The following is a 72,089-nucleotide window of genomic DNA, read 5'->3' on the forward strand; positions in this document are numbered from 1 at the left end:
AGTCAGGGCTCTGGTTCCATGGTGTTTGACTCTTAACAAGAAGGCTGCCTCCTGGCAAGGGTCTTAGATTAGTAGCTCTTGGACTCAGTTGTCCTACATGTGAAGGGTGTAGAAGACCCTCCAATTGTTATTTTCCCCGTTAAAGTTCCTCTAGATTGAAAAGGTTTGCACCATAATGGGAATATCAATCAACTCTGAATCTCTAGGACTCTGACAGGAGATTTAAAGATCTGTGATCCATGAGAAACACATGGAAAGAGTCTATATCTATTGGGTCTTCAACTACCCCTCAGAAGGGCTTTCCCCACAACGTGAAGATGGTTTCACCATACCATGTACATACGAGCTCCCTTATGGACCATCTCTTCTTCCTTGATTTATATAAACCGTCTTAGTGTCAGGATTTTCAGAAGTAATTTGCTTCATGTGGAATGTGGATTCTGGATTTGACCTCCTCTAATTGGTGCTAACTTGCATAGTGTGGCTCTATTCTGGGATTTCTGAGGATGAGGACCCTTGAAGGGATGATTGGACTTGCAGGAGTGACAGGCAAATAGAAGCTGGCTGGGATTTACCATTTTTTGTTTGTGGTTCAGCATCAGGCACTCCCAGCTCCTGCGTGAACAAGCTCAATTGAAGAACAATATACAGATTTTGCTGAATGTGAAGAGAGAACTGCTGGTGGAGCAGACTGAACTGCCAGCATTCTCTGTGGAGAAAAAAGGCTCTGTGAAGAGGCCGGAATGAACATCTGTGACCCCAGTGCCACGCAACAGCAGGTAGGGTTAGGCCTCAGGGTCAGGTTGTCCTCAGGTCTTACCATAAACATAGACAAACCAATGTAACTGTCTATTGACTGATCCATGTCCTGACCTAGGTCTCATCCAAGTGTTCATTCATGTGATGGTTTACAAGGCTTTCTGTGGAGATAGCCCCTTTTCAAGAAACTGCATGTTTCGAAAGCAAATGCTCCTGCTCTTCGAGAATCTGCACTTCATTAAGGGAGATAGGTTGATCACACAGCAGAGCACTACATGCCATTATGTATGGAGGGTGCTATGTGGGAGCCCCTCTTTAGACTAGAGGAGGGCTTTGAGGGATGAAGCAAAAGCCCAGAGCCCATTTTCTTTACAGGGATGGTGTGAGACTCAGGAAGTAAGTAGTTTTCAAGGAGGAGAGCCTGGTGGAAATGCCAAAGAAATGGTTCTCATTGTCATTTGTGGTGGCTTTTGTTCTTCCTCCCCTCATGTCCCTGTATATGAAGATGGTGACTTCATGCTTCATAGATCTTGGGTAACTACAGAGCCTGTGTATCAGCATGTCAGTCCTGTCTTATTTGAGTGCTCCTGGAGAGTTCATAACTGGGCCTTAGAACCTGAAGCTGGTTAGAAGAGCAAGGATGTGGAAAAGGTTTCTCAAAGGCTGAGGGTTGGCATGAGAGACTTGAGACTTCAAGAACAAAGTTATCCATATGTACCCCCAATTCTCACCAAGAAAGTTGCATTGCTGTGCTGACCTGCATCTTAGGGAGCATGCGGGGAGGCCAGTTCATGACATGCAGTTTTGTCCAGTCATTATCTAACTTAGTCCTTTAAGCCTAGGTCTCTCAACAAACATGAAGCTTCCTGTTTTGTGCTGGCCAGCAGTCTTTGCATCATTCGTCCAGTTCCAAGATGAGCCCCCTCTCTTATTTGTCTCAACACATTCTTAAACCATTCAGCTATTTTAAAAATAAGGATTAGATTTCTTCACTTTACCTGAACAGAGTTATCCCCCGGGAAGATTCTGGATTGTCTTATTGGCTTCACCATGATATTGCATGGAATCCTAGAGTGCAACCCTCTGCTGACATTGCTTTGCTGACTATATCATGGGCACTGCATTCTTTCAGGATAGATTCCCTCTCAATATTGTACACAGTGCTGCATTTCAGAAAATTCACTGTATGTTATTTATTTAGCCTTTTTCTGACTGACATTGAGGTTGTTTTAATACCACAGGAACTCTAATGTGATCAAATGTTCCTGGGAACTGACCATGAGTCACTGTCTCCTCTGGTGCTTCCAAAGTCTTCTATGAAGGAAACAGAGTAGTTTTAGTGAGGGGCCTATGATGAGTCAGCATAGAGCTTGATGGAGTCTTTTCCTAGAAATCTCTCTTGGGGATTTGATGTTGTGTTGTTTAGGCTATCTGTGCAGAACATGTAACTTACTTGTCGGACCAGCAAGTATCTGCATAGAAAGGTTTCCTGAAGTGGAAATGAGTACAGGCCAGGGCAGCACATCTTACTTGTGTCTAAGAGACTTGTACACAGCATTGTTCCCACTAATTCCTCACTCAACAGGAAATGTGCTGCATAAGAGCAAAGTTTTCATTTGTGCATGCAAGTGTGTATCTGTGTGTCTGTGTTTGTGTGTGTGTTTGTGTGTGTGTGTGTGTGTGTGTGGTGTGTGTGGGTATATGTGTGTGTGTGTGTGTGTTTGCAGTAGTGAACGTATGTTTCCCTCTATTTCCAAGTTTCATGAGAAAAGTACTCTAAGCGTTCACTTTACATCCATGAAACATGAAATAGAGCTGCCCAGTCATTTGGCATCTCCATCTAGCTCTGTACAGAAAAAGGACACTTAAATTACTAATTTATTGTTTCCAAAAATTTCAGAATGAATTATCTTGTGAAGTCTGGGGGAGGAGTGGAAATATGTTCAAGTGAGTCATGTTTCACAGGGGTAACAAATGGTACAGGCCTAGAGCTTGCAGGTCCCTTTTTGTTATGGTGTAGAAGCAGGACAATAAAATCCTTTAGAAATGCAACCCCCAAAAAGAGGACACAAAAACACCTGTAAAGTTAGATTTTCAAGTGATTAGGGGCAAAACTACTGATCTGCATTGAAATCCTTTGGAGCACATCAAAGGAATGGAGTACTGGGAGGTAAGGGCAAGGCTTCTCTAGAAAAATCCATGAGTTTATTCTGCTTCTCTGTTCTTTGTGAATTGTGAAAGCCCACTGGAAGGTTATGTCACTCACTGTGTCTTCTCCAAGGTTGCTTTCCACATTGCCTGCTACCATTTCTTTCGAGCTACCTTGGCACACTACAACTTCCCCTGGGAGTTTGGCTTGGATTTTATTCATTGAGATTTTGAGTTGCTTGGAATTGTATCGTCATCTAGAAAAAGTCACATAGCTATGCTGTGGTGCAAGAACAGGGCAGTTTCAGGAACCCCTTTAGGTGCACAGATAATCCAAAGCGCTCCTCTATGTTATCTGTGTAGCATTCTGCAAGTGCTGTCGATCAACATCATTTTCTCTCAGTTAATTTCAGCCTCAATGGGTTAGGAGAAATGATGAGCTTCAAATGGGTCTGACAGTGTAAGAACAGGTAGCCCTATGAGAAGCCATGTTCAGAAAGTAGAACAGAAGTTTTAGTTAACCCAGTGATTCCACAACAAGGAGTAGGTATTGCCATTGCAACTAGGGAGCATCAATGTTGTAGTGGTCCCAGAGTAACCTTGAAGGAGAATCTATCCAGACGTCCATCAGCCAAGGAGTAAAAGTGTACCATACGATGGAGCCCTTCCATAGATTCTGATTCAGTGTGAGATAATCCATGCAAGCTTTTACTTACTTATTCAAATTATCTGTGGAACAATCACATTACGGGGAGAACATTTGTTGATTTGGATCCTGGATATGGATATTTCCTATGATTCTAGCTTTGGGCATGAAGTCACTCAGGCTATGGTAAAGACAGCTCCGATTAGAAGAAGTTGCACACTTTGGGGAAAGTCTGAAAGAGTGAACAAGAACAAGAGTCTAGTCCACCACCAATATATGATCCTTTGCTGAGCAACAAGACAGCTCTACACAGCCTTTGGGACTTGCTAAGCCAGATTGTTAATGGGGAAAGAACCCTGAGTCTATGACGGTTTATGGGAGGACAGCACATCACTGACTGAGCTGTCTATAGGTCTGGCCACTATGTACATATCCCAGTCAACATTTGTTTTTATGCCTCCAGCGAATCCTGGGGAATCTTTACATTAAGCATTAATGTTCAGGTAGGAACACAGGCTGGAAGAAGCCATTTGAATATCCTTCCCTATATAAATACCCTCTTTGGGTGGATGACCACCCACCTGGATTTCAGCCTCAGGCAGCTAAGGAGCTACTCAGAGTATAGTTCTGGTACAGTTCATGTGAATTTTGCCCATGAAACAATATATATGATCCTCTGGATTTCTTGCTATGTTCTACTCCTTTCTTCCTGTGATCTCTCCGGAAAGATCTGAGGACATTTTCTCTTCTGTCCTCTCACAAATTGCCTTACACTAGCCATAGACTTACAGGGGTGCTGTTCTGTTTCTACATCATAATCACCTTTAATGTCCGTGTGTACGCTGAGAAGATTTACATGGAGCACATTCTCAGTGATTACAGGATCTATGCAGTGAGCATGAATTTGAAGTGAGATGGCTTCTCTGTGTATTTGCAGACTCAGTGGTTACAAATGGAAACTAGACGGGTTCCTTCAGTGCTAACATAATCAGAAATTTCACCTCAATTCTGGGCATGTTCTCCAGAAGGAATCCACATGGTATTCTACGTTGCTCATACCTCTCTTGAACTCAGATTCAGACATAGCTACAATGTTATTATTCAATGTCATATACCTGGACCAGTGGGGAAAAATGCTCATTTTTCTCTTAATCCCAGCACAGTGCATAGTCCACAGTTCAAATTCCAGTAGTGTTAAAAGCTGAGATATAAATCCAAGCGCAGGTACTCTATGTCACTTGGGGATGCAGGGACTGACCTCAGCTGACAAGTCATGCTGGATTGTCCAACTGAATAGAGCTGATGTAAGAGGGAGAGCTGAATTGACAACCACTCAATAAATCTTTATTCCCTTGCTCTGCTAGGTCTGAAATTCTCCAGCAGAAACTCGAACATGACACAGACCAGGATAAGATCTCCCTTGGAGAGAAGAGCTACAGGAGGAGAACTAAGTGTGCACAGCAAATACACCACTATTGTGTCTCATCTGTAGTGTCCATAGCAATTGTGGACTGCATTTTCCTCCTTTAGTTTAACTTCTTTGGATTGAATAGGCCGTACTTTCACCTCAGCCTCTCCAACAAATGTGCACTTTTTGAGGGACTCAGAGAAGTGCTGATGCACATCAATCAAGAGCTGCTGGTCATCCAGAAAGACTGTGCATGTGTAAATTTGTACTTGTCCTGATGGGTCATCCAGAAGAGTTTCATGGAGATCAGTTCACAACATTGGAAAGACTTTGTGACAAAGTCTGTAATATCATTTATACTCAGTATTGGTAGGCTTTTTCCTTAATACCCCCACTCCAACAAAACAGACCTACTTCCACTCCTCTCGAAAAGATTGTTACCATCACTAACTGCTTGTCTACTATGTCTCCAAGGCAAGCCACAGGCTATAAGTCTATTCTGCAAAAGGAGCAGCAAAAGAATGCTTAGCGCAATTCTTCTATTTAAAGTTTGGTTAATTTTTAATTGTTTTGGTTATTTGGTTTTCCTTCTATTCATTTGAAGATTTATTATTTATCTGTTGTTGTTTTGTTCATTTGCTTTTCTATTTTGATAAGGATATAGACTGTATATATTTACTACCTGCATCTGGTTACTATCAAGTAAATTGGATGTATTCTGGTCAATAAAGGAGTAATCTTAAACTCTTCACTCTTAGGAACCTTCTTTATTGATCATTAGTGTCAACATCTGAAGTCCCACAGCTATCAGGGAGGGATGGATCTCTGCATTCTCATGGGAACTGGGCATCAAATCACTTCCCAGTCAGACTGAGATTCACAGGCATTTATACAGTCACTGTGCACTGTGTTTCCAACTCTGAATTTCACCTTCATCATGCATACATTACCCACTGTGTATGCTTGCTGTCAAATATATAGTTACCTGTAAATTATACTCTGTCGATGAGAGTTTTGACCAAATTAATAGGATAAACATTAATTTTTCTGTAACACCTCCCAGGACATATAAACATGGTATAAGGGAGTTTAAAGCCATCGGGAATCCTGCACCCAAATCCAGGGGCAGAAAATGCTGAACACCCAGGAATGCAGATAATCCTGAGACCACAGGAAAGAAAGCCACTTCTGACCAGCTCTGCCCACATCTCTGGCCCAATATTAATCTGCATGGTGCCTCTGGAAACAGGAATAGAAGAGCAGTCAGTGGCAGGAACCTGCTTGGTCCAGCCTGGACCCAGAACCTACCTGGGCCCTGAGCATATTTGAAGAAAACCATAGGCATACAATTCTCTGTTTCCTGACTGTGGCTTTTTTTGATTCGAAGCTCAAAATACCATTTTGTTGTTGTTGAATTTTAATTGGGTATTTTTCATTTTGAATTCAAATGTTATTCCTTCCTTGTTTTCCAGAAATAAGTCTGAATACCATCGCCCTCCACCTCTGCTATAAAAGTATTCCCTTCACCAGCCATCCACTTTCCCAGCCTAGGCAGGACCAAGGGCTGTTCATTCCATTTGTGCCCAAGAAGATTATCCTCTGATACACATGCAGATGAGGCCATGGCACAGTCCCTGTATAGTGATTGGGTACTGGTTTAGTCTCTGGGAACTCTGCTTGGCAGCCATGGTTGTTCTTATGGGGTTGCAAGTCCCTTCAGCTCTTTCAATCTTTCTGTAATTCCTCCAACTGAGGTCCAGTTCTCAGTTCAATGGTTTGCTGCTAGCATTCGCCACTGTATTTGACATGCTCTGGCTGTGCCTCTCAGGAGACATCTATATCCAGTTCCTATCAGCCTGCACTTCTTAGCTTCATCCACCTTATCTAGTTTGAAGGCTGTATATGTATAGGCCACATGTGGGGTAGACTCTTGAATGGACATTCCTCTAGGCTCTGTTTTAAACTTTTCATCCCTATCACTTCAATAGGGATTCTTCTTCTCCTTTAAAGGAAGGAGTGAAGAATCAGCATTTTGGTCATCCTTCCTGAATTTCATTTGGTCTGTGAATCTTGGGGAATTTGAGCATTTGGGCTAATATCCACTTATCAGTGAGGGCATACCATGTGTGTGTTTCTGTCATTGGGTTAACTCACTCAGGATGATATGTTTTAGTTCGTTCTCTTTGCCTATGAATTTCATGAAGTCATTGTTTTTGATATCTCTGTAGTACTCCATTGTGTAGATGTACCACACTTTCTGTTTCCATTCCTCTGTTGAAGGGCATCTGGGATCTTTTCATTTTCTGACTATTATAAATAAGGCTGCTATGAACATGGTGGAGCATGTGCCCTGTTGTATGTTGGAGCATCTTTTGGGTATATGTGCAAGAGAGGTATAGCTGGGTCCTCAGCTAGTGCAATGTCTAATTTTCTGAGGAACCTCCAGACTGATATCCAGAATGGTTGTACCTGTCTGCAATCTCACCGACAATGGAGGAGTGTTCCTCTTTCTCACATCCCTGCAAGTATCTTCTGTGGCATGAGTGTTTTATCTTAGGCATTCAGACTGGTGTGAGGTGGAATCTCAGGGTTGTTTTGATTTACATTTCCCACATAACTAAAGATGTTGAACATTTCTTTTGGTCCTTCTCAGTCACTCCATATTCCTCAGCTATGAATTCTTTGTTTAGCTCTGAACTGCAATTTTTAATAGGGTTATTAGTCTCCCTGCAGTCCAACTTCATGAGATCTTGTATATTTTGGATATTAGCCCTATATCAGTTGTAGGATTAGTAAAGGTCTTTTCCCAGTCTGTTGGTTGCTGTTTTGTCCTAACCACAGTGTCCTTTGTCTTACAGAAGCTTTGTAGCTTTATGAGGTCATTTATCTATTCTTGATCTTAGAGCATAAGCCATTCGTGTTTTGTTCAGGAAATTTTTTCCAGTGTCCATGTGTTCAAGATTCTTCCCCGCTTTTGCTTCAATTAGTTTGAGTGATCTGGTTTGATGTAGAGGTCCTTGATCCACCTGGACTTAAGCTTTACACAGGGCAATAAGAAGGGGATGATTTGTACTCCTCCATATGTTGACCTCCATTTGAACCAGCACTCTTTGCTAAAAATGCTATCCTTTTTCCACTGGATGCTTTTGTGTCCTTTGTCAAAAATCAAGGGACCATAGGTGTGCCGGTTCATTTCTGGGTCTGCAGTTCTATTCCACTGGTCTATCTTCCTGTCTCTGTACCAATACCATACAGTTTTATCACTAATGCTCTGTAAATCGGTTGAGTTCAGGGATGGTGATTCCCAGGGATGTCCTTTTATTGTGAGGATAGTTTTAGTTATCCTGCGTTACTTGTTATTCCAAATGAATTTGCAAATTGTTCTGTCTAACCCTATGAAGAATTGGAATCGAATTTTGATGGAGATTGCATTGCAACTGTAGGTCACTTTGGGAAAATGGCCATTTTTACTATCTTCATACTGCCAACCCACGAGCATGGGAGATCTTTCCATTTTCTGAGATCTTCTTCAATTACTTTCTTCATATCATGAAGTTCTTGTCACACAGATCTTTCACTTGTTTGATAAAAGTCACACTGAGGTATTTTTATATGATTTGGGACTGTTATGAAAGGTGTCATTTCCCTAATTTCTTTCTCAGCCTGTTTATCTTTTGTGTAGTGGAAGGCTACTGATTTGTTTGAATTAATTCTATACCCAACCACTTTGCTGAAGTTGTTTATCAGGCTTAGGAGTTCTCTGTTGTAACTTTTGGGGTGTCCCATGTATACTACCCTATCCTCTGCAACAGTGATATTTTGACTTCTTCCTTTCCAATCTGTATCCTTTTGACCTCCCTTTGTTGTCTGAGTTCTGGCTAATGCTGGGGACAACATACAATGGAGACATCTCAGTAGCCCGCAGTAGCTTTTTGTAAAAACTGGTTGTTTCCATTTCTCCAAACCTTAGCCCTGGACAACGGCTGTATAGATTTCATTTGTGTGTGACTGCCTATCAGTTGGCCTTGGTGTGCACAATTATTGTATTATATCTGACTTTCCTACTTCTTTCTCCTTCTGCTCTGGTGAATTCTGTGAAACTAGATGTTCGTTGATGTTATGATTCTTAGACAATTGGAAATTGATGCATAGGGGCACAGCACAGCACAGCCCTAGTGGCCCTGGTGGATACTGTGTATTCTCATCTTGGAAAAAAAAGTAATAACTGCAGAATTGTAGTTCTAGATTAGGGTTTTACTTGCAAAGACAGCTTGAAGAAAATGAGAGAAAATGAATTAGAGCCGACATTGGGACCCTAAGAAAGGAAAAAGTTATTGAAGTTAGGAAGTAAGTTTTACATAATATTATAGACTGGTTAAGGAAGTATAGAATATATAAAATAATATACTAGTAAACTAAGTCTAACTACTGGAACCCTTATGAGAGTCATTGTGTGCAAGGAACAGAACGCTAGTGGAATTAGTGTGCTAAGGGTTACCTTGATTCTTTCTGGCCACTGCCTGGCAGTTTTGCCTATGTCATTTATCATTAGAGTGTCACAGGAAAATGCAATTTGCTGACCTCAGAGCTTTGGACTCTGAAGTATAAAAGTAAAGAATTAAAGTTTAAATAATGATAAGTTTACAATTATTATTATATTGGCCACAGGCCTGGGTATAGGGGAAGCCTGAAACTTTGGGGAACAGTTGTAATTCTTAGGTCTTGGTGGGATGTAGTCATTCTTTGCATCTGATTTGGCAATGATTATAAATCTCTTTTTTCTACCCGCTTTTGGATTATTAATAAAGGACTGGGGCAAGAGAAAGGCTACAGAACATGTGAAGAGTAAATGAGAGAGAGCATGAGGCAGTGAATGAGAGAGTAAATGACAGAGCAAATGTAAGAACAAATGTGAGAGTGAATGAGAGAGCATGAGAAGAGCATGTGAAGAGTGAGTGGAGAGAGAATGTGATAGTGAATGAGGGAGCTAATGAGGGAGCGAGTCTGAGAACAAATGTGAGAGCCAGGGAGAGAGCATGAGGAGAGCATGTGAGAATGAGTGAGGAGAGAATGTGAGGTGTGTGTGAAGACTGTGTTTGTGCGTGACAGGAGAGTGCATGTGCTGTGTGTGAGATATATGTGAGGTGTGTGTGAAGATTGTGTGTGTGCATGACAGGAGAGTGCATGTGGTATGTGTGAGATATGTATGAGGTGTTTATGAAGATTGTGTGTGTGCGTGACAGGAGAGTGCATGTGCTGTGTGTGAGATATGTATGAGGTGTGCATGAAGACTGTGTGTGAGTGACAGGAGAGTGCATGTGGTGTGTGTGAGATATGTGTGAGGTGTGTATGAAGATTGTGTGTGTGCATGACAGGAGAGTGCATGTGGTGTGTGTGAGATATGTACGAGGTGTGTATGAAGAGTGTGTGTGAGAATGAAAGGGTAATGAACAGACGTGTGCATGATTGTGGGAGTTTGAGAAAAGAAAACTGCAATAAAAAAATCGGAGTGCACAAAAGAATGCAGTGTGTGTGCAGCCTCAAGCTGAGAGAGAGAGAGAGAGAGAGAGAGAGAGAGAGAGAGAGAGAGAATGACTTTAAGCCTTGAAGTTGCCTATCAGTTTGTACCCAAAGAGGAGTCTGTGGATATGTGTTATGCGCCTTCCAGATAACCCTGCTTCCAGGTGAGAACTCTGATCCTGTGACCCAGGGCCAGGAAAGTCTGAAAGAATGGCTGCAACCCTGAGGGCAGAGGATAAAACTTTTAGGTCTATGACCTCCTAATTTATCTTTCCACCTGAAGACTTATTATTCAAATTTTCTTACTGGGATACAACTATGGTCCTGGTGAGCGTCTTGTCTCTTGGATGCTCAATCAGTTCTTTGTTGTCGCAGACTGTTTGAGCTTACTCCAGTCACTGGGACTTATTCACACCTTCAATTTTCCTGAACTTTTCAGATTTCTAACATTTGTGGCAAACTGCGTGGCAAAAGCAATGAATGTTGAGCACTTCCCTGGGGTCCAGTGCATATGGAGCTACGGGTGTATGGATATGGTAAATCCCTAGGAGTTACTCTAAGAAAGTAAGACTGTGCTCTTAGGACCCCTGCGTGACCTCACTTCACTTTGCCAGCTTTGTGGGCTTCTACACTGCTGCTCTGAGAAGAACTGAAAACTAAGGGAATAGATGTGTAGCCTCCCATTACCTTTGTTATTGTTAGGATATTAGTAGGATAGGTTTGATTGAAATATACTCTCAAAAATATTAACAAAACCATTGCCTCTTGTGTACCATCTGGATGAAGGACCAAGTTCACAGACATTTCTTCACAAACTTCCGAAAGCCAGCAAATTGGAGCATGAAGAAAGCCAAGTCCAAGGCACTCAAAACCAGCATCCTCACCAATGCAACCAGAAAAGGCTTTGGTAAAAGAAGGGAGGCAGTGAGACAGTTGGCCCTCATACACTCAGAGAAGACTGTGCCAGGAGAATTGGGGAAGGATTGTGGGAGAGTAATTAGGTATCAGTAGTCAGTGAGCAGAACGTAAAGTGAAAAAGAAAAAATATATAAATAGAAATAAAATAAAGTTCTTTAACAAAATGGGATACAATGTATTGCTGAACTAACTCTACTGTGTTTACATTTGCACATGCTTTAACAGATAGAGTGACTAGATGTGATAAAGTAGGATGCCCTTGTCATTTACATATACTATGTACACAGCAAAGATAAATGAGGTGGAGAACATGCAGTTCAAAGATCCACTATTCCCTCACATCTATGTGGCTCTGCTTCCCTTTATCAGGACTGTGGAGGCCTCTGCTCATCCAGGTCTCAGGGCTCAAGCAAAATGCAGTCCTCTATGATCTCTGGCCAAGTGCTCTTGTGTTCCCAAAATTACTCTGCCTCAGGCTGCAGAGGCACTGAAGGGCCAGCCTTCACCTTCAAGGTGCAACCACTCTTTCAGTCTTTCCAGGCTCTCTGTTACTCAACTGGGGGTTTCAACAGAGGCCTTTCATCTCAATAACAGAAGCTTACCTAACCCAAAAATGGGAAGCCATCCTACACTCCTGATTGGCTGATTACCTGAGACCAAACAACATAGCTCTCTTCTTTATGCCTGTTTTCCTGATTTGAAAGTAAATAATGTGATCATCTGTGGTGTTAGTGGTAAGAATAAAATTCTTAACATGAATAATAGGACCATGCAGAGCATGGGCTTCACATTCTAGGTAGAGAGTGAAGAGGTAGAGGGAATTACCAAAGAAAACAATAAGAATCCTAACAACAATTACAGAAATAATGAAATGAAATAAAACAAAAACAAAAGCAAAAACAAAAATACCTTGTGGGTGCTGGTATTAAAGGCATGTGTTAATTCTGACCAGCTTTGTAGGAATTTCCAATAAAAAACAAACAAACAAACGAACAGCCTTATTACACTTGCAGCAAGTGCAGAAGAGAAAGCTGGGAGACATCATGTGCTGCTGCCCCCATGCTGTGATTCTGCAGCAACAACTTCCTTGGGAATAGGAACCTGTATGCAGTGGGATACCTTGCTGGGCCTATCATCTCAAAAAGAGGGGCTTCCCTAATCCAAACCTTAGAATCCAGTTTACTTCAGGCCAGGAATGAAGTCAACCATCATTAGGGAAAGAGCAAGGGAAAAATTATACAGGAAAAAATATGTGCCTTAATCAGAAAAGATCCTCAACTTCTAAGGCCTCCACAATCTCCACCCCTCTCTTCTGAGCTTTGCATAGTGATGTTGTATAACTCCAGATGGTAGGAAAAGGCAGAGTTCTTCCCAGAAAAGTCATACATGATTTTCACCCTGACATATGTGAGTTGAGGTGGCATCGTATCACAGAGACAGCACACCCAGGATAAGGACACAGAAGCCACAGATGACAATGCCAAATGGACTCTCTCCTGAACTTATGGACCCATTAAAATTGAGGTTTAGCCTAACCTTAGGCCATTCCACTCCCTGCCCATCGGCCTGATTTCTATGTTTGCTCTGAGTAAAAGATCAGAGTGGAGCCCCAAATATCCTCATGATTGGACTTGGAAATTCAGGAAGAATGATATTGGAGAAGGGATGGCTATGTGGTTACAATGTGGTAACTAGTTTCTGACCAGGACCTTGTCCTTAGCCAATGGGGACTTTAAGGCGGGGCCTCCTGCTTGTTCCAGTGCAGGCTAAGACTTCATGGTCAGGCCAGCTCCTGAGCCCCACACAGGGCTGCCTACATACTCTTGTGACTGCATTAGAGCCAGAGTGCTCTCCACCCTATCCTCTTCTCTCCTCTTTGTCACAGCCATGGTCACCAAGAGCACTTGTCAAACACATTTATACATCTATCTCTATCTCAAAGTCAGGTTCCCAGAGAATCAATCCCCATAGCTGACCATAAATTGGGATTCACTGTGTGTGTGTGTATATATAGTATTTTAGAACACAGAATGGGGATTCTTGGTGAAAGCTTCATGGACATGTGTTGTAGAACTAGAGTTTTAAAAAGGTTACTCATTGTCAGAGTCTGGATGTTCAGGGCCGGATATGCCTGAGGGAGAGCCAGAGATGGGACTTGCCAAACCAGCTATCAGCCCCAAGGACATTGACCATCTATAGCCACCCCCTCCCCTTCCTTCACCCCCCTGAGTGAGATGAGCTACCCTACCTGCCTGCCGAGCTGCTAGAGAGCACGTATTCCTTGCTGATGTAATTTCGTGCCGAAAGTAACTGTACACCATTTGAATTGACCAATCATGTGTAACCGCACGAATGCCCCTAACCTCCCCTATATAAACCCCCGAGTTTGGAGGCTCGGGGTCGATTCCTCTCTCTCCTGTGTGAGATACGTGTCGACCCGGGATCCCGCTAAGACTTGGGGTCTCGTTTAATAAAGCTACCTCTTGCTGTTACAACAAGAATGGCTACTCGTGATTCCTGGGGGCACCCTAGCCCACGATCGGAGTGAGAGACGGGGCTCCCCGTTTTGGGGTATGATCTTTCATTTGGGGGCTCGTCCGGGATCTGAGCGTGACCCCCCCCGCCCCCGGAACCCCGAATGCCACTTGGAGGTACGTTAATGTGAGTGCTGGAAAGCGGCTGCTGTGTGTGAGTTTGTGTGAATTAAGTCTTGTAGTCTGTGTTTTTCAGTACCGGTTTAAGGTCTTGGTGCACTGTCTGGGCAGATGAAGGATTCCTGCCCTGTGCACGGGTGGAAGAAGGATTCCCACCCCGTAGAAAGCTAGCTTGAGAGTGCACTGTCTGGGCAGAAGGAGGATTCCTGCCCTGTGCACGGGTGGAAGAAGGATTCCCACCCAGTAGAAAGCTAGCTTGAGAGTGCACTGTCTGGGCAGAAGGAGGATTCCTGCCCTGTGCAGGGGTGGAAGAAGGTTCCCCACCCCGAATAGGCGCCTGTGAGTAGATGAAGGATTCCTACTCCGAATAGTCTTTTTTTTTTTCTTTTTCCTTTGTAGAAAGCGCACAGGGGGACGCCCCAATCGCGCAGGTTCTGGGACGCATGAGACCGTTACACGAGCTGAATTTTGCAGGGAGGACCCGGCAACTGACAGTCAAAAAGATCTGACTGTGTTTAAAATCTTGGACTGACGACTGTGTTTGAAATCATGTTTTGCTTTGTTCGTCGAAGAGTTTTACTTGGTCCCCTTAATGCTTAGTGAGTAAGAAACTTAATCTTATGGACCCTGCTCTAGTGGCAGTGTGTTGGTTGATAGCCAAAGTTAATTTTTAAAACAGTGTTTTCTCTGTGCTTGTGCTCGCAGCCAGCTGAGATAAGCTAGAGAAAGATTTAAATTTTGCTTGGGAGTAAGGAATCTTAAAGGCAGAGTTTCAGCCGTTTTGACACTTAGTGCGTAGCTGCCTAAAAGATCAGAAATGCTGTCAACAGGCTATCAAAAAAAAAAAAAAAAAAAGAGAGAGAGAGACAGGCTGTGTTAGAAATGCTACAGGAGGAACTATCTGAAAAGGCTGAGAGCGAGGTGGGAGAGGACTATAAGGAAAACAAGAACAAGAAAGGAATTTCTGACATTTGCTCATAGTAGGAGAGCGCTCATTTAGAGAAGTTCTTTAAGGGAGCCTGCCTTATCAGGCGGTGGCCAAGGTCAGGATTAATGTTTTCTTTTCCATGGGCCTTTAAACCCAGTGAGACAGTTTGGTAAAGGGCTGCTACTGAGGTCCTGATAGCCCCAGGTGAATTGGTTACGATTCTTTTGTCAGCCACCTGTCATCTAGCACCCAGGTTCTAACCATCTCTCCATCCTTTGGTTATACTCCTTGAGGGAAAAATCTAAGTCTAGAGAGATAGTCGATAGCAGATCTGCTGCCTCTCTGCTCACCTTTCCGTTTCATAGACAAAGCTTGTGCTTATTTGTACAATGGCTTTTTGTCCAAGAAGGCCTCCTGGTTTAGCTGTGTGACTAAATGCTGTTTGCCCTCTTCATGCTTGTTAATAACTGTTACAGGTTTTCTTTACCACTGAGGAAAGACGGGATCCTACTAGAGGCCAGAAAAAATGTTCCAGACACGGATAGAAGGCCCTCACTTCTGCGTGCTCTCTTCAGACGCCTGAAGGTAGGGAGTGCTCCATGTCTGCCGCCAGGCTCCAAGGGTGGGTCTCTGAGGGGCTGGAAAATGCCCCACCAATCTGGCTAAGATAAGGAAAGGATATGAAGAGAAAGTTACAGAAACTTGAAGGGTTAAGCTAAGTCACTGAGAGACTTATTGTAAGTTGCAGAGAAAAATAGCTGTAGAAGAAGGTACAGACAGAGAGATTGAAAAAAAGAAAGAAAGAAAGAGGATAAAAAGAGTAGGAAGCTAGGGAAGAAAAGAGACAAAAAGAAGAAGAAGTTAGAGAGCTAAAGAGAGATAAAAGATGAGAGAGGAACATATACTGGCCACAGTAGTTAGGGAACCTAGGAAGATAGTACCTGGCAATAGAAGAGAATTCCTGGCTAAAGATCAGTGTGCCTAATGCAAAGAAAAAGGACACTGTGGCAGGGACTGCCCAAGAAAGAACAAGAGGGGCCACTGGAGAGCTTCTTGGTCCTAGAGTGCTGGAGAGGGACCCAATGCTCTGTGCTCCTATGCCCCCCAGTGGGCCAATATCCAAAAACCTTGAGTGCAAGGGGCTACTGGCAACGAACAATACTTATGGACTGCCCGAAGAACAGTGGACCTTGGGGTGGGCCGGGTAACCCACCCACTAATTCATGGTCATCCCTGACTGCCCCTATCCCTACTCATGAGAAAATTGCTCTCCAAATTGGCTTGCGTGGGCTGAAATCGCTGGGTGAGGCCTGCTTCAGCTCTCCATACATCCCTGAACCCTCCCTTCCCCTACCCAATGGACTCACTTTGCATTGCCTCCTTCTGCCACTGCTTTCCCAGGACAGGGGGACGGGGGGGGGGGGGGGGGGGGGGGGCGGAGCCAGAACCAGGCAAGTAGGGACGCGGGTCTCCTACCTACCTTGATTCTGCTGCTCTGGCGGTGCAGCCCGCCCTGCTTGCTGCTTGCTGTCCCTGGGTACCAGACCGGAGGTCGGGCTAGGGGTCCGCGCGAGCACCACGCCTCCAGGTCCCCTGGCAGGGCTGGCCTGGGCTTGGTCCCTGGACACTGAAGGCTGCAGTCTCTGTTTGAAACCCCGCCACTATCATAGCGCGCCTGCCCTAGGCCGAGCTGACCCCCAACGCCTTTAAGGCCCGCTTCCCTGGCTGCTTCTTCTGCTTTTTCTTTTCTTTTTGTCTTTCTCTTTTTGTTCGCGACGTGGCGCCTGCGAAGAGCTCGCTTCCAGGAAGGAGGACATCGTGCAGGCAGAATCACCTCTGGGCCCTGCCGGGGTTGGAGAGGGAGAGAGAGGAGTCAGCTTGGGCGGCGGCGCCCTGACTGCAGGCACCTGCTGATGGAAAACTCGCCCAGGCACACGCGCTGCTGCGGGTGCCAAATATAACGCGGGCGCCCCGTCCCCTCAGGCCCCGCGCTCACCCACGAGATCCGCGTGCCCTGAGGCCTGGCTCGGGCGCGGTCGAACGGCGGGGTGGGAAGGACACGGGTGCCCACTCCAAGGTGCAGGCAACCTGGTGAGGCGCAACACTGGGAAGCGCGTGGTGCGGAGCTCCTGGCTCAGTCCAGGTGGGTCAGTCCCCTCTCAGGGCTCTGGGGAGGCGTAGGGCGGCTTCTGTGGCCCCCAGGCCTACCTTGACCTAACTGTGGCCAAAGCCTCAGGAGATTCCAGCTGCCCCAGGCTGGAGACTTGGGCAGGGTGATTGTGGCTGCCACTCTCCTAGGCCAGCTCAGCAGGGCACAAGCCACCACCTGCTGTCCTCACCTGAAGGCATCCTGATGGGGCTGAGAGCCCAAGTCCAGCAGGCGAGCCTCAGGGCACCGGGCCATGGTCTTGGGTCTGCACCGTGTTGCCAGCCCCTCACACATATGGCAGCATCACACATATGGCTCCTTCTACCAACCGCCACTAATTACCATTTGGTCATTCCATCACAGTGTTGTCAAGAAGAAAGATGCAAACAAACACGAAAAGAATGAAATTTAAAATCTTTTTTATCAGGCTGGAGAGATGGCTTGGTGGTTAAGAGTGCTGCTTCTCCATTGCTCCCAAGTTCAATTCCCAGCAACCACATGGTGACCTACAACTATCTGTAGTGGGATCCAATGCCCTCTTCTGTCTGAAGCTCTCTTCTGACATGCAGGCACACTCGCAAACAGAGTGCTCATTTACATAAATAAATAAATCTTTAAAAATAAAACCTTCTAATCAGTTAATGTATCTACATCTAGAAGCTAGAAAAGGGTCACAGCAATATTAAAAATAATTCAGAAATTGTAAAGGGATGTACGAGAGTCACAAAATTCACTGGGCAAGATGGTGTATACCTGGAATCCCAAAACTCACAAGGCTGAGGTAGGTGGATTGCCTTGAGTTCAAGGCTAGACTAAAGTGTGAGACCTTATATTAGAAAACAAAACAATTGGGGAGGGGATGGAGAGAGAGACAGAGAGACAGAAGAGACAGAGAGACAGAAGAGACAGAGAGACAGAAGAGACAGAGAGGGAGACAGAGACAGAGAGACAGAAAAACAGAGAAAGACGGAGACGGTGACAGAGACAGAGAGAGAGAGAGAGAGAGAGAGAGAGAGAGAGAGAGAGAGAGACCTCGATGTCATTTCCTGCACTGATGACAAGCTACTGAAGAATGTGAATGTCTCCTACCAAGCACTGAGATAATGCTAATGACAGAATGGGTTTCTTATTAAGATATCATAAACTGTAGATGGAAAAGTAAAGGAATGTATAAAAAATAAAAGAGAAATCCTACATTTGGAAAGCCTAAATTTAGAAGACTGTATAAGTTTAAGTCATAGGGGTGGGAATGAGACGATGTGGGGGGAGAGAATAATCACAATAAACTATATATGTACATGAAAATGTTAACTAAGTGCAACCAATTAAAAGAGAAAAGCAGGTTTGTTTTACGATGAAATTGATTTCCCATATGACACTATATAACATTTTGTGAATGGATTATATGAATTATCTGCAATAAAAAAATCAATTGTTATTAAAGATGTGGTTGTGTTCATATTAATTTCAAGTGTTTTAAATTCTTTTTTTATTTGCTTATTTATTGATTGATTTTTTTAAGATAGGGTTTTTCTATGTAGACCAGGTTGACTCAAAAAAGAGATGCACCTGCCTATGCCTCCAAAGAGTTAGGATCAAAAGTGTATACATACACATGAAATTTACATTCTTAAAGTCATAAAAAATTACAGTTATCAACTTGGTACAATTTTTGAACAGTGATCAAGTGAATAGAAATATCAGAAACACATGTAAGGCATTAGGTTACTGTTGTTAAAAGGATCTTGAGCAGCATATATAATTCAAATCATCCAGGAGATACATTGTGAAAAAAAACATGAAACTGGGTAAAGATGATTTAAATTTTTTAATCTATTAAAAATTTTAAAGTGCATTTGATATGAAAGCTCTAAGTGATATACTTCACACTTTTGCTTATATACCATCTTCAATTTTATGTGCATTCTGCAAATATTGTCCATGTTTATTCAGGCTCTTATTATTTCCCCATGACTGATAACATTCACAGAAATCATATTGAGCAAACTGTATATGTTGACGTATAATAGAATTGTATTCTACACAGTATAGCATAGAAATATGTATATATAACTTCCCACATGTGTGTATATACATATGTAAATGGCTCAAGAAAATGAGTATCACTTTATCATTGTGGTATTATTGTCATCAAAATCCTGAGAACATTGAAATGGCATCAAATAGTGACCAGATCGGCAAAAAAATCCACAAAATAAAACCTTTATAAAGAATCTAACAATACTAGCAAAAGATGCAAAAATATTAAAGTCTCAATGAAATAAAAAGCCCAGATGAAATATTGTATAATATTTTCTCAACTCTAGGATAATGTATTTTTGTAAAACTATCAATAAAAGGCCTGAATTTTGAAGAAATCAAAAGTAGTACAGTATAATTTTGCAGTGGTCAATATTGATGCATACCATTTTACATAACTGCATAAACTGTCTTTCTTTTGATCCGTGGTCTACCGTCGAACTCAGATAGATTTATGGGGAACCATTACATTGTAGACTTAAACTGGATTAATTTGGGGGTGAGTAAGTCATTTTGGTAAAGTTGCTTTAAAAATAAACCTTTTGATATTAGTACAGCAAATAATTCTCCCTGAAGGAAAAACCAGACACCAAGAACCTAGACCACTGCTGTCCAGGAAAAATTTCTAGATGATAGAAATATTCTATATCTGCGGTGTTTCTGGCTATGGATTCTGGCTGGCTGTTTGCCTCCTGGTTTGCCTGCTGTGACTAAAGAGGCAGATTTTAGTTCTAAGTTTAGTTCATCTCAAATAGCCATGTGTGACCAGTGGGTGCCATTTGGACAGTGTAGCCACAGAAAACTGAAGCAGTGTAACCAAAGACTCACCTAGGAGTCAGTTGACCTCCTAGAAGTGACTTGGGAAAACATTGGCAATGATAGCCTCTTGGGGAGCTCACCTTCACCAAAAGCAAACTGTGAATCCTTTACTCTTCTGCAATAGTCATAATGCAACTGGTCTCACACCCACCCCAACCCTCACCAAAGACATTTGAGAGGGAGCTGAACCCACTGTGTGCTTTAGATTTCAGTGTAGAAAGCACTTCCTTCGAAGTGGAGCAGACTGAGATTGCCAAGTCCTTTGTGTGGCTCCAGGGACTTGGGTCTGACCAGGGGTGAGGAGGAAATGAAGAATGACATTGGACACACATACATGGGGAAGGCTGGGTCCGTGAGCTGGAGAAAATGCAGCATCCCAGAAGCTCAGCATGTTTATTATATAGAGTTGGCCAGGAAGCAGGGCTGTTGCACAGGGCAGCAAGGAGGTGGGCATTACATGCAGATAAACAAGGAGGGGAGGACTATGCATATGCAACTGACAAGGGGCAGATTTAGCTAATCTCAGTAGGAGCAGTCTCTGCAGGGAGCAGTCTTCAGGCTGTAAATATCCAGATGGGGCCAGGGAGAAAGGTAGAGTAGATTTTTCTGCACACACTATCAACACCATCCTGAGAAGGCATTGTCATGTCTCTGAGCCTCAAGGGACATGGGGGCCTTTGCCTTTTCAACATGGATAAATGGCTTTGGGTCCAAGGCATGGTCATATCATGTTTACAGCACATATCCACTTAGGGCTTCAGTTCCTCAGGACTTCCTCTGCTCCCACAGTGAGATCTCAAAAGAAAAACAGAAACCAACAAACAAAAAATGTGCTCAGTGAACTGGTTAATTCCCTTAACTGTACAGATCCAGTGTCCTAAGTCTAGGACTTCCTCCAAGGCTACAGAAAATCCTCTGGACCTAAAATAAGCAAAAAACAAACAAACAAACAAAAAGAAAACCAAAAAAAAAAACAAAAAAAAAACAAAAACCAAACAAAGACCCTTGCGCCCCCCCCCAAAAAATGAATGGGAGAAAAAATTATTAAGGTTTTCATAAAAATTGTTTAAGAAAAACACACGGGAATTTACTTAATAGAGTTAGTGTGCTGAGATGTGAGGCCCACTCACATTATGCAGCATTTGGAAGTCTCAGACAACTTAACAGAAGAGGACTCCTAAATATTCTTTGTGACCACTCTCCACATACTACTCACAGCTTAATACTAACCTTCATAATTGAGTTGGGGACAGTATTCACCATAGCAGATAATTGAAGCATTAGTGCACACAGACACAGACACAGATACACACACACTCATACACACACTCACACATGCACACACACACAAAACACACACTCACACGCATACACACACTCACACATGCATACACACTCACACACATACACACAGAGACACACAGACACTCACACACACAAGTACACACACATACACACACACTCACACATACACATAAAACACACACAAAACACATACAAATCACACACTCTGAGGAGCACACACAAGAGAAGTGTATATTCTATGAAGTTTCTTGGCATATTTTTATTTGTAATCCTCAATGCTTTAGTATTCTTGGTTTTGCTTAAAGGGGGGAAAAGTCAGGCTACATTTTCCCCGTTTTGAAATGACAGATATCTGTGTGTTAAACATACTCTGACGGCTGTCCAGGCTGCCTCGGCCTATTTGACAGCATCCAGGTCACCTTGGTCAGGACAGTGGTTGCTCTTCTTATTGGCAACTGGTTTGCATCACAAGAGTTTTCCACATCCTTACCAATATTAGAAGTTTGGTGACAGAAGCAGCTTGAGAAACAGTAAAATTATTGTGGTGTTGTCTTTCTGGAGGACATTAAAATTTACATGGTTTGCATATCGCTTTTTTTTCTTAGCATTTAGTCCTGCTTTAGCGCTGTTCAAATGTGGCCATGCAGCCAGCATCCCTTTGCTCCAGGCTCTCAGCACCCCATTCCTGTCACTGATCTGATGCATACTTGATCCCAGAGATGGACAGCAGAGGGATTTGACACACAGCATCCACTCTGCTCCACTGCTTTGCTTTTTGTAAATTCTTTACAATGGCTATTTCTTGATTTATTATTCCTACGAACATGACTTGGCTTGATATTTTGAGATAGGATCTTATTAGGCAGCCCAGGCTGGCCTTGATTTCCCAATTCTCTGGCCTTAGTCTTCCACCATTCCCTGATTCTCAGTTTGTTACTAGAGGTAGTTATATGGCCCCATTTCCAAATCAAATGTTCTTCTGGCTTTATTACTCTGCCCTTTTCACAGACTTTTATTAATTATGCAAAGTAGATGGTATTTAATGTTTAAATACTAGATATATTAACTCATCAGTCCCCAAGACAACTCTGTGAATTAAACACTCATTATCATCCTCACTGTGCAGATAAGGGAATTGAGTCACACAAGGTAAAATAACTTCTCCACAGTTGAACATCTAAAGAGTGTGAGAGCCAAGCTTTGAGTCCAACTACAAAGTAGATCGGCCTATAATGGGGTGGCCTGTGGTGCTGTATATTCAAATGCTAAATTCTGTACCCTAAGGTCTGGTTGCTTCAAACAAGGAGACCCTCATGTATACCAGATTTTTTTTTGCCTCCTAAGTTATCCCTGATTGGTTAATAAAATCCCTACAACATGGGCTTGGAAGAAGAGAGGGGACAGAGCAAAGTTGTCCTTGGCTTGGGGGCTCAGGCAGGGTCCACGAGGAGAGGGAAAGGACATGGAGGAGAAGGAAGGAGACACCACCCCATAGGGTAGTTGGATCATGAGTGTATTGCCATGAGGGCCACTTTGTTAGAACAGGCGTGGCCCAGGCAGAGCGTGGCAAGCAATACCTCAGTGTTACTGACAGGGAAGCAGAAAAAATAGCACAGAAGGTTGATGTCTGCCCAGTTCTAGTACTTTAAAGCTTATTATAAATCTAAAGGTTTTGTGTCTTTTTTTTGGGAACGAAATGATCTACGGTCTGGTAGAAACCCCCTTATAATATTTACTGTAGCAATGGCCACTCAATTATTGTGGTATTTTAAATATAACACACATTGAATTTTACAATTCATATGCAAGGCTTTGTATATTTCCATGTGACTGTACACCTGAGGTCATGTGTAGGTATAGAGACATAACATGGCAGAAATACCTAGAACATTTTAAGGTCACCCCACCGACCAAATGAAAGCCACAGGCTATACAGACTATGATGGATGAGGAGAAGGCTTAGTGCTCTCTGGAGTCCCCTTCCCTAGTCTTGGGATAAGACTTCCAGTAAGCCAAGACCATATTCCTCTTCCATTTCTCAAGGAGCCAGGGGTAGACCCAGATATATGATTTATTGCCTGCAGGGTTTTTTTTCTGCAAGCGCTGCCCTGTTTGAGGACTTGTCAAGGGTAAGCACTGTCAGAGGAAGGCCAGCATATGAATTCTGTATAACTCTGCTCTGACACCATGTAGCACAATCCTATCAAGTACTGGAAGCCTTGCTGGAAAGATTAATCAAACTCTAGGATCAAAAGGAAGCAACCCGAGGGCCACATGGCTGTAAATCAAGTCTGAAACCATAGCCCAGTATGGAAGTTCAGCCTTGGATCTTATGTCAAACAGCGTTAGCATCCAAAAGAAACACAAAATTGAAATGGCAAGGTGACGGGTAATGACCCCATGGAAAGGATATCTAAGTCATGTGGAAAGATTCCAGTGCAAAGACATCTAGCAAAGATACTGAAAGAGTGTACCCCAAAACGGGGAGCCCCATCTCTCGCTCTGATCGTGGGCTGGGGTGCCCCCAGGAATCACGAGTAGCCATTCTTGATGTAACTGCAAGAGGTAGCTTTTATTAAGGGGATCCCGGGTCTTAGCGGGATCCCGGGTCGATCCGTGTCTCACACAGGAGAGAGAGGAATCGACCCCGAGCCTCCAATCTGGGGGGTTTATATAGGGGAGGTTAGGGGCATTCGCAGGGTTACACATGATTGGTCACTTCAAATGGTGCACAGTTACTTTCGGCACGAAATTACATCAGCAAGGAGTATGTGCTCTCTAGCAGCTCGGCAGGCAGGTAGGGTGGCTCATCTCACTCAGGGGGGTGAAGGAAGGGGAGGGGGTGGCTACTGATGGTCAATGTCCTTGGGGCTGGTAGCTGGTCCGGCAAGTCCTATCTCTGTCTCTCCCTCAGGCACGTCCGGCCCTGCACATCCGGACTCTGACAATGAGTAACCTTTTTAAAACTCTAGTTCTACATTCCCTTCTCCTTTTTTGTTAATAGTTCTAATCTTAGAACTTCATGGAGAACTCAGCTTCATCTAGCATAACAGCTTGGTATTGTTGTCTTAACATGAGGATTCTAATCTGGACACTATCTAAGCCTATACACCAAGGTCATGACTAGCTTTTAGAACTTCTAAGCTTATACAGACTGTGATCCCTGAGGCACGGTCCCAAGAAGTATTAAGAGTACTAACATATGCAGTGTTACATCATTTGTAATGGAAATCAAGCCTATCCCACACCTATCTTGATAGAACCCAGGACAAACATGACTGAATTTCCCTCTAGGTCCCAGCTCTCAGCCCCAACAGCTAGTACACGACTGGTGAGGGCTGAGAATTGACAGCTGTCAGGGTGGTCAGCAGCACCAGGTATGGTCCTTTCCAGCGAGGCTCAAGTGTCTGGGCTCAGTGTAGCTGCAGTCTCCGACCTGGAACTCATGGGATGTCTCAGGGGTCTCCGGGGCATAGGCTGCTGTCAGCTGTGAGCAGATTTCTTTCTGTATCACCTGTAGGTCTTTTAGCCTGGCACACAAATCATTATTAATATGGCACTATGACGTGTTGGTTCAGTAACATCATCTAATACAGTCAGGGGGGCTGAGGCCTCATATAAGATCTCAAAGGGGGTAAGGCTGAATCTGGAAGGGGTATTTCTTGCTCTGAAGAGAGCAAGAGGGAAGGAGTGTCACCCAGGCTGTGCCAGTCTCCATGGTTAATTTAATTTGGTCAGGGTCTCTTTTAGAGTTGTATTTATTTACTCTACCTGTCCTGAACTTTGAGGTCTGTAGATACAATGTAATTTCCAATCGACCTCTAAATACTTGGCCACACCCTGGCTTACCTTGGCAACGAAAATAGGACTGTTGTCTGACCAGATTACCTTGGGTACTCCAGACTGGGGGAAGATTTCTTCCAGTATCTTCTTCATGACTATCGAGGCCATCTCTTGCAGTTGTTGGCTTCACCAGGGCATCCAAGAGATGGTAAAGGCATCTGAAGTGCTGATGTGCTGGGGGTAGAAGTTCAGCCATCCCAGATGACATCGTGTTGTCCACCATGGCAGCACCCACTTGTCTCTGACCTTCATTCATGAAGAGAACTGTTCCCGTTTGTGGACAAGGTCCTCGGCTTTCAGCAGGGGTCAATCAGCCAGTTGCAGAGGACTTTCCTCCACCCATGGGCTTCTGTCAGTGCTTGACACTCGTGCTGTGGTGGCTCCAGGTCTGGATTGGGCAGCAAGGTGACCAGATTGTCCCCAACCATTGGAGAACCTAGTCCATGGCAGCTGACCAGTGGTCCCGTCTTTTGGGACACTCTATTTAAAGGCAAAACATCAGCCACTCTATCACAGTTTAAGTCCTGGATTGGGTGATAATTGCCAGTGCCCGGCTGGCAGGAACGGTGTGTTCCAAGCAGAACAGCGCTAAGCCACACACCTCCCAGCATCAGGTACTGGTCCACTGAGACAGGTCTTAAGCTCCACATTCACAGTCTGTAGATATGCATACACATGGCCTCACCCAGCGATTTCAGCCCACGCAAGCCAATTTGGAGAGCAATTTTCTCATGAGTAGGGATAGGGGCAGTCAGGGATGACCATGAATTAGTGGGTGGGTTACCCGGCCCACCCCAAGGTCCACTGTTCTTCGGGCAGTCCATAACTATTGTTCGTTGCCAGTAGCCCCTTGCACTCAAGGTTTTTGGATATTGGCCCACTGGGGGGCATAGGAGCACAGAGCATTGGGTCCCTCTCCAGCACTCTAGGACCAAGAAGCTCTCCAGTGGCCCCTCTTGTTCTTTCTTGGGCAGTCCCTGCCACAGTGTCCTTTTTCTTTGCATTAGGCACACTGATCTTTAGCCAGGAATTCTCTTCTATTGCCAGGTACTATCTTCCTAGGTTCCCTAACTACTGTGGCCAGTATATGTTCCTCTCTCATCTTTTATCTCTCTTTAGCTCTCTAACTTCTTCTTCTTTTTGTCTCTTTTCTTCCCTAGCTTCCTACTCTTTTTATCCTCTTTCTTTCTTTCTTTTTTTCAATCTCTCTGTCTGTACCTTCTTCTACAGCTATTTTTCTCTGCAACTTACAATAAGTCTCTCAGTGACTTAGCTTAACCCTTCAAGTTTCTGTAACTTTCTCTTCATATCCTTTCCTTATCTTAGCCAGATTGGTGGGGCATTTTCCAGCCCCTCAGAGACCCACCCTTGGAGCCTGGCGGCAGACATGGAGCACTCCCTACCTTCAGGCGTCTGAAGAGAGCACGCAGAAGTGAGGGCCTTCTATCCGTGTCTGGAACATTTTTTCTGGCCTCTAGTAGGATCCCGTCTTTCCTCAGTGGTAAAGAAAACCTGTAACAGTTATTAACAAGCATGAAGAGGGCAAACAGCATTTAGTCACACAGCTAAACCAGGAGGCCTTCTTGGACAAAAAGCCATTGTACAAATAAGCACAAGCTTTGTCTATGAAATGGAAAGGTGAGCAGAGAGGCAGCAGATCTGCTATCGACTATCTCTCTAGACTTAGATTTTTCCCTCAAGGAGTATAACCAAAGGATGGAGAGATGGTTAGAACCTGGGTGCTAGATGACAGGTGGCTGACAAAAGAATCGTAACCAATTCACCTGGGGCTATCAGGACCTCAGTAGCAGCCCTTTACCAAACTGTCTCACTGGGTTTAAAGGCCCATGGAAAAGAAAACATTAATCCTGACCTTGGCCACCGCCTGATAAGGCAGGCTCCCTTAAAGAACTTCTCTAAATGAGCGCTCTCCTACTATGAGCAAATGTCAGAAATTCCTTTCTTGTTCTTGTTTTCCTTATAGTCCTCTCCCACCTCGCTCTCAGCCTTTTCAGATAGTTCCTCCTGTAGCATTTCTAACACAGCCTGTCTCTCTCTCTCTCTTTTTTTTTTTTTTTTTGATAGCCTGTTGACAGCATTTCTGATCTTTTAGGCAGCTACGCACTAAGTGTCAAAACGGCTGAAACTCTGCCTTTAAGATTCCTTACTCCCAAGCAAAATTTAAATCTTTCTCTAGCTTATCTCAGCTGGCTGCGAGCACAAGCACAGAGAAAACACTGTTTTAAAAATTAACTTTGGCTATCAACCAACACACCGCCACTAGAGCAGGGTCCATAAGATTAAGTTTCTTACTCACTAAGCATTAAGGGGACCAAGTAAAACTCTTCGACGAACAAAGCAAAACATGATTTCAAACACAGTCGTCAGTCCAAGATTTTAAACACAGTCAGATCTTTTTGACTGTCAGTTGCCGGGTCCTCCCTGCAAAATTCAGCTCGTGTAACGGTCTCATGCGTCCCCCTGTGCACTTTCTACAAAGGAAAAAGAAAAAAAAAAGACTATTCGGAGTAGGAATCCTTCATCTACTCACAGGCGCCTATTCGGGGTGGGGAACCTTCTTCCACCCGTGCACAGGGCAGGAATCCTCCTTCTGCCCAGACAGTGCACTCTCAAGCTAGCTTTCTACTGGGTGGGAATCCTTCTTCCACCCGTGCACAGGGCAGGAATCCTCCTTCTGCCCAGACAGTGCACTCTCAAGCTAGCTTTCTACAGGGTGGGAATCCTTCTTCGACCCGTGCACAGGGCAGGAATCCTCCTTCTGCCCAGACAGTGCACCCTCAAGCTAGCTTTCTACGGGGTGGGAATCCTTCTTCCACCCGTGCACAGGGCAGGAATCCTTCATCTGCCCAGACAGTGCACCAAGACCTTAAACCGGTACTGAAAAACACAGACTACAAGACTTAATTCACACAAACTCACACACAGCAGCCGCTTTCCAGCACTCACATTAACGTACCTCCAAGTGGCATTCGGGGTTCCGGGGGGGGGGTGGGGGTCACGCTCAGATCCCGGACGAGCCCCCAAATGAAAGATCATACCCCAAAACGGGGAGCCCCGTCTCTCACTCCGATCGTGGGCTAGGGTGCCCCCAGGAATCACGAGTAGCCATTCTTGTTGTAACAGCAGGAGGTAGCTTTATTAAACGAGACCCCAAGTCTTAGCGGGATCCCGGGTCGACACGTATCTCACACAGGAGAGAGAGGAATCGACCCCGAGCCTCCAAACTCGGGGGTTTATATAGGGGAGGTTAGGGGCATTCATGCGGTTACACATGATTGGTCAATTCAAATGGTTCACAGGTACTTTCGGCACGAAATTACATCAGCAAGGAGTATGTGCTCTCTAGCAGCTCGGCAGGCAGGTAGAGTAGCTCATCTCACTCAGGGGGGTGAAGGAAGGGGAGGGGGTGGCTATAGATGGTCAATGTCCTTGGGGCTGATAGCTGGTTTGGCAAGTCCTATCTCTGTCTCTCCCTCAGGCATATCCGGCCCTGATAATCCGGACTCTGACAATGAGTAACCTTTTTAAAACTCTAGTTCTACAATACATGTCCATGAAGCTTTCACCAAGAATCCCCATTCTGTGTTCTAAAATACTATATATATACACACACACAGTGAATCCTAATTTATGGTCAGCTATGGGGATTGATTCTCTGGGAACCTGACTTTGAGATAGAGATAGATGTATAAATGTGTTTGACAAGTGCTCTTGGTGACCATGGCTGTGACAAAGAGGAGAGAAGAGGATAGGGTGGAGAGCACTCTGGCTCTAATGCAGTCACAAGAGTATGTAGGCAGCCCTGTGTGGGGCTCAGGAGCTGGCCTGACACTGAAGTCTTAGCCTGCACTGGAACAAGCAGGAGGCCCCGCCTTAAAGTCCCCATTGGCTAAGGACGAGGTCCTGGTCAGAAACTAGTTACCACATTGTAACCACATAGCCATCCCTTCTCCAATATCATTCTTCCTGAATTTCCAAGTCCAATCATGAGGATATTTGGGGCTCCACTCTGATCTTTTACTCAGAGCAAACATAGAAATCAGGTGGATGGGCAGGGAGTGGAATGGCCTAAGGTTAGGCTAAACCTCAATTTTAATGGGTCCATAAGATCAGGAGGGAGTCCATTTGGCATTGTCATCTGTGGCTTCTGTGTCCTTATCCCGGGTATGCTGACTCTATGATACGATGCCACCTCAACTCACATATGTCAGGGTGAAAATCATGTATGACTTTTCTGGGAAGAACTCTGCCTTTTCCTACCATCTGGAGTTATACAACATCACTATGCAAAGCTCAGAAGAGAGGGGTGGAGATTGTGGAGGCCTTAGAAGTTGAGGATCTTTTCTGATTAAGGCACATATTTTTTCCTGTATAATTTTTCCCTTGCTCTTTCCCTAATGATGGTTGACTTCATTCCTGGCCTGAAGTAAACTGGATTCTAAGGTTTGGATTAGGGAAGCCCCTCTTTTTGAGATGATAGGCCCAGCAAGGGATTCCACTGCATACAGGTTCCTATTCCCAAGGAAGTTGTTGCTGCAGAATCACAGCATGGGGGCACCAGCACATGATGTCTCCCAGCTTTCTCTCCTGCACTTGCTGCAAGTGTAATAAGGGTGTTTGTTTGTTTGTTTGTTTTTTATTGGAAATTCCTACAAAGCTGGTCAGAATTAATACATGCCTTTAATACCAGCACCCACAAGGTATTTTTGTTTTTGCTTTTGTTTTTGTTTTATTTCATTTCATTATTTCTGTAATTGTTGTTAGGATTCTTATTGTTTTCTTTGGTAATTCCCTCTAGCTATTCACTCTGTACCTAGAATGTGAAGCCCATGCTCTGCATGGTCCTTTATTCATGTTAAGAATTTTATTCTTACCACCAACACCACAGATGATCACATTATTTTCTTTCAAATCAGGAAAACAGGCATAAAGAAGAGAGCTATGTTGTTTGGTCTCAGGTAACCAGCCAATCAGGAGTGTAGGATGGCTTCCCATTGTTTTGGGTTAGGTAAGCTTCTGTTATTGAGATGAAAGGCCACTGTTGAAACCTCCAGTTGAGTAACAGAGAGCCTGGAAAGACTGAAAGAGTGGTTGCACCTTGAAGGTGAAGGCTGGCCCTTCAGTGCCTCTGCAGCCTGAGGCAGAGTAATTTTGGGAACACAAGAGCACTTGGCCAGAGATCATAGAGGACTGCATTTTGCTTGAGCCCTGAGACCTGGATGAGCAGAGACCTCCACAGTCCTGATAAAGGGAAGCAGAGCCACATAGATGTGAGGGAACAATGGATCTTTGAACTGCATGTTCTCCACCTCATTTATCTTTGCTGTGTACATAGTATATGTAAATGAAAAGGGCATCCTACTTTATCACATCTAGTCACTCTATCTGTTAAAGCATGTGCAAATGTAAACACAGTAGAGTTAGTTCAGCAATACATTGTATCCCATTTTGTTAAAGAACTTTATTTTATTTCTATTTATATATTTTTTCTTTTTCACTTTACGTTCTGCTCACTGACTACTGATACCTAATTACTCTCCCACAATCCTTCCCCAATTCTCCTGGCACAGTCTTCTCTGAGTGTATGAGGGCCAACTGTCTCACTGCCTCCCTTCTTTTACCAAAGCCTTTTCTGGTTGCATTGGTGAGGATGCTGGTTTTGAGTGCCTTGGACTTGGCTTTCTTCATGCTCCAATTTGCTGGCTTTCATAGTTTGTGAAGAAATGTCTGTGAACTTGGTCCTTCATCCAGATGGTACACAAGAGGCAATGGTTTTGTTAATATTTTTGAGAGTATATTTCAATCAAACCTATCCTACTAATATCCTAACAATAACAAAGGTAATGGGAGGCTACACATCTATTACCTTAGTTTTCAGTTCTTCTCAGAGCAGCAGTGTAGAAGCCCACAAAGCTGGCAAAGTGAAGTGAGGTCACGCAGGGGTCCTAAGAGCACAGTCCTACTTTCTTAGAGTAACTCCTAGGGATTTACCATATCCATACACCCGTAGCTCCATATGCACTGGACCCCAGGGAAGTGCTCAACATTCATTGCTTTTGCCACGCAGTTTGCCACAAATGTTAGAAATCTGAAAAGTTCAGGAAAATTGAAGGTGTGAATAAGTCCCAGTGACTGGAGTAAGCTCAAACAGTCTGCGACAACAAAGAACTGATTGAGCATCCAAGAGACAAGACGCTCACCAGGACCATAGTTGTATCCCAGTAAGAAAATTTGAATAATAAGTCTTCAGGTGAAAAGATAAATTAGGAGGTCCTAGACCTAAAAGTTTTATCCTCTGCCCTCAGGGTTGCAGCCATTCTTTCAGACTTTCCTGGCCCTGGGTCACAGGATCAGAGTTCTCACCTGGAAGCAGGGTTATCTGGAAGGCGCATAATACATATCCACAGACTCCTCTTTGGGTACAAACTGATAGGCAACTTCATGTCTTAAAGTCATTCTCTCTCTCTCTCTCTTTCTCTCTCTCTCTCTCTCTCTCTCTCTCTCTCTCTCTCTCTCTCAGCTTGAGGCTGCACACACACTGCATTCTTTTGTGCACTCCGATTTTTTTATTGCAGTTTTCTTTTCTCAAACTCACACAATCATGCACACGTCTGTTCATTACCCTTTCATTCTCACACACACTCTTCATACACACCTCGTACATATCTCACACACACCACATGCACTCTCCTGTCATGCACACACACAATCTTCATACACACCTCACACATATCTCACACACACAGCACATGCACTCTCCTGTCACTCACACACAGTCTTCATGCACACCTCATACATATCTCACACACAGCACATGCACTCTCCTGTCACGCACACACACAATCTTCGTAAACACCTCATACATATCTCACACATACCACATGCACTCTCCTGTCATGCACACACACAATCTTCACACACACCTCACATATATCTCACACACAGCACATGCACTCTCCTGTCACGCACAAACACAGTCTTCACACACACCTCACATTCTCTCCTCACTCATTCTCACATGCTCTCCTCATGCTCTCTCCCTGGCTCTCACATTTGTTCTCAGACTCGCTCCCTCATTAGCTCCCTCATTCACTATCACATTCTCTCTCCACTCACTCTTCACATGCTCTTCTCATGCTCTCTCATTCACTCTCACATTTGTTCTTACATTTGCTCTGTCATTTACTCTCTCATTCACTGCCTCATGCTCTCTCTCATTTACTCTTCACATGTTCTGTAGCCTTTCTCTTGCCCCAGTCCTTTATTAATAATCCAAAAGCGGGTAGAAAAAAGAGATTTATAATCATTGCCAAATCAGATGCAAAGAATGACTACATCCCACCAAGACCTAAGAATTACAACTGTTCCCCAAAGTTTCAGGCTTCCCCTATACCCAGGCCTGTGGCCAATATAATAATAATTGTAAACTTATCATTATTTAAACTTTAATTCTTTACTTTTATACTTCAGAGTCCAAAGCTCTGAGGTCAGCAAATTGCATTTTCCTGTGACACTCTAATGATAAATGACATAGGCAAAACTGCCAGGCAGTGGCCAGAAAGAATCAAGGTAACCCTTAGCACACTAATTCCACTAGCGTTCTGTTCCTTGCACACAATGACTCTCATAAGGGTTCCAGTAGTTAGACTTAGTTTACTAGTATATTATTTTATATATTCTATACTTCCTTAACCAGTCTATAATATTATGTAAAACTTACTTCCTAACTTCAATAACTTTTTCCTTTCTTAGGGTCCCAATGTCGGCTCTAATTCATTTTCTCTTATTTTCTTCAAGCTGTCTTTGCAAGTAAAACCCTAATCTAGAACTACAATTCTGCAGTTATTACATTTTTTTCCAAGATGAGAATACACAGTATCCACCAGGGCCACTAGGGCTGTGCTGTGCTGTGCCCCTATGCATCAATTTCCAATTGTCTAAGAATCATAACATCAACGAACATCTAGTTTCACAGAATTCACCAGAGCAGAAGGAGAAAGAAGTAGGAAAGTCAGATATAATACAATAATTGTGCACACCAAGGCCAACTGATAGGCAGTCACACACAAATGAATCTATACAGCCGTTGTTCAGGGCTAAGGTTTGGAGAAATGGAAACAACCAGTTTTTACAAAAAGCTACTGCGGGCTACTGAGATGTCTCCATTGTATGTTGTCCCCAGCATTAGCCAGAACTCAGACAACAAAGGGAGGTCAAAAGGATACAGATTGGAAAGGAAGAAGTCAAAATATCACTGTTGCAGAGGATAGGGTAGTATAGTCATGGGACACCCCAAAAGTTACAACAGAGAACTCCTAAGCCTGATAAACAACTTCAGCAAAGTGGTTGGGTATAGAATTAATTCAAACAAATCAGTAGCCTTCCTCTACACAAAAGATAAACAGGCTGAGAAAGAAATTAGGGAAATGACACCTTTCATAACAGTCCCAAATCATATAAAAATACCTCAGTGTGACTTTTATCAAACAAGTGAAAGATCTGTGTGACAAGAACTTCATGATATGAAGAAAGAAATTGAAGAAGATCTCAGAAAATGGAAAGATCTCCCATGCTCGTGGGTTGGCAGTATGAAGATAGTAAAAATGGCCATTTTCCCAAAGTGACCTACAGTTGCAATGCAATCTCCATCAAAATTCGATTCCAATTCTTCATAGGGTTAGACAGAACAATTTGCAAATTCATTTGGAATAACAAGTAACGCAGGATAACTAAAACTATCCTCAACAATAAAAGGACATCCCTGGGAATCACCATCCCTGAACTCAACCAGTTTACAGAGCATTAGTGATAAAACTGTATGGTATTGGTACAGAGACAGGAAGATAGACCAGTGGAATAGAACTGCAGACCCAGAAATGAACCGGCACACCTATGGTCCCTTGATTTTTGACAAAGGAGACAAAAGCATCCAGTGGAAAAAGGATAGCATTTTTAGCAAAGGGTGCTGGTTCAAATGGATGTCAACATATGGAGGAGTACAAATCAACCCCTTCTTATTGCCCTGTGTAAAGCTTAAGTCCAGGTGGATCAAGGACCTCTACATCAAACCAGATCACTCAAACTAATAGAAGCAAAAGCGGGGAAGAATCTTGAACACATGGACACTGGAAAAAATTTCCTGAACAAAACACGAATGACTTATGCTCTAAGATCAAGAATAGACAAATGGGACCTCATAAAGCTACAAAGCTTCTGTAAGGCAAAGGACACTGTGGTTAGGACAAAACAGCAGCCAACAGATTGGGAATAGACCTTTACTAATCCTACAACTGATATAGGGCTAATATCCAAAATATACAAGAACTCATGAAGTTGGACTGCAGGGAGACTAATAACCCTATTAAAAATTGCAGTTCAGAGCTAAACAAAGAATTCATAGCTGAGGAATATGGAGTGACTGAGAAGGACCAAAAGAAATGTTCAACATCTTTAGTTATAAGGGAAATGTAAATCAAACCACCCTGAGATTCCACCTCACACCAGTCTGAATGCCTAAGATAAAACACTCATGCCACAGAAGATACTTGCAGGGATGTGAGAAATAGGAACACTCCTCCATTGTCGGTGAGATTGCAGACTGCTACAACCATTCTGGATATCAGTCTGGAGGTTCCTCAGAAAATTAGACATTGCACTAGCTGAGGACCCAGCTATACCTCTCTTGCACATATACCCAAAAGATGCTCCAACATACAACAGGGCACATGCTCCACCATGTTCATAGCAGCCTTATTTATAATAGTCAGAAAATGAAAAGATCCCAGATGCCCTTCAACAGAGGAATGGAAACAGAAAGTGTGGTACATCTACACAATGGAGTACTACAGAGATATCAAAAACAATGACTTCATGAAATTCATAGGCAAAGAGAACGAACTAAATCATATCATCCTGAGTGAGTTAACCCAATGACAGAAACACACACATGGTATGCACTCACTGATAAGTGGATATTAGCCCAAATGCTCAAATTCTCCAAGATTCACAGACCAAATGAAATTCAGGAAGGATGACCAAAATGCTGATTCTTCACTCCTTCCTTTAAAGGAGAAGAAGAATCCCTATTGACGTGATAGGGATGCAAAGTTTAAAACAGAGCCTAGAGGAATGTCCATTCAAGAGTCTACCCCACATGTGGCCTATACATATACAGCCTTCAAACTAGATAAGGTGGATGAAGCTAAGAAGTGCAGGCTGATAGGAACTGGATATAGATGTCTCCTGAGAGGCACAGCCAGAGCATGTCAAATACAGTGGCGAATGCTAGCAGCAAACCATTGAACTGAGAACTGGACCTCAGTTGGAGGAATTACAGAAAGATTGAAAGAGCTGAAGGGACTTGCAACCCCATGAGAACAACCATGCCTGCCAAGCAGAGTTCCCAGAGACTAAACCAGTACCCAACCACTATACAGGGAATATGCCATGGACTCATCTGCATGTGTATCAGAGGATGGTCTTCTTGGGCACAAATGGAATGAACAGCCCTTGGTCCTGCGTAGGCTGGGAAAGTGGATGGCTGGTGAAGGTAATACTTTTATAGCAGAGGTGGAGGGCGATGGTATTCAGACTTATTTCTGGAAAACAAGGAAGGAATAACATTTGAATTCAAAATGAAAAATACCCAATTAAAATTCAACAACAACAAAATGGTATTTTGAGCTTCGAATCAAAAAAAGCCACAGTCAGGAAACAGAGAATTGTATGCCTATGGTTTTCTTCAAATATGCTCAGGGCCCAGGTAGGTTCTGGGTCCAGGCTGGACCAAGCAGGTTCCTGCCACTGACTGCTCTTCTATTCCTGTTTCCAGAGGCACCATGCAGATTAATATTGGGCCAGAGATGTGGGCAGAGCTGGTCAGAAGTGGCTTTCTTTCCTGTGGTCTCAGGATTATCTGCATTCCTGGGTGTTCAGCATTTTCTGCCCCGGGATTTGGGTGCAGGATTCCCAATGGCTTTAAACTCCCTTATACCATGTTTATATGTCCTGGGAGGTGTTACAGAAAAATTAATGTTTATCCTATTAATTTGGTCAAAACTCTCATCGACAGAGCATAATTTACAGGTAACTATATATTTGACAGCAAGCATACACAGTGGGTAATGTATGCATGATGAAGTTGAAATTCAGAGTTGGAAACACAGTGCACAGTGACTGTATAAATGCCTGTGAATCTCAGTCTGACTGGGAAGTGATTTGATGCCCAGTCCCCATGAGAATTCAGAGATCCATCCCTCCCTGATAGCTGTGGGACTTCAGATGTTGACACTAATGATCAATAAAGAAGGTTCCTAAGAGTGAAGAGTTTAAGATTACTCCTTTATTGACCAGAATACATCCAATTTACTTGATAGTAACCAGATGCAGATAGTAAATATATACAGTCTATATCCTTATCAAAATAGAAAAGCAAATGAACAAAACAACAACAACAGATAAATAATAAATCTTCAAATGAATAGAAGGAAAACCAAATAACCAAAACAATTAAAAATTAACCAAACTTTAAATAGAAGAATTGCGCTAAGCATTCTTTTGCTGCTCCTTTTGCAGAATAGACTTATAGCCTGTGGCTTGCCTTGGAGACATAGTAGACAAGCAGTTAGTGATGGTAACAATCTTTTCGAGAGGAGTGGAAGTAGGTCTGTTTTGTTGGAGTGGGGGTATTAAGGAAAAAGCCTACCAATACTGAGTATAAATGATATTACAGACTTTGTCACAAAGTCTTTCCAATGTTGTGAACTGATCTCCATGAAACTCTTCTGGATGACCCATCAGGACAAGTACAAATTTACACATGCACAGTCTTTCTGGATGACCAGCAGCTCTTGATTGATGTGCATCAGCACTTCTCTGAGTCCCTCAAAAAGTGCACATTAGTTGGAGAGGCTGAGGTGAAAGTACGGCCTATTCAATCCAAAGAAGTTAAACTAAAGGAGGAAAATGCAGTCCACAATTGCTATGGATACTACAGATGAGACACAATAGTGGTGTATTTGCTGTGCACACTTAGTTCTCCTCCTGTAGCTCTTCTCTCCAAGGGAGATCTTATCCTGGTCTGTGTCATGTTCGAGTTTCTGCTGGAGAATTTCAGACCTAGCAGAGCAAGGGAATAAAGATTTATTGAGTGGTTGTCAATTCAGCTCTCCCTCTTACATCAGCTCTATTCAGTTGGACAATCCAGCATGACTTGTCAGCTGAGGTCAGTCCCTGCATCCCCAAGTGACATAGAGTACCTGCGCTTGGATTTATATCTCAGCTTTTAACACTGCTGGAATTTGAACTGTGGACTATGCACTGTGCTGGGATTAAGAGAAAAATGAGCATTTTTTCCCACTGGTCCAGGTATATGACATTGAATAATAACATTGTAGCTATGTCTGAATCTGAGTTCAAGAGAGGTATGAGCAACGTAGAATACCATGTGGATTCCTTCTGGAGAACATGCCCAGAATTGAGGTGAAATTTCTGATTATGTTAGCACTGAAGGAACCCGTCTAGTTTCCATTTGTAACCACTGAGTCTGCAAATACACAGAGAAGCCATCTCACTTCAAATTCATGCTCACTGCATAGATCCTGTAATCACTGAGAATGTGCTCCATGTAAATCTTCCCAGCGTACACACGGACATTAAAGGTGATTATGATGTAGAAACAGAACAGCACCCCTGTAAGTCTATGGCTAGTGTAAGGCAATTTGTGAGAGGACAGAAGAGAAAATGTCCTCAGATCTTTCCGGAGAGATCACAGGAAGAAAGGAGTAGAACATAGCAAGAAATCCAGAGGATCATATATATTGTTTCATGGGCAAAATTCACATGAACTGTACCAGAACTATACTCTGAGTAGCTCTTTAACTGCCTGAGGCTGAAATCCATGTAGGTGGTCATTCACCCAAAACGGGTACTTATATAGGGAAAGGATATTCAAATGGCTTCTTCCAGCCTGTGTTCCTACCTGAACATTAATGCTTAATGTAAAGATTCCCCAGGATTCGCTGGAGGCATAAAAACAAATGTTGACTGGGATATGTACATAGTGGCCAGACCTATAGACAGCTCAGTCAGTGATATGCTGTCCTCCCATAAACCGTCATAGACTCAGGGTTCTTTCCCCATTAACAATCTGGCTTAGCAAGTCCCAAAGGCTGTGTAGAGCTGTCTTGTTGCTCAGCAAAGGATCATATATTGGTGGTGGACTAGACTCTTGTTCTTGTTCACTCTTTCAGACTTTCCCCAAAGTGTGCAACTTCTTCTAATCGGAGCTGTCTTTACCATAGCCTGAGTGACTTCATGCCCAAAGCTAGAATCATAGGAAATCTCCATAACCAGGATCCAAATCAACAAATTTTCTCCCCGTAATGTGATTGTTCCACAGATAATTTGAATAAGTAAGTAAACGCTTGCATGGATTATCTCACACTGAATCAGAATCTATGGAAGGGCTCCATCGTATGGTACACTTTTACTCCTTGGCTGATGGACGTCTGGATAGATTCTCCTTCAAGGTTACTCTGGGACCACTACAACATTGATGCTCCCTAGTTGCAATGGCAATACCTACTCCTTGTTGTGGAATCACTGGGTTAACTAAAACTTCTGTTCCACTTTCTGAACATGGCTTCTCATAGGGCTACCTGTTCTTACACTGTCAGACCCATTTGAAGCTCATCATTTCTCCTAACCCATTGAGGCTGAAATTAACTGAGAGAAAATGATGTTGATCGACAGCACTTGCAGAATGCTACACAGATAACATAGAGGAGCGCTTTGGATTATCTGTGCACCTAAAGGGGTTCCTGAAACTGCCCTGTTCTTGCACCACAGCATAGCTATGGGACTTTTTCTAGATGACGATACAATTCCAAGCAACTCAAAATCTCAATGAATAAAATCCAAGCCAAACTCCATGGGGAAGTTGTAGTGTGCCAAGGTAGCTCGAAAGAAATGGTAGCAGGCAATGTGGAAAGCAACCTTGGAGAAGACACAGTGAGTGACATAACCTTCCAGTGGGCTTTCACAATTCACAAAGAACAGAGAAGCAGAATAAACGCATGGATTTTTCTAGAGAAGCCTTGCCCTTACCTCCCAGTACTCCATTCCTTTGATGTGCTCCAAAGGATTTCAATGCAGATCAGTAGTTTTGCCCCTAATCACTTGAAAATCTAACTTTACAGGTGTTTTTGTGCCCTCTTTTTGGGGGTTGCATTTCTAAAGGATTTTATTGTCCTGCTTCTACACCATAACAAAAAGGGACCTGCAAGCTCTAGGCCTGTACCATTTGTTACCCCTGTGAAACATGACTCACTTGAACATATTTCCACTCCTCCCCCAGACTTCACAAGATAATTCATTCTGAAATTTTTGGAAACAATAAATTAGTAATTTAAGTGTCCTTTTGCTGTACAGAGCTAGATGGAGATGCCAAATGACTGGGCAGCTCTATTTCATGTTTCATGGATGTAAAGTGAACGCTTAGAGTACTTTTCTCATGAAACTTGGAAATAGAGGGAAACATACGTTCACTACTGCAAACACACACACACACACACATATACCCACACACACCACACACACACACACACACACACAAACACACACACAAACACAGACACACAGATACACACTTGCATGCACAAATGAAAACTTTGCTCTTATGCAGCACATTTCCTGTTGAGTGAGGAATTAGTGGGAACAATGCTGTGTACAAGTCTCTTAGACACAAGTAAGATGTGCTGCCCTGGCCTGTACTCATTTCCACTTCAGTAAACCTTTCTATGCAGATACTTGCTGGTCCGACAAGTAAGTTACATGTTCTGCACAGATAGCCTAAACAACACAACATCAAATCCCCAAGAGAGATTTCTAGGAAAAGACTCCATCAAGCTCTATGCTGACTCATCATAGGCCCCTCACTAAAACTACTCTGTTTCCTTCATAGAAGACTTTGGAAGCACCAGAGGAGACAGTGACTCATGGTCAGTTCCCAGGAACATTTGATCACATTAGAGTTCCTGTGGTATTAAAACAACCTCAATGTCAGTCAGAAAAAGGCTAAATAAATAACATACAGTGAATTTTCTGAAATGCAGCACTGTGTACAATATTGAGAGGGAATCTATCCTGAAAGAATGCAGTGCCCATGATATAGTCAGCAAAGCAATGTCAGCAGAGGGTTGCACTCTAGGATTCCATGCAATATCATGGTGAAGCCAATAAGACAATCCAGAATCTTCCCGGGGGATAACTCTGTTCAGGTAAAGTGAAGAAATCTAATCCTTATTTTTAAAATAGCTGAATGGTTTAAGAATGTGTTGAGACAAATAAGAGAGGGGGCTCATCTTGGAACTGGACGAATGATGCAAAGACTGCTGGCCAGCACAAAACAGGAAGCTTCATGTTTGTTGAGAGACCTAGGCTTAAAGGACTAAGTTAGATAATGACTGGACAAAACTGCATGTCATGAACTGGCCTCCCCGCATGCTCCCTAAGATGCAGGTCAGCACAGCAATGCAACTTTCTTGGTGAGAATTGGGGGTACATATGGATAACTTTGTTCTTGAAGTCTCAAGTCTCTCATACCAACCCTCAGCCTTTGAGAAACCTTTTCCACATCCTTGCTCTTCTAAACAGCTTCAGGTTCTAAGGCCCAGTTATGAACTCTCCAGGAGCACTCAAATAAGACAGGACTGACATGCTGATACACAGGCTCTGTAGTTACCCAAGATCTATGAAGCATGAAGTCACCATCTTCATATACAGGGACATGAGGGGAGGAAGAACAAAAGCCACCACAAATGACAATGAGAACCATTTCTTTGGCATTTCCACCAGGCTCTCCTCCTTGAAAACTACTTACTTCCTGAGTCTCACACGATCCCTGTAAAGAAAATGGGCTCTGGGCTTTTGCTTCATCCCTCAAAGCCCTGCTCTAGTCTAAAGAGGGGCTCCCACATAGCACCCTCCATACATAATGGCATGTAGTGCTCTGCTGTGTGATCAACCTATCTCCCTTAATGAAGTGCAGATTCTCGAAGAGCAGGAGCATTTGCTTTCCAAACATGCAGTTTCTTGAAAAGGGGCTATCTCCACAGAAAGCCTTGTAAACCATCACATGAATGAACACTTGGATGAGACCTAGGTCAGGACATGGATCAGTCAATAGACAGTTACATTGGTTTGTCTATGTTTATGGTAAGACCTGAGGACAACCTGACCCTGAGGCCTAACCCTACCTGCTGTTGCGTGGCACTGGGGTCAGAGATGTTCATTCCGGCCTCTTCACAGAGCCTTTTTGTCTCCACAGAGAATGCTGGCAGTTCAGTCTGCTCCACCAGCAGTTCTCTCTTCTCATTCAGCAAAATCTGTATATTGTTCTTCAATTGAGCTTGTTCACGCAGGAGCTGGGAGTGCCTGATGCTGAACCACAAACAAAAAATGGTAAATCCCAGCCAGCTTCTATTTGCCTGTCACTCCTACAAGTCCAATCATCCCTTCAAGGGTCCTCATCCTCAGAAATCCCCAGAATAGAGCCACACTATGCAAGTTAGCACCAATTAGAGGAGGTCAAATCCAGAATCCACATTCCACATGAAGCAAAGTACTTCTGAAAATCCTGACACTAAGACGGTTTATATAAATCAAGGAAGAAGAGATGGTCCATAAGGGAGCTCGTATGTCCATGGTATGGTGAAACCATCTTCACGTTGTGGGGAAAGCCTCTCTGAGGGGTAGTTGAAGACCCAATAGATATAGACTCTTTCCATGTGTTTCTCATGGATCACAGATCTTTAAATCTCCTGTCAGAGTCCTAGAGATTCAGAGTTGATTGATATTCCCATCATGGTGCAAACCTTTTCAATCTAGAAGAACTTTAACGGGGAAAATAACAATTGGAGGGTCTTCTACACCCTTCACATGTATGACAACTGAGTCCAAGAGCTACAAATCTAAGACCCTTGCCAGGAGGCAGCCTTCTTGTTAAGAGTCAAACACCATGGAACCAGAGCCCTGACTTTTGTTAAAGTCATACAGGACAGAAGCATTCCCTGCCTAGTGCTGGGTTCTCATCTCTGTCAGCGACTCACCGGTAGGAACTGTTCACTTGTATGAGCTCCTTGTACCTCTCCATGGCATCACTTATTGAGTTGGTCATCATTTGCATAGCCATCATTCTCATCTCATGTTCAGATTGAAGGACTGGCAATTCGACATGCAGCCTGGGTTAGGTCATGGCCAAAGGAACAAATAATGTTTTGAACTCACGATTTCAGAATTAGGTGAAATGTAAATAAAAATATATAATAAAAAATTTCAAATTCAAGGAATGGTGGAAGGGAAGAAAATGGCAAACTCAAAAACCAGACCAAAACCCAACGGTGAGACTCAATCCACAGAAAATATTTCTATGTAAATAAGCAAACATTTGTTTTGAAATAAGGACTCCTTGGAATCCTGAGAGATATGGTTCTGCAAAGACTCACTATATAGGAGGGGGCAGAGCCGGAGAGCTCCCTGTTTGGGAATAACAACTGTCAAGACCACAGTGACCATTTCTAGGTCACAATAAACAATCCCTGGATAGTTAAAAAAATAAAAAACCTAAAGATCAAAGCAGGTGAAACAAATTAGGTAAAATCAGACTGTTCTCTCTATTACTTAAACTCAGTATGTTCCACATACTTGCTCCTTCAAAGTATTTGTACTGGTTAAGTTTATTATCCTGGGCACAGGACAACAGAGTCACAGTACCAGTTGGAGGGACCTGACCATCAAGAGCTGGCCAGGTAAGCATGATGGAATTCACTAGTTCAGGAAGAAGATTCCTCCAGTCTGTGCCACAGCTTTGGGCCCAAGAGAAAGCTGTGATGACATTTCTCTTGTTTTGAAAGCAGGTATACTCAATCCTTGGTTTCTATCGTTACATGAATTCCCAGAGGGCATAACTATGTTTGACAGGGAAGAGGATTTATAGCACCCCCTCCCCTCAGGAGAGTCCTGTGTGCCACCAAGATATACAGAAGGAGCAAAGTGCTGTGTTGATCAGTGTGGGCCTCCATGTACTAATCACTATCATGACCTGCAAACTGTTGATCAAACAAATCCTCATACCCATTCAAAGGTCCCAGACGTCCTGATCCAGAGTAAACCACCAACAAATACTGCCACATATATACACACCAACCCATATCCAAACACGTTTAGAATTCCAACTACATCCATGGAGGTGCCATAGAATCAGTGTATAATGAACAAATTCAGAGGAAAGAGTGATGACGTGCAGGCATTTCATTCACACACACAGTTGCAGCAAGTGTGACAAGGTCATTCTAGCTGTTGACAGAACCAATGCTAATCCAAGAGGCTCAGGGTCAAGTACAAAAGAGGTTGACCCTAAACACACAGCACCTAGCTCATCTCACAAGCAAATGCCTGCCAAATCTCCTTCAAATCCAGGATGAGAGGTGAAACTCTCTCGTGCTATGAGTAAATCTTGAGGTAGCAGAGAGAGAGCACAAGACAGTGAACAGGTTACTGGGCATAATGACTACCTGTGGTCCCACTCATCATAGATATAAAGATCCAGGATTTGATAAAGTTCATCCCTCTCGAATTGACACTTCTGGATTTCAAATTTGAGTTCCTCCAGTTCCTTTAGACACTCCTCTTGCTGACTGATGACATTTTGGGATGATGCCTTCCTACCAAAACCTGTAGACAGATAAACCCAAGTGAATTTGCATATTTGAACCAATGGGCAGAATAGATCATTCTGAATCCGAAAAGGAGGTTGAGGAAGGGGAAATGGTAGAGACTGGGTGAATCCCTGAAAGAGCAGAAAAGCTTTCTTAAAGGTTGATTCTTAAGCTATGTCCCTGTTCCCAACCTCTAATGCCATACACGTGCCACACTCACTATTACACAACCCGTGGCACTGAAAGTTATAATATGACTGAGACATAAACATCTGCGACATTGTTATATCAGATGTGGTGCAGATAATCCTGGAGTTCATAATGACTTCATAATGTTTAGCACCATCAAGCTCTAACCAAGTGTGGTCCAGCCCAAAGTGTCTGAGAACTCAATTCATGACTAGGGGTGCATCCTTCCTTGTTCTCGCCATCAAGACTTATGTAACGTACAGTAATCTAGAGGATGAAGTGCTTCAACTCCCAAACATGGATGGTTACATTGTTAATCTCACAGTGCCTCCTCCTGCCAATCATTGACACTCATAGTTAAAAAGCTTCAAGAAAAGACACTGAAGTCTTACAACTTTATGGCTTTCTCTAAAATTAAAGATCAGGAACTCCTGACTCTTGGTTTGCCTTTGAAAAATCCCAAGGCTCCTGCTTGTAAGGCCTAGTCTTAGAAGGCACATCTCAAACCTACCTCCTTGAGGATGTTCCCCAACTCTGCCCAAGACTCACCAAGCCTTCCCAAGAATGATTTCCTCCTTCCTGTTTCACTAGAGAGGGGGTCAGCTTCCCTCTGACCTGGTGCGGTCTCTCCTTGATCAACACTTTCCTTCCGAAATAGCCTGAGCAGCTGGCGAAACATGCCTGCTTGTGAACCCAAAGGGAACTGAAGTAATATCCCAAAGGCAGTTGGTGTCACCACAACACTGGTGACATCACAGAAGATTCTAGGGATCTCTTAGATACAATAGAGTGTCCAGTGAACGGCTTACTGGTGATGTCACTGGAAAATTCTATGGCCTACCTACTAACCAGCTCTCCCCACACTGATGAATTTCTGTGGGGACCCTTTCCTCCAGTCTCCCATGTGTCACTGGGAATACCATTTGGCAACCTCTATTTCAAAGCTAGATATGTCTCTCTGCTTCATTAGAAGTCAACAATGCTTTTGCTGCGGAGGGTTTCTTACAACCCTGAATTGGAGAACAGATTTTTCTTAGCACCCAAATCTCTAGGGACCAAGGAGGAGGGAGATTTTTCTTAAAAGTAAATCTACTACTCGAGACAATGCATGTGACATGTATTTCGATTTCTAAGCTTTTTCCCTTTTTCTGGAGGCCAATATATTTCTTCTATACCTCTGAGTGTATAAAACCTGGAAATATTTGCTTACTGTGCAGTCCTTGAAAGCCGACCTTGTTTCCATTTACATATCCATGTATTTCACAAAATCAATGGTCTATAATCCTATTTTTTTGCAATAAAAACTCCTTTTCCTTGGGAACATAGGGATCAACTACAGAGCATATATAAAACAATAAATTTCTGTCTATTTTATATATTATGGAGGACATCCTCCCTTTCTCAAATATAACAAGACAATTAAATTGGACATCAGTGAGCAAATGTCAACCTGGACCTTGTGTTACTACATTGTAACTATATAACCATCACTTCTCCAATATCCTTCTCCGTGAATAGACAAGTCTAGGCATGAGAATATTGGGGACTACAACATGATCTTTTACTTGTAGCAAACATAAGAATCAGGAGGACGGGAAGGGAGTGGAATGGTCTGAGTTCAGGTTGAACCTCAATTTTAATGGGTCCATACGTTCAGGAGGGAGTCTATTTGGCATTGTGATATACGGATTCTGTCTTCTTATCATAGGTGTTATAATAATTCAACATGAATGTGTGCTATAATGCCAGCCCACCTCAGAGATGTAAGAGTGAAAATCATGTCTGACCTTTCTGGGAAGAACTCTCCCTTTTACTACCATCTGGAGTTATACAACATCACTATACAAAGCTCAGAAGAGAGGGGTGCAGATGTGCGGGCCTTAGAAGTTGAGGATCTTTTCTACTGATTAAGCCACTTGTTTTTCCTATGTTATTTTTCCCTTGCTCTTTTACTAATGGTGGCTGACTTCTTTCCTGGCCTGAGGTAAACTGGAGTCCAATCTTTTGGATTACCGAACCTTCTATTTTCGAGATGACAGTCCCACCAAGGGTCCTACTGCATACAGAAGGTATGAATAAGTCTCAGGGGCTGGAGTAAGTTAAAAAGGTCTGTGACAACAAAGAACTGATTAAGAAAACAAGAGCCCAGTTCTCATCAAGATCACAGTTGTATGAGATTAAGAAAATATGAATAGGGCATCGGGTGAAAGATAAATTATTTAGGAGGTCATAGGCCTAGAAGGGTTATCCTTTGATCTCAGTGGCGCTGCCATTCTTTCTGCCATTCCTCGTTCTCTGCCACAGGACCAGAGACTTCCCCATACAAATGGCTGGCCTTGCCAAAGACCTGGCAGGGCTTCTCCCTGTAGAATAGGACATGTAGAGTCCTTGAGGACTCACCAAGCGGTCTCCTCCACACAGGTTCCTTGTTGTCAAAGGGAAATGTTCCTGCAGAATCCTGCCATGGCAGCAGGAATTTCAACCTGGCTGCTCTTGGTCCAATTCACTGGGTGCAGGCCTGAGGCCCAGGGGTATCTGGGGAAAGAAGCAGCACACACTACCTCACAGCTCTCTCTTTGTTGGATGCAACTGCTAGGACTGTGATAGGATTTTTGTTTCTTTGTGTGTTTAATAGAAATACCTACAAAGCTGATTAAAGTTGCAACATGCCTTCATACCCAGAGTGCAGAATGTTTTTACATCGTTGTCGTTCCTGTTTTATGTTTGGATTTTGTTTTTTAATCCCCTCAGGAAATTTCCGTGTGCTTAGAATGTTAAGCACATGCTCAGGAGGGATCGATTATTCAAGTTAGGCAAAGCTTTTGTTCTCACCATCCACTCCACAGATGATGCCATTACTTACTTTGAAATAAGAAAACAGTCATAGAGAAGTAAATTAACCTGTAAGCTATCACAGAAGAAACACATCATGATTGTGGAGTGGCACCCCAGTATTTTGTATTTCCTAAGTTATTTTTATTTTAAACTTTTTTATTGGATTTTTTTGGGTACATTTCATCTTTTTTAAATCCTTAAAGGTATCTTTTATTCCTCTCCTCCCATTTACAAGGTGGGATTTCACCTGTGATTGTTAGTCCAGATAGTTTGGTCAATGGCTTAGATATCACCTTGGCCTAGTTTCCTTGGCATAAGCTGTGTTAGAAGCAGACTCAAAGATTCAGGACCAACAAATAATGAATTCCACTACATCTGGATACCTAGACTCACAGCCAGGAAGGCACTGGATTTCCATTCACTATTTAAACAAAAGATGCAGTTCATTAACATGTAAAAAAATTTCTCATGTATATTAAAGTGTTTACCATGATCATACAGTTTTTCTTTCTTTTTTTTTTTTTTTTTTTTGGAGCTGGGGACCGAACCCAGGGCCTTGCGGTTGCTAGGCAAGTGCTCTACAGCTGAGCCAAATCCCCAACCCGATCATACAGTTTTTCAAATACCTGGCATTCATCTTTTTCCAAATCCTAAAATTTCTTTCTTATTCACAGTTTCTTTTTCTGAATATTTCTTAGTATTATTATCATTATTTAAAATTTTAGTTTTTTAAATATATATACATTTTTTATTCAAAACTTATTCCGTTTTGCAGCTTTTGGTCCTTAAGCCCCCCTGCCGTGCCCTCTCCCATATGTATGGTCCCCCAATCCATGCCACTTAGAAACCCCTTCCCGGACAATCCCCTGCACTGAGGGTCCCACCTTGTTAAGAACAAGGGCTTCCACTTCCACAGGTGCCCCAACAAGGCTATTCTCTCCTACATATGCAGTTGGACCACTGGGTCAGTCCATGTATAGTCTTTTGCTAGTGGTTTATTTGGTTGGCATTGCTGTTCATATGGGGTTGCAAGCCCTTCAGCTCTTTGAATCCTTCCTCTAATTCCCATAAAGGGCGTCCTGTTCTCAGTTCAGTAGTTTACTGCCAGCACTGACCTCTTTATTTGTCATGCTCTGGATGTGTCTCTCAGGGGAGATGTATATCCGGTCCCTTTCAGTAAGCACTTTTTAGTTTCATCAATCTTACCTAGTTTTGGTGGCTGTATATATGTGGGCCACATGTGGGGCAGGCTCTGAATGGCTGTTCCTTCAGTCTCTGCTTTAGATTTGGCCTCCTGTGGATATTTTTGTTCCCCATTTTAAGAAGGAGTGGGAGCATCTGCACTTTGGTCATCCTTCTTCTTGAGTTTTCTGAGATCTGTAGATTGCATCTTGGGTAATTTGAGGTTTTGGTCAATATCCACTTATCAATGAGTGCATATTGTCAATGAGGGGTGCTGAGTACCTGGAAGAGAATGAGGGACAAGAGACGCGAAGAAGGACGCCAAGACAAGAGTCTGATCAAGGTGACAATTTTATTTTTCCCCAAGGATGAATTTGTACCATAAAAAGGTAAGAGAGAGAGGGGTGAAGTAAGAAACATTTACGCACGCCAAGGACACAATATTCGTGTGGTCAGGGAATTGGCTGATGTTGACAGGATGTCAGAAAGATCACAGGTTTGTCATATCTATTAGTCAGCAGGCTGTTGGTTTTTCAGAAAGGTTACAGGTCATGACATTGGGTATCTTAACATCACACATTATCATATGATTATTCATCTTGACCACCACATTTGTATTAGTCTTCTGAGGTGGCTGTGGATTTTCCATGAACCCAGTCATACTTAATGCTAACCATAATAATAACATCAATAATGGAGGGCTTCAAGGCCATTGCTCCCAACAGCATACCAAGTGTGTTTTTCTGTGATTGGATTACCTCACTGTGGATGATATTTTCTAGTTCTTTCCATTTGCCTATGAATTGAACGTAGTCATTGTTTTTGATAGCTGAGTGGTACTCCATTGTGTAGATGTACCACATTTTTCAAATCCATTCCTCTGTTGAAGGGCATCTGGGTTCATTCCAGCTTCTGGCTATTATGAATAAGGCTGCTATGAACTTAGTGCAGCATGTTTGTTGTTGTATGTTGGAGCATCTATTGAGTATATGCCCAGGACAGGTATAGCTGTGTGCTCAGGTAGTGGAATGTCCAATTTTCTGAGGAACCTTCAGACTGATTTCCAGAGTGCTTGTACCAGTTTGCAATCCCAGCAACAATGGACGAGTGTTCCTCTTTCTCCACATCCTCGCCAGCATCTGTTGTCACCTGAGTTTTTGATCTTAGACATCCTGACTGGTGTGAGGTGGATTCTTAGGGTTGTTTTGATTTGCATTTCCCTGATGACTAAGGATGTTGAGCATTTCTTTATGTGCTTTTCAGCTGTTCGATATTCCTCAGCTGAGAATGTTTTCTTCAGCTCCGAACCCCATTTATTAACAGGGGTGTTTGGCTCTCTGTACTCTAACTTCTTGTGTTTTGTGTATACTTTGGATATTAGTCCTCTATCAGATGCAGGATTGGTCAAGATTTTTTCCCAATCTGTAGGTTGCCTTTTTGTCCTAATGACACTGTCCTTTGCCTTACAGAAGCTTTCCAGTTTTATGAGGTCCCATTTGTCGATTCTTGATCTTAAAGCATAAGCTATTGGTATTTTGTTCAGGAAATTTTCCTTAGTTCTTATGTCTTCGGGACTCTTCCCTACTTTTTTTCGATTAATTTTAGTGTATCTGGTTTGATGTGGAGGCCCTTGATCCACTTGGACTTAATCTTTGTCCAGGGCAATAAGGATGGGTCAACTTACATTCTTCTACATGCTTACCTCCAGTTGAACAAGCACCACTTGTTAAAAATGCTATGTTTCTTCCATTGAATGATTTAACTCCTTTGTCAAAGATCAAATGACCATAGGTGTGTGGGTTCATTTCTGTGTCTTCAATTATGTTCCACTGATCTGCCTGTCTGTATGCCAATACCATACAAACTATTGCTCTGTAATACTGCTTGAGGTCAGAGATGGTGATTCCCCCAGAAGTTCTTTTATTGTTGAGTATAGTTTTTGCTATCCTGGGTTTTATGGTATACCAAATGATGGCAAATTGCACTTTCTACCTTTATAAAGAATTGAGTAGGAATATTGATGGTGATGGCATTGAATCTGTATATTGCTTTTGGCAAAATAGCCATTTTTTACCATATTCATCCTGCCAATCTATGAGCATGGGAGATCTTTCCATCTTCTGAGATCTTCTTCAATTTCTTCAGAGACTTGAAGTTCTTGTCATACAGATTTTTTACTTGCTTGGTTCAAGTAACAGCAAGTTATTTTACATTATTTGGGACTATTGTGAAGGCTGTCATTTCCCTAATTTCTTTCTCAGCCTGTTTACCCTTTGAGTAGAGGAAGAGTACTGAATTGTTTGAGTTAATTTTATACCCGGACAGTTTGCTGAAATTGTTGATCAGGTTAAGTAGTTCTCTGGTGGAATTTTGGTGGTGCTTATGTAGACTATCATATCATCTTCAAATATTAGTATTTTGACTTCATCCCTTCTAATTTTTTCCCTTTGACCTACTTTCATTGTTTGATTGCTATGGCTAGGAATTTAAGTACCATATTGAAAAAGTAGGGAAAGAGTGGTCAGCCGTGTCTAGTTCCTGGTTTAGTGGGATTCCTTCAATTTTCTCAGTTTAGTTTGATGTTAGGTACTGGTTTGATGTATTTTGCATTTTCCTATATTTAGATATGGGCCTTTAATTCCTGATCTTTCCAGGACTTTATTAATGAAAGGGTAATGAATTTTGTCAAATGATTTCTCAGCATCTAATGAAATGATCATGTGTTTTTTTTCCTTTGAGTTTGTTTATATGGTGAATTTCGTTGATGGATTTCTGTATATTAAACCATCCCTGCATCCTTGCCATGAGGCCTACTTGATCATGATGGATGATCATTTGGATGTGTTCTTGGATTCAATTTGCAAGAATTTTATTGAGCATTTTTGCATCAATATTCATAAAGCAAACTGATCTGATTTTCTTTATGTTTGTTGTATCTTTGGGTGGTTTAGGTATAAGAGTAATTGTGGCTTCATGGAAGGAATTTGGTAGTGCTCTGTCTGTTTGTATTTTGCGGAGTATTTTGGACAGTATTGGTATGAACTCTTCTAGGAAGGTCTGATAGAATTCTGCACTAAATCCATCTGGTCCTGGGCTCCTTTTGGATGGGAGATGTTTAATAGCAGTTTCTATTTCTTTAGGAGTTATGGGGTTGTTTAGATGGTTTATTTGTTCCTGATTTAACTGTGGTACCTGGTATCTGTATAGAAAATTGTCCATTTCCTTCACATTTTCCAGTTTTGTTGAATATATGTTTTTGTAGTAGGATCTGATGATCTTTTTAATTTCTTCAGATTTTGTTGTATGTCTCCCTTTTATTTCTGATTTTATTAATTTGGATACACTCTCCGTGACCTCTGGTTAGTATGGCTAAGTGTTTATTTATCTTGTTGATTTTCTCAAAGAACCAGTTCCTGGGTTTGCTGATTCTTTTGATACTCAGTTTTGTTTCTTCTTGTTTGATTTCAGCCCTGAGTTTGATTATTTCCTGCCTTCTACTCCTCTAGGGTTTATTTAATTTTTTTTCTAGTGCTTTTAGGTGTGCCGTCAAGCTGATGACAGATGCTCTCTCCTGTTTCTTTTTGCAGGCACTCAGAGCTGTGAGTTTTCCTCTTTGCACTGCTTTTATTGTGTCCCATAAGTTTGAGTATGTTATATCTTCACTTTCATTAAGTTCTAAGAAGTCTTTAATTTCTTTCTTATGTCTCCAATGAACAAGTTGTTATTGACTTCAACTTCCATGTATATGTGGGCTTTCTGTCCTATTTGTTGTTATTGATCAGCAGCCTTAGTCTGTGGTTTTTTGATAAATGCATGGGATTACTTCTATCTTCCTGTACCTGTTGAGGCTTGTTTTGTGACTGATTATATGGTCAATTTTGGAATAGGTTCCATGAGATGCTGAGAAGAAGGTATATCCTTTTGTTTTAGTATGGAATGTTCTATAAATATAAGTTAAATCCATTTGTCTCATAACTTCTGTTAGTCTTTCTATGTCTCTGTTTAATTTCTGTTCCCTTGATCTGTCCATTGATGAAAGTGGTGTGTTTAAATCTCCAACTATTATTGTTTGTGGTGCAATATATGATTTTTTTTTGAGCTTTAGAAAGGTTTCTCATTGTTTAGGGACACAACTGCTATATACTTTACAAATATAGCAATAACCCAGAACATCCGCAGGAAGCCTGTGACCATTGGCCACACGAAGATGAATGTCTTTCAAAGTTCATCATGATTTTTGGTAAGATCTTCCGCATAATTGGTGGCTTGGCTTCCCATAAACATGGTCCAGTTGTCTAGAATCTCCTCCTTGGTTAGCATCTCATCCTTGCTTTTGTCTGACTCATATACCAGATGCCAGGCCTCAGCCTGTGCATGGTCATAGTCCTGAGGGAGGATCCAATGGTGAATCTCATCCTAATCCAGTTTCCCATCCTTGTTCAGATCTAGGAAATCATTGAACTGCTCCCTAGACAAAACCCAGTCTGTCATAGGGGAATTGTCCACATGGGAAAAAGATGTCCAAAATGTACTCATCCTGGTCCACAAAACCATCCCCGTTCTTGTCGATATCCTCCAGGGTTTCCAGAACTACAATCTCCTCATATGTTCTAAATCCTCTTAGTATAGAAAAGCAATGAACCCGACCTGAGTAGCTGTCAGGTCACCGTCAAGGCCTTAAACCTCCTCTCATTTCATCTCGTGGAGGCAACTTTTTTTTTTTTTTTGGCTTTGAATCTTTTTATTGGTAATTTTAACTTACATTTTTTTGTTGTTTTCAGTTTTTTTTAATTTATTTAATACTTAATAATAATTCTTTGGTTTCCGGGCAAACATCCCCCTCCCCCTCCCCTGCCTTATGGGTGTTCCCCTCCCAACCCTCCCCCCATTGCCGCCCTCCCCCCAACAGTCTAGTTCACTGGGGGTTCAGTCTTAGCAGGACCCAGGGCTTCCCCTTCCAATGGTGCTCTTACTAGGATATTCATTGCTACCTATGAGGTCAGAGTCCAGGGTCAGTCCATGTATAGTCTTTGGGTAGTGGCTTAGTCCCTGGAAGCTCTGGTTGCTTGGCATTGTTGTACATATGGGGTCTCGAGCCCCTTCAGGCTCTTCCAGTTCTTTCTCTGATTCCTTCAACGGGGGTCCTATTCTCAGTTCAGTGGTTTGCTGCTGGCATTCGCCTCTGTATTTGCTGTATTCTGGCTGTGACTCTCAGGAGCGATCTACATCCGGCTCCTGTCGGTCTGCACTTCTTTGCTTCATCCATCTTGTATAATTGGGTGGCTGTATATGTATGGACCACATGTGGGGCAGGCTCTGAATGGGAGTTCCTTCAGTCTCTGTTTTAATCTTTGCCTCTCTCTTCCCTGCCAAGGGTATTCTTGTTCCCCTTTTAGAGAAGGAGTGAAGCATTCACATTTTGATCATCCGTCTTGCGTTTCATTTGTTCTAGGCATCTAGGGTAATTCAAGCATTTGGGCTAATAGCCACTTATCAGTGAGTGCATACCATGTATGTCTTTCTGTGATAGGGTTAGCTCACTCAGGATGATATTTTCCAGTTCCAACCATTTGCCTACGAATTTCATAAAGCCGTTGTTTTTGATAGCTGAGTAATATTCCATTGTATAGATGTACCACATTTTCTGTATCCATTCCTCTGTTGAAGGGCATCTGGGTTCTTTCCAGCTTCTGGCTATTATAAATAAGGCTGCGATGAACATAGTGGAGCACGTGTCTTATTTATATGTTGGGGCATCTTTTGGGTATATGCCCAAGAGAGGTATAGCTGGATCCCCAGGCAGTTCAATGTCCAATTTTCTGAGGAACCTCCAGACTGATTTCCAGAATGGTTTTACCAGTCTGCAATCCCACCAACAATGGAGGAGTGTTCCTCTTTCTCCACATCCTCGCCAGCATCTGCTGTCACCTGAGTTTTTGATCTTAGCCATTCTCACTGGTGTGAGGTGAAATCTCAGGGTTGTTTTGATTTACATTTCCCTTATGACTAAAGATGTTGAACATTTCTTTCGGTGTTTCTCAGACATTCGGCATTCCTCAGCTGTGAATTCTTTGTTTAGCTCTGAACCCCATTTTTTAATAGGGTTATTTGTCTCCCTGCAGTCTAACTTCTTGAGTTCTTTGTATATTTTGGATATAAGGCCTCTATATGTTGTAGGATTGGTAAAGATCTTTTCCCAATCTGTTGGTTGCCGTTTTGTCCTAACCACAGTGTCCTTTGCCTTACAGAAGCTTTGCAGTTTTATGAGATCCCATTTGTCGATTCTTGATCTCAGAGCATAAGCCATTGGTGTTTTGTTCAGGAAATTTTTTCCAGTGCCCATGTGTTCCAGATGCTTCCCTAGTTTTTCTTCTATTAGTTTGAGTGTATCAGGTTTGATGTGGAGGTCCTTGATCCACTTGGACTTAAGCTTTGTACAGAGTGATAAGCATGGATCGATCTGCATTCTTCTACATGTTGACCTCCAGTTGAACCAGCACCATTTGCTGAAAATGCTATCTTTTTTCCATTGGATGGTTTTGGCTCCTTTGTCAAAAATAAAGTGACCATAGGTGTGTGGGTTCATTTCTGGGTCTTCAATTCTATTCCATTGGTCTATCTGTCTGTCTCTGTACCAATACCATGCAGTTTTTATCACTATTGCTCTGTAATACTGCTTGAATTCAGGGATAGTGATTCCCCTGGAGGCATCTTTTTAAAGCTGTGATGATCAGAGCTATCTTGGAATTCAGCAAGGTTTCCGAGGTAGTAGCCATAGGTGGCTGCTTGTATTCTTACCAGGAGATCTTTTCCTCTATGTCCCTATCATAATTCTTCCAGAGTTTAGCCACATTATGGTAGATGTATCTTTTCTGTACCTGTTTGACTCAAACTTTCAGGTCTTCAGAAGTAACAAGGCCGCCTCCATCACTGTCAATTGGATCAACAATTTTCCTCAGCCTCTCCTGCTCTCGTCCAGGATTAGCTATCATAGGTCTTGGAGTCCTCCTTGCCCAGGAAGACCTCATGATCGTACAGGAAGCTGTGCTTGTTCTCTGGTGGCCACTAGCCCTGCTCTGAATCGGGACAAACGAAGTGCTCCTTGCTCATCATGCTTTTGGCCCTGAACGCCAAGACCAGTGCCAGCAGCAGCCCATGGAGTGTCCCAGGCTGACATCTGGCACCAGAGTCGTGATCAAAGGGAGGCAGCAGGGAAGTAGGGGCTCAGAGCACCTTAGCCGCTGTCCATCCCCCAGAGAGTGCTTTTGTTACATTTCAAATGTTATCCCTTTTCCTGGTATCCCATCCACAAAACCCCTTATAACATGCCTCCCCCTTCTACTATGAGGGTGTTACCACACCCACCCAAACACCGAGGCCTACCTGCCTCCCTGTTCTGTTTTCCCCTATGCTGGGCCATCAAGCCTTGACAAGACTAAGGGCTTCTCCTCCCATTTGTACCCAAGAAGGCCATCCTCTTCTACATATGCAGTTGTAGCCATGGGTCTGTCCATGTGTACTCTTTGGATGGTGATTTCAGCCCTGGGAGCTCTGGTTGTTTCTTACTGTTGTTCTTATGGGGCTGTACAGCCCTTCAGCTCCCTCAATTCTTTCTCTTACTTCTCCATTGGGGACCCTGATCTCAGCTGAATTGTTGGCTGCAAGCATCTGCCTCTGTATTTGTCATGCTCTTTACCCCACTCTTTTGAGCAGATCACCACAGAGCAACGAAGATGTATTGTCTTGGAGTGATGATCTGTAGACAAATAGATGATTTCTTAATTCCTAAGGATGGTTCTATAAGAATTCCTAAAATTAGATTAGTAATTTTAAGCTTTTATAATAGGACTGCTATTATGTTTTATCTGATAATCAAAATTGCATTGAAATCTCTTCTATTCTTAAAGTGTCATGAGTGAATTGCTTCTGCAATACCAAGCAGGCATCTACAAATTATAGCCCAACCTAAGAGGGTGTAAACCAATTAACCAAAGTTCATAAAAAGAGAACTAATGATTTCCTATAGGTACAAGGACTTAACATAATTGACTGGATTTGCCTATATGTAATTTCACTTATTCTTTTCTCATAAAAATTACAGCTTTTAACTCTCCATGAACGTGCAGAACTAGTGACAGATGGTGATGGTTTATCCTGATGATTACTCTTCATGGATATGCATGTAAACATTCCCTGTCGTAAACTGATTATCCAACTTATGATTTGAATTCCTGTGCAAACTTGTGGTGAACTTTTCACCATGTGATGCTGTGTTCAGAAAGATATACAAATGCTGAGGACAAAGAGAGAGAAAGCTTTTTAGACAGAACTGAACAGAACAGAACAGGACAGAACTCAAGAAGAACTTAGAAGTAAAGGCATAGCGTTGAGAGTAAGGCATTGAGAGTAAGGAAATTATTGTGACATAGAGCAAGAGGAAAGGAGATCAGAAGAAGAGAGCAAGGAGAACCTTTTAAGCCAAACTTTATGGAGGCAAAACTTTGTAGAAACTTTTAGGAAAACTGAAGAACTTAGAAATAAAGGTTAAAATCACTGCTCTTCAGCCTTCAGCCTGGCTCACTGGCTAGCCTGTGCTCTTCAGTCAGGCTCACTGGCTAGCTTCTGCTCTTCAGTCAGGTTCACTGGCTAGCCTCTGCTCTTCAGTCAGGCTCACTGGCTAGCTTCTGCTCTTCAGTCAGGTTCACTGGCTAGCCTCTGCTCTTCAGCCTGGCTCACTGGCTAGCCTCTGCTCTTCAGTCAGGCTCACTGGCTAGCTTCTGCTCTTCAGTCAGGCTCACTGCCTAGCCTCTGCTCTTCAGTCAGGCTCACTGGCTAGCCTCTGCTCTTCAGTCAGGCTCACTGGCTAGCTTCTGCTCTTCAGTCAGGTTCACTGGCTAGCCTCTGCTCTTCAGCCTGGCTCACTGGCTAGCCTCTGCTCTTCAGTCAGGCTCACTGGCTAGCTTATGCTCTTCAGCCTGGCTCACTGACTAGCCTCTGCTCTTCAGTCAGGCTCACTGGCTAGCTTCTGCTCTTCAGTCAGGCTCACTGGCTAGCCTCTGCTCTTCAGTCAGGCTCACTGGCTAGCCTCTGCTCTTCAGTCAGGCTCACTGGCTAGCCTCTGCTCTTCAGCCTGGCTCACTGGCCTATGGGGCCCTAGCACATTGCTTAACTATCTACTCATGACTGCCTGACCACGCTGACAACCTGACCGCCCTGACTTCTTAAAGTCGTCCTCTAGAAAGAGCACAAGAAACCAAAGAGAAACACCACAGCAAACTTTTCCCATGGGCTTTGCTTAAGATTAAGTACTTTCATTATTTTTTTAAAAAAGTGAAATATAATTTCCGCTATTCATATGGCCAAGAGAACTGTGCAGTAGTCATTACTTTATGGAATTTGGTGCTAAATCAAAAGATTCCTTTATTCTATTACGATGTTATCTGTATGTTGTAAGATGTATCTTTGGAAAACACAACACCAAATTCCTAAAATCTAGATGTTTTAAGACATCACCTCATGGAGAAACTTAACTGCTTACCTATCTAGACTGGCCTCTTTTGCTATACTGCAGGTACAATCAAGTTTCCACACTACTTCCATGATTTTCAAGAATGATTAAGAGAAAAATAAGTTGAACATAATGGCCAGAAAGGGGATTCTGACAAGTTGTCGTATGTGGGACAAGATACCAGGCTATGAATGGTAAGCCGAAAACCACCTGTTCCCGAAAGTAACAGAACTTACAGAAAATACATCCTTTCTTATCATTCCTCCTCCCCAATGGTCAGAGATTTATTGAGCACCTACTACAATCCTAGCCCTGTGCATCTAAGGGTGCAATGGTGAATAAAAAAATTAATAAAAAGCTTCATTATGGAATAAAGAGAAATGAAACATAACTTTGAAACTCAGAGTTCAATATAAGCAATATCACCATTTCTTTAACTGGTGATTTCTGAAAACTTCATCATTTTTTCCATGGGCTTCTACAGTAATGATACTCAGTCTCAATTTTGTAAGACACAAATAGGCAACTCACACTTCATTCTTGGCTCCCACAACTGTCAAAGGGAACAACACTGTCGCTGTCCATTGTGCTTCCCTATCAATCCTGCTATGGATGGTAATACATTACAGTCTTTTTAATGTGTAAACAGGCCACCACTTGAGGGGAAAGGTTATTATAATTACCCAAACAATATACTCTCTAAAATTTTCACATACATTTTACTGATATCACAAAGCAAATTCACCACAAATATTTAACCAATTCAAACAGAAACATTGAATAGCTCTGCAAATAGGATCAATAATCACATTCACTTGAAAACAACTATCATGGAAACAAACGACATAATAGGAGAAAAGATACATCACTAAAAGCTCCACAAGCAGCAAAAAAGACACTACATTTCTTGGTTTGAAAGTTAGGTGATACACTTGATCTTTAAAGACAGGCAATGTACTTGATCTTTAAGCCCTGTCCACATAGAAACTGCAGTAGATGACAATCTTTTGTAAGATTTATTTATTTATATGTCAGACAATGCAGCTGTCTTCAGACACACCAGAAGAGGGCATCAGTACTCATTACAGATGGTTGTGAATCACCATGTGGTTGCTGGCATTTGAACTCAGGACCTCTGGAAGAACACTTGGTGCTCTTACCCACTGAGCCATCTCTCCAGTCCTCACAATGGCCTCTTACACAGCATCACAGTGGTCTATTTCACTAGATGGCTCCAGGGTGATAACAGAGAAACTTTCACAGTTCCTGAGCACTTCTGAGTTCAAACACCACCAGTGCCCACTCTGTGCTGTAGGCACATTCTGACCTTCTCCTAAGGGTTGTCAGCCACAAAAGGGACGGGTTAGCACCAGACAGCATTCACTGCCCTATCCTAAAAACCCCCTCGATTCTGAAAAAGCCACATTCCATGCTTGCTCCATATTTGAGGAAGCCAAATGGTTGATCTGGCTCAAGGCTCTACTTTTCTTAGCACATCAACTTTCTTTTTCCACTTCTTGTCACAAGAAGTATTTTTTTTATGCTGCAACTACACTGCAATGTGTGAAGGAAACCACCATAAACTCTGGGTGTCACCTCTTGAAATTTAAAATTCACAAAACAATTCATGGCTTTCTAATCAGCACCATGGAAAATAAACAAAAACAAGCAAAACCATTCCAAAGGAACTTGCTGATCTGGAGGCCTGCTCATGGCAGGCAGGAAAGAATTAAATTATGCAGAACTGTAATCTCTCAGAGCTCTGGAGGCTAAAAAAGAGGAAATCTCTGTTTATGTTCCCTTTCTCTGAGTAATTGAAGGAGGGTATTTTACATCCTCCAAATACAATCTCTTGCAAGGGGCAACCAATTTCAAAGTAGATCAGAAAAAATCTATTAAATAATACATTCATTGCCTGAGGTTTTAAGAAAATATTTTCCCAGGATCCCCGTCCATTAACAGCACACTCCAGATTACCTCTCCATTCTTTCCCAATGCCTTGGGCTTTCCAATCCCTACTTCAGCTCTCCATACATCCCTGAACCCTCCCTTCCCCTACCCTGCCTCCTTCTGCCACTGCTTTCCCAGGACAGGGGGAAGGGGAGGGAGGGGAGGGGAGGGGGCGGGGCCAGAACCAGCCAAGGACAGACGCGGGTCTCCTACCTACCTTGATTCTGTTGCTCTGGCGGTGCAGCCCGCCCTGCTTGCTGCTTGCTGTCCCTGGGGACCAGACCGGAGGTCGGGCTAGGGTCAGCGCGAGCTCCACGCCTCGAGGTCCCCTGGCCTGGGCTTCGTTCCTGGACACTGAGATGCTGCAGTCTCCATTGGAAACACCGCCGCTGTCATAGCGCGCCCTCCCGGGGCCGAGGTGACCCCAAGGCCGCTAAGGCCCGCTTCCCTGGTCTCTTCTTCTGCTTTTTCTTTTCTTTTTTTCTCTCTCTTTTTGTTCGCGACGTGGCGCCTGCGAAGAGCTCGTCTCCAGGAAGGAGGACATCGTGCAGGCAGAATCACCTCTGGGCCCTGCCGGGGTCAGAGAGGGAGAGAGAGGAGTCAGCTTGGGCGGCGGCGCCCCGGCTGCTGGCACCTGCGGAAGGAAAACTCGCCCAGGCACACGCGCTGCTGCCGGCGCCAAATATAACGCGCGTTCCCCGTCCCCTCAGGCCCCGCGCTCACCCACGAGCTCCGCGTGCCCTGAGGCCCGGCTCGGGCGCGGTCGAATGGCGGGGTGGGAAGGACACGTGTGCCCACTGCGTGGTGCAGGCAACACGCTGAAGTGCGACCCGCGGAGGCGCCTGGTGCCTAGCTCCCGGCTGCGCCCAGGCCCGTCAGTCCCCCTCAGGGCTCTGCGGAGGCCCAGGGCTGCTTCTGAGGCCCCCAGGCCCACCGTGACCTAACCGCGGCCAAAGCCTTCGGATCTTCCAGGTGCCCCAGGCTGGAGGCTTGGGCGTGGCGATTGTGGTTGCCACTCTCCTAGGCAGGCTCAGCAGGGCGCAAGCCACCACCTGATGTCCTCACCTGAAGGCATCCTGACCTGGCTGTGAGCCCACATCCAGCAGGCTAGCCATACATTTACCATATCCATACACCCTTAGCTCCATATGCACTGGACCCCAGGGAAGTGCTCAACATTCATTGCTTTTGCCACTCAGTTTGCCACAAACGTTAGAAATCTGAAAAGTTCAGCAAATTTGAAGGTGTGAATAAGTCCCAGTGACTGGAGTAAGCTCAAACAGTCTGTGACAACAAAGAACTGATTGAGCATCCAAGAGACAAGACCCTCACCAGGATCATAGTTTTATCCCAGTAAGAAAATTTGAATAATAAGTCTTCAGGTGAAAAGATAAATTAGGAGGTCATAGACCTAAAAGTTTTATCCTTTGCCCTCAGGGGAGCAGCCATTCTGTCAGCCTTTGCTGGCCCTCACACAGGATCAGAGTTCTCACCTGGAAGCAGGGTTATCTGGAAGGCACATAATACATATCCACAGACTCCTCTTTGGGTACAAACTGATAGGCAACTTCAAGGCTTAAAGTCATTCTCTCTCTCTCTCTCTCTCTCTCTCTCTCTCTCTCTCTCTCTCTCTCTCTCAGCTTGAGGCTGCACACACGCTGCATTCTTTTGTGCACTCCACTTTTTTTATTGCAGTTTTCTTTTCTCAAACTCCCACAATCATGCACACGTCTGTTCATTACCCTTTCATTCTCACACACACTCTTTATACACACCTCACACATATCTCACACACACCACATGCACTCTCCTGTCACGTACACACACAGTCTTCATACACACCTCATACATATCTCACACACACCACATGCACTCTCCTGTCATGCACACACACAATCTTCACACACACCTCACACATATCTCACACACACCACATGCACTCTCCTGTCACACACACACACAGTCTTCACACACACCTCACATTCTCTCCTCACTCATTCTCACATGCTCTCCTCATGCTCTCTCCCTGGCTCTCACATTTGTTCTCAGACTCGCTCCCTCATTAGCTCCCTCATTCCTTCTTCACATTCTCTTTCCACTCACTCTTCACATGCTCTTGTCATGCTCTCTCATTCGCTCTCACATTTGTTCTTACATTAGCTCTGTCATTTCCTCTCTCATTCACTCCCTCATGCTCTCTCATTTAGTCTTCACATATTCTGTAGCCTTTCTCTTGCCCCAGTCCTTTATTAATAATCCAAAAGTGGGTAGAAAAAAGATATTTATAATCATTGCCAAATCAAATGCAAAGAATGACTACATTTCATCAAGAACTAAGAATTACAACTGTTCTCCAAAGTTTCAGGCTTGCCCTATACCCAGGCCTGTGGCCAATATAATAATAATAATTGTAAACTTATCATTATTTAAACTTTAACTCTTTACTTTTATACTTCAGAGTCCAAAGCTCTGTGTAGAGGGCTGCAATACGTTCGCCACCACTAGTTGGCGCTGTCTTCCACTGCGCCCCACGTGGTAGGTCAGGATAGACTCTGCCATTGCAAGATGGCTCCAACCTTCGCTGCGCCAGCCGGCCCCCCCTTTCAGGTAGTTAACTGTGCGCATGTGCAAGAGTGCCTTCCTGCCAGGTCTTTGCCCATTCCGGGGCGTGCCTGATGAGATCATGAGTAAGCAACCAATCAGGTGTGGATGCGTGCTCGAGGGTTAAATAGGCGTGCCTGGCCGGCGCGCGGGGCTTCTCCATGAGATAGGAATAAAGTATCACTCATAGCAAGAATTTCTATGTCTCGCGTGCTTCTTGCCGGCGGAAAGTCTCGCGTGGGACATTTGGTGCCGAGAAACCCGGGACAAAAACATCGCTGGTGCTACGAGAGGCCTCCGTTTCACGGAAGAAATTCAGAAGCTATGGAATACAGGTAAAAAACTCTGAGAGACCATGGCTAGCCTTGATCTGCTCCAACTCAGTCCCCTGCCGGACGCGGCAGGTGCCGCTGTGGTTGCTCTGGCAACCCTCGGGCTTTTTCTATTGACCTTTGAGTTTCTAGCTACCACCAAACGGCGTCAGAGGTCGCGTGGGAACTGCCCAGCTGTAACAGCAAAGCGGAGAGCGTTGGGGACAGGGAGAGACAGTGCGTCAGAAACAGAGTTAGAGAACGAATTAAAGAGTTTTAAGGGAAAAAGTGCACTTAAGAAAAGAGACCCTCTCGAGGACTTTAGATCCGAGGGAGAGAGAGAGTGGGGAAAAAACGCCCCGGGAGAGAACAAGGAAGGAGATAAACAGAACACAGTATTTTGGGAGAAAAACTTTGTCTTAGTGCTTATGAAAGGTGTAATTAGGCTCCCGCGCCGACTCTGGGGACGTTGCGGCGTCTGGGTGCTGACGCGACAGCTTTACAGAGTCATACTGATCAGATTTGATAGAGGCAGACCGCCTGAAAATTTATTCAGGAGAATCAAACAAAAGGACATCTCAGTGCCCGTGCACAGCCTGATAGAGTTAATGTAATTGGGTTGTGAGTAAAGATACTCAGGGCTGTGTTTCACTTCCATACCATTGGCGAATATCGGTCGTACTGCTCAGATATCTCTCAGTGTCTTACAGAATTGGGTTTCAACACGTTGGTGGACTAGTCCAGGAATTGAGACAATCCATCGCCCATATCAGCTCCACTCGATGGATAGTCACCGTGAACACCATCTGGCTTTTTCCCCTCTTTCTCTATTGTTTGTCTCTGGTACACCAGGATGTCCCCATGTCTGTCAGTGTATGTATGTGGTTTTTGTTTCTCGTTGTCTAAAAGTTTTATGTTTCATGTTCAAAAGAAAAAAATGGTAAAAACTTTATCTGCCGGTCGTGCGCACCTTGACTTGGTTTTAACTAGCTTCAAGAAGGGAACAATGAATAAAAAACAGTTTTAATCAGGTCTTTGAAGCCCTGTGCCTAGAGCCAGGTGTCTAGATTAGCTAGAGAAGCTGCCCAGAAGCTAAGCGTCTACAGGAGCTGATCTTAAAAGCGCCAACAGCTTCTTCATACAAGAGTTGATAGCTGTTTCTCTTAGAAAAATCCCTGACTGATTAATTGACTCAACAGGTGACAAGGTGCTTCTCTTAAAATCATAACAAAAGGGTAAAAATGGTGTTTGGTCTATATATTAAAGATAGGTGTAGCCACTTCAATTTTGTTTCTCATTGGTTTTAAATGTATAAATATGCTCTACTTGCCTTGGTTATGGACTATTGGCTTTCAAGTTATTGGATACGGTTAAAAAGGTATAATATTGGTAACAGAAAGTTGACATAAAGCTGGTAATCTGGATGGAGTCATTCTAGATAACAGGTGACATGAGCCAACCTAGGGAAACAGGTCTAAATTGAGGTAATATTTTTATGGAACTCTTATCCTAGAAACCAGGCTTCTAAAAGAATTTAGGACATTGTCCCTTGAGGTATTGGAGACCGCACCATTGTGCGTCCAAATGTAAGAATTGACAGTCAAACGTTGTAACATAATAGATAGACCTGGGGTGCCTTGGAGACTAGATTGTTTGTTGGAGGTTGAGTTTTGCTTTCCAAAGTTGTGGCTTGCCCTGAAGTTATCCGTATTCTAATGCTAATTTCCACTGCCCAGAGAACAGCTGCCTAGTCCCATACTCAGAACTCAGGTGACCTCCTGGCTGTGTTCTGGTGTTACAAAGAGAACTTAAAGATTGTGATTTAAGATTGCCAGTGTTACATTGACTAACTCAAACATATTTTTAATTAAGGAAAAATCATACAGGTAGAGATTGTTACAAGATTTACGAAGGACTGATGAGGTTTTGGAACTTGTGAGAGCATTACAGCCAGTTTACTTACTCCAACTGCCATTTCAGGATAGATTTAGAGGATTGCTAACAGCCTCATGTTAGATAATTTTGTTGCTTCTTCAGTGTAAGAAGTTAGAACTTAAATCTTTCAATGTATATAGTAATTTTTACTACAAACCTTTGCTCTTAAAATGAGCTTTAATATTTGGGGAGTGGCTGTCACACTACTCCGGATAAGAATATTTGAAGCTAATTTTAAGCTTCTAAAGATATGTTAATTGGCTAAGTACCTCACCTTACCAGAGGACTTCGGTCTTTGTTATGCACATTGGAGATAAAGCTTCAGCTGTGTTAGTACAGAGTTGTGGACTAGAGTCATGGAAGTATTTTGAATAGAAACCTGGTAAAACATATCTTATTCCAAACAACAGTTAATTGGTTACTACTAAATACTGATATTTGGCCTATTACATATACAACTTTTTCAGGCAAAATTGATAATTTTACTCTTTACATGCTTTTGTACTTCCTGCATATTTGTGCGTACAACCCATAGGAAATGCGCTTAGTGCATTTATAGGTGGTTCATCTAATGAAAAGGCTACATATATGATTAGATCACTTGTTTATTCTCTTGAGTTTCTGCTGCTTCAGCACAGATTATTAAATTCCATGCTTTAGCCGCTGTTTTTAAAATGTTAAAAAATCAAGCTTTCAATTCATATACTGATAGCCAATGTGTGGTTTGTGGTTTACAATTGATTTCAATTACTTAATGCTTTATTAGAGACAAGTTTTCTACATGAAATCAGTGAGTGATTTCAGTGTAAATGTCTGACAACTCACTGTCCCTTCAGTGCTCTGGCTCAGACAACTAAACAAAACCATAGACCCAGCACTTTAAAAATGGTAATAGAATTGCTAACACACCCTCACGAAAAGAGGAAGACTACATTTGCTTACTTTCAACTCCCAGCTTCACCCTGCCAGCTCAGGGATTTCTAGTAAGACTGAATCTGGACAATATTTACAAGATTTGACATTTCTAATTAATGCTTATGTTTAGGTAAATAAAGTTTGTGAGGTGCTAGAGAAATGGCTTAGTGGTTAAGAGCACTAAATACTGTTCCTTTATAGGACATTTAAGAACTCAAACTGGATTGCCTGGGCTCTTTAGCAAGGGAGGACAGATACCAGACAGATTATAGTCCTTACATAAGAACAATTAGTAAAAAAATCTCATTCTTTATATATCCAATACAATTATGCTGGAGACAATAATTTGGTATACAGGTCAATTTATAAATACAAGTGCTCAGTGTCCTCAATTTAATCCTCGAGGACTTACCTTAATAAATAATATCTTTACTATATCTTAATAAATAAAAGAAGGAGTTATCCCTGTATGCTAAATAATGCTCCTTTTATTTCAATTTTAAAATTTTGGATGCCAAAGTTTATGGCACCCTACAACTAGGCATACTTCTGCCTAGGTGAAATAGAGAGATCCACTTATTGACATGTTCCTGTCCAGATATTTTATATGGGGAAGAGGGAATGTTTGTGTTTTTTCTACAGGATGCTACAAGAGTGTGCCAGCTTCCTGAGTGGTTGCTGAGACTTGCTGATCCTGGTTATTCAGGTCTCCTGGTTCGGGTCCCTGGAGTCATTCCTCTGCCCTGAGAGGAAGATACAAGATTCCCCTTCATCCTTTGTCATCACAGAGATTTTGCCGTTGCTGCAGTCAGTGTTACCGCTGCGTGTGTTCCCGTCCCACTGTGGCCTACGCTCAGACTCTGTACACTGCTGCTTGCTGACTCCAACTGTTACCCCTGTCCCTTCATTTCTCTGGTGACTCTTGCTGCCTTAACTGGTAACTGGTGTTGTCATTTTACAGATTGTAGCTTCACAGAAAGCCACCTGTGTAAAGCTACAGTGACTGGAGAACTCTGTCCTGGAAAAGACCTTGACACTTTCGCTGCTATTGTAGCAGCCTTTACTGCTGCAGACATTGTGTCTGCAGTGTCTGGAGTTATCCTCCCCCAATCTATTGTTAGACAAGTACAGTGGGTGAACTTTCTGGAGTAGTTACTAACAATTGGGAGTTCTAAATTTTATAGGAGTGGCTTGACTACGGTCCTTGTTGGTAACAGCTGAGGAGGACCATATGAGGTGCCCACTACTTATCGGGAGTGGCTCTGTTTGATGCAGCCCTATGCTGTGGATCAGTATTCATACCATGGTTGGTTTGCAAACTCAGATCTCAACAGTAACGTGACAAGGCCGTTATCACTCAAGCACTTGTGGCCATTGTACAAAGGGCCTCACCTGGAATTTGGTTATCTTGTTCAGGATTTACTCTGTATCTGAGTTCCCTGCTCCTGCACCCCATGGATCTGTGGGTCCATTGCACTGGGAGAAGAGGGACTCTCACTGTATCTGAGTTCTCTGCTCCTGCACCCCATGGATCTGTGGATCCATTGCACTGGGATTGAGAGAGACTCAGTGTTCCTTTGATCAGCCCTTGCACATCGCTGAGGTTTCCTCATTGCATGCGATAGGGTGATCATGACTGCTATAAATTATATAAATTATAAGGGTGAGATGTAGAGGGCTGCAATAACATTCGCCAGCACTAGATGGCGCTGGCTTCCACTGCGCCCCACGTGGTAGGCTAGGATAGACTCTGCCATTGCAAGATGGCGCCAGCCTTCGCCGCACCAGCCGGCCCCCTTTCAGGAAGTTAACTGTGCGCATGTGCAAGAGTGCCTTTGTGCCAGGTCTTTGCCCACTCGGGGCGTGCCTTATGAGATCATGGGTAACAACCAACCAGGTGTGGGTGCGCCGCACTAGGGTTTTATAAGCGCGCCATGTTGGCGCGGCATGGTTTTTCCTCTTCTAAGATTAATAAAGTGGTCACAGTAAGGATTTCTAAATGTCCGCGTGCTCCTTGCTGGCGAAAAGTCGCACGCAGGACAGGTCCTAATAGCACAGTCCTACTTTCTTAGAGTAACTCATAGGGACTTACTATATCCATACACCCATAGCTCCATATGCACTGGACCCCAGCGAAGTGCTCAACATTCATTGCATTTGTCACTCAGTTTGCCACAAATGTTAGATATCTGAAAAGTTCACCAAATTTGAAGGTGTGAATAAGTCCCAGTGACTGGAGTAAGCTCAAACAGTCTGTGACAACAAATAACTGCTTGAGCATCCAAGAGACAAGACGCTCACCAGGATCATAGTCTTTTCCCAGTAAGAAAATTTTAATATTAAGGCTTCAGATGAAAAGATAAATTAGGAGTTCTAGGCCAAAAAGTTTTATCCTCTGGCCTCAGGGTTGCAGCCATTCTTTCAGCCCTTCCTGGCCTCTCACAGGATCAGAGTTCTCACCTGGAAGCAGGAATATCTGGAAGGCACATAATACATATCCACAGACTCCTCTTTGGGTACAAAATGACAGGCAACTTCAAGGCTTAAAGTCATTCTCTCTCTCTCTCTGTTTCTGTCTCTCTCTCTCTGTCTCTCTGTCTTTCTCTCTGTCTCTCTCTCTCTCTCTCTCTCTCTCACACACACACACACACACACATTTTGTGGCTACACACACTTAACATTCTTTTGTGCACTCTGCCTTTTTAATTGCAATTTTCTTTTCTCATACTCCCACGATCATGCACACGTCTGTTCATTACCCTTTCATTCTCACACACACTCTTCATACACACCTCATACATATCTCACACATACCACATGCACTCTCCTGTCACGCACACACACAATCTTCATACACACCTCATACATATCTCACACACACCACATGCACTCTCCTGTCACGCACACACACAGTCTTCATACACACCTCACACATATCGCACACACACCACATGCACTCTCCTGTCACGCACACACACAATCTTCATACACACCTCATACATATCTCACACACACCACATGTACTCTCCTGTCACTTACACAAACACTCTTCATGCACACCTCATACATATCTCACACACACCACATGCACTCTCCTGTCACGCACACACAGAATCTTCATACACACCTCATACATATCTCACACACACCACATGCACTCTCCTGTCACGCACACACACAGTCTTCATACACACCTCACACATATCGCACACACACCACATGCACTCTCCTGTCACGCACACACACAATCTTCATACACACCTCATACATATCTCACACACACCACATGCACTCTCCTGTCACTTACACAAACACTCTTCATGCACACCTCATACATATCTCACACACACCACATGCACTCTCCTGTCACGCACACACAGAATCTTCATACACACCTCATACATATCTCACACACACCACATGCACTCTCCTGTCACGCACACACACAATCTTCACACACACCTCATACATATCTCACACATACCACATGCACTCTCCTGTCACGCACATACACAGTCTTCATACACACCTCACACATATCTCACACACACCACATGCACTCTCCTGTCACGCACACACACAATCTTCACACACACCTCATACATATCTCACACATACCACATGCACTCTCCTGTCACGCACATACACAGTCTTCATACACACCTCACACATATCTCACACACACCACATGCACTCTCCTGTCACGCACACACACAATCTTCATACACACCTCATACATATCTCACACACAGCACATGCACTCTCCTGTCACGCACACACACAATCTTCATACACACCTCACACATATCTCACACACACCACATGCACTCTCCTGTCACGCACACACACAATCTTCATACACACCTCACATTCTCTCCTCACTCATTCTCACATGCTCTCCTCATGCTCTCTCCCTGGCTCTCACATTTGTTCTCAGACTTGCTCCCTCATTAGCTCCCTCATTAGCTCCCTCATTCACTCTTCACATTCTCACTCCACTCACTCTTCACATGCTCTTCTCATGCTCTCTCATTCGCTCTCACATTTGTTCTTACATTTGCTCTGTCATTTACTCTCTCATTCACTCCCGCATGCTCTCTCTCATTTACTCTTCACATGTTCTGTAGCCTTTCTCTTGCCCCAGTCCTTTATTCATGATGCAAAAGCGGGTAGAAAAATGACATTTTTTAATCATTGCCAAATCAGATGCAAAGAATGACTACATCCCACCTAGATCTAAGAATTGCAACTGTTCCCCAAAGTTTCAGGCTTCCCCTATACCCAGGCCTGTGGCCAATATAATAATAATTGTAAACTTATCATTATTTAAACTTTAATTCTTTACTTTTATACTTCAGAGTCCAAAGCTCCGAGGTCAGCTAATTGCATTTTCCTGAGACTCTCTAATGATAAATGACATGGGCAAAACTGCCAGGCAGTGGCCAGAAAGAATCAAGGTAACCCTTAGCACAGTAATTCCACTAGCTTTCTGTTCCTTGCACACAATGACTCTCATAAGAGTTCCAGTAGTTTGACTTAGTTTACTAGTATAAAATTTTATATATTCTATATTTCCTTAACTAGTCTGTAATATTATATACGACTTATTTCCTAACTTCAATAACCTTTTCCTTTCCTAGCGCCCGATTGTTGACTCTAATTCATTTTCTCTTATTTCCTTCAAGCTGTCTTTGCAAGTCAAACCTTAATCTGGAACTTCAATTGTGCAGTTATTACATATTTTCCAAGATGAGAATACACAATATGCACCTGGGCCGCTAGGGATATGCTGTGCTGTGCCCCTATGCATCAATTTCCAATTGTCTAAGAATCATAACCTCAAGAAACATCTAGTTTCACAGAATTCACCAGAGCAGAAGTAGAAAGACGTAGGAAAGTCAGACATAATAGAATAATTGTGCACACCAAGGCCACCTGATAGGCAGTCACACACAAATGAAATCTATACAGCCCTTGTCCAGGGATAAGGTTTGGAGAAATGGAAACAACCAGTTTTTAAAAAGAGCTACTGCGGGCTACTGAGATGTCTCCATCCCGGACTGCTGCAGGCAGCCTCTTATTTCAGATGGTGGGTTCATGGAGAGATGTGTCTCCTGCTTCTCAGGGTTCCAGAAGCCACCCTACTTTACAAGGAGCTGCTGCAGGCTTCTGAGATGTCTCCATCCCGGCCTACTGCCTGCAGTCCCTGTCATTGTATGTTGTCCCCAGCATTAGCTAGAGCAATCAGACAACAAGAGGAGGTCAAAGGGATACAGATTGGAAAGGAAGATGTCAAAATATCACTATTGCGGACGACAGAAGAGTACAATTGATTCACCCCAAAAGTTACACCAGAGAAATCCTAAGCCTGATAAACAACTTCAGCAAGTGCCTGGGTATAAAATTAACTCAAACAAATCAGTAGCCTTCCTCTACACAAAAGATAAAGAAGCTGAGAAAGAAATTAGGGAAATGACACTTTTCATAACAGTCCCAAATAATATAAAAATACCACAGTGTGACTTTTATCAAACAAGTGAAAGATCTGTGTGACAAGAACTTCATGATCTGAAGAAAGAAATTGAAGAAGATCTCAGAAAATGGAAAGATCTCCCATGCTGGATTGGCAGGATGAAAATGGAAAGATCAACCCATGCTGGGTTGGCAGGATGAAGATAGTAAAAATGGCCATTTTACCCAAAGTGACCTACAGATTCAATGCAATCCCCATCAAAATTCCAATCCAATTCTTCATAGGGTTAAACAGAACAATTTACAAATTCACTTGGAATAACAAAAGAACACAGGATCACTAAAACCATCCCCAACAATAAAGGACTTCCCTGGGAATCACCATCCCTGAACTCAAGCAGTTTACAGAGCATTAGTGATAAAAACTGTATGGTGTTGGTACAGAGACAGGAAGATAGACCAGTGGAATAGAATTGCAGACCCAGAAATGAACCCACACAGCTATGGGCACTTGATTTTCGACAAAGGAGACAAAACCATCCAGTAGAAAAAAGATAGCTTTTTCAGCAAATGGTGCTGGTTCCACTGGAGGTCAGCATATGGAGGAGTACAAATCATCCCCTGCTAATTGCCCTGGACAAAGCTTAAGTCCAGGTGGATCAAGGACCTCTACATCAAACCAGATACACTCAAACGAAGAGAAGCAAAAGTGGAGAAGAATCTTGAACACAAGGATACTGGAAAAAATTTCCTGAACAAAACATGAATGGCTTATGCTCTAAGATCAAGAGTAGACAAATGGGACCTCATAAAGGTACAAAGTTTCTGTAAGGCAAAGGACACTGTGGTTAAGACTAAACAGCAACAAACAGATTGGGAAAAGACCTTTACTAATCCTACAACTGATAGAGGGCTAATATCCAAAATATACAAAGAACTCATGAAGTTGGACTGTAGGGAGACTAATAACCCTAATAAAAATTGCAGTTCAGAGCTAAACAAAGAATTCAGAGCTGAGGAATATGGAGTGGCTGAGATGCACCAAAAGAAATGTTCAACATCTTTAGTTATAAGGCAAATGCAAATCAAAACAACCCTGAGATTCCACCTCACAACTGTCTGAATGCCTAAGATCAAATACTCAGGCAACAGAAGATGCTTGCATGGATATGAGAAAGAGGAACACTCCTCCATTGTTGGTGAGATTGCAGACTGGTACAACCATTCTGGATATCAGTCTGGAGGTTCCTCAGAAAATTAGACATTGCACTAGCTGACGACCCAGTTATACCTCTCTTGCACATATTCCCACAAGAT

The 72,089-nt window shown here is 43.1% G+C and overlaps 2 protein-coding genes across 4 annotated transcripts in view; one reads left to right on the plus strand and one right to left on the minus strand.

Moving 5' to 3' along the window:
- LOC134480528 (uncharacterized) overlaps positions 1 to 5,705 on the plus strand; it is a 22,325-nt gene extending 16,620 nt beyond the window's left edge. For both annotated transcript variants that reach the window (XM_063268049.1, XM_063268050.1), the window contains exons 4-5: positions 597 to 779; positions 4,918 to 5,705. In XM_063268049.1, coding sequence (XP_063124119.1) covers positions 597 to 747 — 151 coding nt within the window. In that variant the 3' untranslated portion in view covers positions 748 to 779; positions 4,918 to 5,705. The remainder of the gene's footprint in view (positions 1 to 596; positions 780 to 4,917) is intronic.
- Positions 5,706 to 36,484: 30,779 nt separating this feature from the next.
- LOC134480529 (uncharacterized) lies at positions 36,485 to 60,275 on the minus strand. 2 transcript variants are annotated; one of them, XM_063268052.1, is made up of 5 exons: positions 59,756 to 60,275; positions 43,731 to 43,890; positions 42,267 to 42,398; positions 41,415 to 41,598; positions 36,485 to 37,275 (listed from the first exon to the last, which is right to left on the minus strand). In XM_063268052.1, the coding sequence occupies exons 3-5, from the start codon at positions 42,356 to 42,358 to the stop codon at positions 37,270 to 37,272; spliced, it is 282 nt and encodes a 93-aa protein (XP_063124122.1). In that variant the 5' UTR covers positions 42,359 to 42,398; positions 43,731 to 43,890; positions 59,756 to 60,275; the 3' UTR covers positions 36,485 to 37,269. The 2 variants fall into 2 exon arrangements, with proteins under 2 accessions (XP_063124122.1, XP_063124121.1); XM_063268051.1 differs by lacking the exon at positions 59,756 to 60,275 and adding an exon at positions 44,613 to 46,234.
- Positions 60,276 to 72,089: the final 11,814 nt, after the last annotated feature.

This window comes from Rattus norvegicus, chromosome 9 (assembly GCF_036323735.1).
Source record: "Rattus norvegicus strain BN/NHsdMcwi chromosome 9, GRCr8, whole genome shotgun sequence".
NCBI classification, from domain to species: Eukaryota; Metazoa; Chordata; class Mammalia; order Rodentia; family Muridae; genus Rattus; species Rattus norvegicus.

Excerpts from the sequence above, each read along its gene's own strand:
- LOC134480529 (XM_063268051.1), bottom strand. The coding sequence starts at position 44,742 with ATGTTTCGCCAGCTGCTCAGGCTATTTCGGAAGGAAAGTGTTGATCAA. Across the intron at positions 43,891-44,612 it reads ATCATTCTTGGGAAGGCTTG|GTTTTGGTAGGAAGGCATCA; the intron begins GTGAGTCTTGGG and ends ATCTGTCTACAG. Across the intron at positions 42,399-43,730 it reads TATGATGAGTGGGACCACAG|GCTGCATGTCGAATTGCCAG; the intron begins GTAGTCATTATG and ends GACCTAACCCAG.